The sequence below is a fragment of the Lygodium microphyllum genome, chromosome 4 (assembly GCF_053477565.2).
Source record: "Lygodium microphyllum isolate KBCC chromosome 4, Lygodium_microphyllum_v1.1.10, whole genome shotgun sequence".
Classification (NCBI taxonomy): domain Eukaryota; kingdom Viridiplantae; phylum Streptophyta; class Polypodiopsida; order Schizaeales; family Lygodiaceae; genus Lygodium; species Lygodium microphyllum.
The window spans coordinates 63,025,080-63,097,168 of NC_141138.1; the positions used below are offsets into that span (position 1 = coordinate 63,025,080).

General features: G+C 41.2%; 1 protein-coding gene and 1 long non-coding RNA gene across 3 annotated transcripts; one reads left to right on the forward strand and one right to left on the reverse strand.

Moving 5' to 3' along the window:
- The first annotated feature begins 20,034 nt into the window (after positions 1-20,034).
- Positions 20,035-31,303, forward strand: LOC148037099 (NAC domain-containing protein 105-like). Of its 2 annotated transcripts, XM_087676035.1 has the most exons (4): positions 20,035-20,406; positions 21,282-21,494; positions 28,172-28,449; positions 30,657-31,303. In XM_087676035.1, exons 2-4 carry the CDS (start codon positions 21,326-21,328, stop codon positions 31,299-31,301), a joined length of 1,092 nt encoding a protein of 363 aa, XP_087532161.1. In that variant the 5' UTR covers positions 20,035-20,406; positions 21,282-21,325; the 3' UTR covers positions 31,302-31,303. The 2 variants fall into 2 exon arrangements, with proteins under 2 accessions (XP_087532161.1, XP_087532162.1); XM_087676036.1 differs by lacking the exons at positions 20,035-20,406; positions 21,282-21,494 and adding an exon at positions 22,465-22,603.
- Positions 23,458-32,637, reverse strand: LOC148037100 (uncharacterized). The gene is made up of 3 exons (XR_015690576.1): positions 32,499-32,637; positions 32,293-32,411; positions 23,458-31,967 (listed from the first exon to the last, which is right to left on the reverse strand). It is a non-coding gene; the product is annotated as an uncharacterized LOC148037100 (long non-coding RNA).
- Between the last annotated feature and the right edge of the window lie 39,452 nt (positions 32,638-72,089).

A 72,089-nucleotide genomic window follows, 5' to 3' on the forward strand; every position in this document is an offset into this window, starting at 1 on the left:
GCCTCGAATAAGCATGTAATCCCTTTCATATGGTAATATGGTACAAAAAGCCATCCATGCCTCAAAAATTTTATCCCAAATCTTTTGGTGCCATTTAGGTTGCGATTCGTAGCCCTTGACTTTTCTTGGCTCTTCCATGACCTTATCCTCCTAGTATTTTGAAGGATCTCTTCTCCATAATGTGGAATTTTTAACCCTCTCGTCTAGCCACCACTTCCCTGGCCTCTTTGAGATCCTACTAAAACAAAAGCTTGTAGCCCAAGAAGACCATGTGCCATCCCTCTATTTTGATATCAATGTTGTAAGGATAGATAGTTGGGGAATGACCCGCCTAATGTTAAGGGCTACTTTCTTGCTAGCTTTTTGCATGAGCCTTTTAGAAGATATGAGTGACAATAGGTTCTCAAAGGGTAATCATCTTTTCCTCGCTACTAACCCTCTCAATATAAGAATTAACCAAAAGGGCTACATGCAAAGCCATGCATTCCTAAGCAAATCTCTTAGGCCCCTCGAAATGTAACTACTAAAGAGCATTAGTACGATGTCTAGGGTGCTCCCTCCCAATGTATCTCAAAGAACAAGAAAAAGAAAAGAGAAAAGAGAAAACAAAGAAAATACCCACAGGAAGCAAAAGAAAAGGGACAAGAAGCTTTCTCATGTAACATTAGAGTGTCGCAAATACTACACCTAGGGGTTCCCAAGTTAGGTACATCTAGTGGCCTCAGTCAGTGAATTCCATGCCTAAGCCCCTAGCTCTCCCTATCTCACCACTTCACACTTAAGGCTCATCAAGGGTAGGACACACTTAGGGAGTTTTCACTCGGTTATACCTATCTCCCTAAATCTCACCCATAGCTCCTCCCCTTGTACACAAACTGAGTCCTCAAGTGTGGGACAATACCACAAGCTTCCTTCAGGTTTGACCCAACTCTCAAATTCACTAGCATGGACACCCCATACTACATGATATGGTAGGTTTCCTTCGGCATTTGGATGACACGTTCACTCCATGTTCACACCACACTTACTAAAAGCTATGATGATTAGACCTAGATATCTTACAGTGCATTTAGCAATAGAGGTACACACGCTGCCTTGATCATGGGAAGAATCGTAATTTGTATTCATTAAGGCTCCCCATGCAACTAAGAAACTCATTGACGTTGAGATTTCCAGCAAACAAGCACGTAAGCAATGCTCATTACATCTTACGCCAAGGGGAATGGTCCTTGCCACCAACCAAGAAATTGCAAAGCTGAAACAGTTGGTTTCTATAACGACTCTTCTTTCTTGCGCCAATGGTATGCTCTCCTACTCCAATGGGAGCAAGAAGGATCCCAAATCATGACCAACGCTGAGCAAAGATGTGCAATCAAAACCTCGAAATATGACCCAAGTTATGTAGCCCCAACCTCCTATAGATACATACCACCATCCACAACTGAGCCCTCAAAGAGCACATCATGACTCACCTCTATTTAGATCGCATGTTGACGAAGGAGCTACACATTGCCAACTAAATGGACTCCAGTGATTTCCTCACAAATGTCCTCACTTACCTCACCCACGTAAGCATCTGACCTGTTGACATGGACCATTATGCTAAAATGGAGTAAAACACGAACTTCTACGCTTGGCTCATGTAAAGGTGAAGCATAATGAGCATGCATTGAATAGCCTCCACCCTTCAACCTAAAATCCTAGAAAGGATTCTCCTCATCTCTAAGGGGGGAATGTGTGTGAAGGGAGCTTCAAGCTCAACCCTCGAGACCTACGGACCGCTTATTGGTAAAGCGTTTCAAGCCGAGCGGCCATGGCTACCTCTCACATACCTGATGCGCCCTCCCTACCTATGGGGTGTAGTGAGCTTTCCTTGATGCTCGATCGAGTACCCTCATCTCCCATGCACACCAGTAGCTCCACGATCCTTGAGGCAAGCTCAAGAAACCTCAATTCCTCTCCAACAAGCTCCATCCTCCATAGTCGTGTGAGACAAGAGAAGAGTAGAGAAGAGAAGAAGATAAAGAGAGGAGATGGGGAGCTTCTTCTCCTCGATCCCTCACTCTCACACACTGACTCCCTCACACTCACTCACTCCCTCTCTCAAGCACAAGCAAAAAGGCAAGAAGAAGAGAAGAAGAAGAAGAAGCTTTTTGCCACACATAAGAATGAGCTTCTCATTCACTTTTCAACTTTATATACAAAACCCTAAATCCCTTTTGGGCAGCCATCCTCTTATTCCCTTTTTTACATGGCCGGTCATTGCCTAGGCTCTTTGTCCCATTGTTCTTCTATCTTCCTAGCTTCCTTCCTACCACCCAACCACCTTTACACATTGCATGGGTGAGAGCCCGACACTCTTAAAATAAATCATGGTGCACCTTGCGCTTTTTTACAAAAGTATAGACTCGTGCTTTTTCTCGTCCGCCTTTTTCCTTGATTTAGGCATTTTCTGCACTTCTTGTGTTTCCAGATTCTTCTTGCCATGCCTTCGTCTTCTATTTCACTTTTTCCTTGGCCTTGTCTTCTACTTTAGATTTTTCGGCTTTTCCACCATCTTGTTTGAGGATTAACATTACCCCCTGCCTAGATGAGTGCCAGTCCCATGGCACTCACCGTCATACGTAGCAGGCTTGGGCATGCACCAAAGATGTGGGTAGAAGGGACTACTATGGTGGACGTTGGAGAAGTTTTAGAGGTGGTGCGGATGAAGGTGGTTGGTCGCACTTTTTTGGTTGGCGTGGTTGGCGATAGGGGTGTTGAGGCTGGGGATAGGACTAGTTTTTGTTGGGAGTTGCATTCATGGGTTGGCATAGCTGTTGATGCTCGGGGGATGTTGGGGCAGGCGAGTATTCATTGGTGGGCTTGCAGGATAATAAAGGATACAAATTTAGAGTGGAGTGCTGATGAAGATCTGACGGTACTTCCATTAGAGTCGGCAATACCTGCAATTGAAGAGCTTTATATGTGGTCTCTCCTTGGGGTTAGTGCTAGTCTTCTTATTGTGCACAAGTGTAGTATTGATTAGTTTGGGAGACATGTCAAGCTCTCATCAAGCTAAGAGTATTGTCCTACAATTGAGGGCCCAAACTGTACATATATTGTGGTGGTGCAGATATTATGTGACTGCACATGCATACTTAGATATTACATAGTTAGGAGACTGCAGGTCTAGTATCTCGTAGTAACATGTGGAGGAAGCAAGGGTTTAGTGAGGTAAAAAAAGTTGTCAATGGAGAGGGGAAGTACACAGGAAGGTGCATGAGACATGAGTGGTGCCATGACAACACAATGTAGCATGGTTGAGCTCAGTGACACCTTACTTTTGATAGCGGGTAGCAACTTGTATTTCTTGACGATTACAGTGACTTTCCATGGCTGTTCATGCATTGCTTACCACGATCAATTGCAATGGTATTAAGGCGGAGTGCAAAAAGGAATTGTGGCGAGACTAGCTCCCTAGGTATGTCATGCCCTTGATGTGCCCTAAACAATTGTGGGGGGTGTGTAGAGAGCTGGGGGACTAGGGACGACAAAGTCAACTAACCAAGGTCACTGGGCGTACCTAATTTGAGGGCCCCTAGATATCATGCTATGATTGTGAGTGTTTTTTTCTTTTTAAAGAATAACATGAGTACAACCATTGCAATACTTTGAGGCTATCAGCCTTTCAATTAGATTGGAAAATATCGAGATTCAAAGGCCACAAAATTGGATATTACAGTGATGATTGTGTCCTAGCCTTGTTGCTAGAGGAACAGTTCTTGAGATGGAGAGAGACACTAGATATTTTGCAAAACCTCTTTGAAACGTGCAATGTTGGTACAATTGAGGTAACAGCTACCGTGAGTGCCAGGTGTAGAGTTTGACCCAAAAGGAGAGAGTGGCACCACTAATCATGCTTTGGGCCATGCAATATGGGCAATCAGCTAGGGTGATTTCACATTCGGCAATGTGGCTTCGTCGTGGCTCTTTGTGAGGTTAGTGGTCTTGCGGTGACTTGGGCATTGAATGCTTTCATCCAAGACATGCGTCATCCTGCATCCACTTGATACTTCGTGAGAGTATATGCAAGTCACATGTATTGATTATAATAAACAGATGCAACACAAAAAGATATTACTTTATCAAAATCCTATGGTGTTGACTCTGATGCATATCATTAGTGCTTGTTAAAGATGTGGCATGTATTAGTAGTAGGTAAGGGAGGATTGTACAGTTAGGGAGCCTGCCCCTTTAACCACTTAAGGACAAAAAGTTATGGTAAGATGGCCTTTGTTAAGCGGCATAGACAACATGGGGGCTATTCTATTTGTATGAGACGGGGTGAGTTCAGGTGGTCGGGCAACTGGGGCTGTGCCGGTGAGGGGCTTCCATCAGGCTGGGAGCCGGGAAGATGTCGGTCAGGACCCAAACTGTGTAGTCTCTGTCCGTAGATGTATTAAGAACGCTTTTAAACAATTCATCAAATTCCCGCTTGTCTCTAGCTACCTTCTCCTCTTTCGAGCACCTAGTTCCTGAGCATTTGGTGGGGGCCTGCACGGCCAGTATTGCTACATCTCGGGTGCTCCCTTGAGCCTTCGTCCTCTTTGCTTGGAGAGTTTTTGGCCTGTGTTCTGGGCAGTGTCTCCTAGGGCCTCTTCTCAGCACGTACCTCTTTAGAGTAGACACATAACGTTCTGGTGGAGACACTAGTGACTTACGCTTCCTCCAACGACGGCAGAGGGCTTCTTTGCAGGCTAGTTGCATTGCATGCTTCATGACAGCTACTGTGGAGAAATCTGCAAAATGTGAACCAAGGTTAGGCTTTGAGGTAGGATAGAATTATTTGCATGAAAGGGATTAAACAACAGATTATCAAGTGCTTATGAGGAGGATGGATGACGTGAGGCATGGAGCATTCGTTGTAGAGGGACGGCCCTGTGATGATATTTTTCTTGATTTGACTATGGAGCGTATTTACGAATCCATGTCACTTTATGAGGATGAAAACCAATTGTAGAACTCCGCAATGTGGCACACACATCTAGTACTCATGGTAGCTTACTCAATAACAATAGATATTTTGCAACATCAAGTAGCATGGTACCTTGTCCGAGCCTACTCACAACATGTAGCTCCTCCTCAGTGAAAACCTTATCAATTAGAGAGTTTTCTTGGCTAGTTTCGGTTGATTCCATACCCCAAATGGCAGTCAGCACTCGAAAGGAAATTGGTGCCACATAGGTTGGATCTCTTTGAGACCACCATTTGGCCAATCACTCCTCTAAGAAAGTCATAATCTAGGCTCCCAATTCGGCCATTGTAATGCGGTTTTCAAACCAATGCTTTTCAAATTGACTTTGATCCTGTGATTCTCGCTTTAATTGCTCTATATCTAAGAAATTTGGTTGGCAGAGCACATCATTGAATGTCACAGTTAAGCGTAGTTCATTGACTTTCTCATCCGAAATGAATTGCATGCATTTATGCAGGAGCTTGCCATAGTGCTTGTCAAGATGTTCTTGCTCTTCCCAGGATAAGGAAAATGGCAAGTGTTCTTCAAGCTACTCCCTAGGGAATGTGCCCATGTCTGCCAGGATGTAGACACGTGTGAAAACTTTGAGCCTAGCATCCAACTCAATTAAGCATTCTGCGATAGTTCTACATTCAATGAGGGCTTGCTTGGTTGCTATCTCATGCAAGGTTCTAGGAGTTTCCCTAGGCTTTAACATAGCTGGGGGCTCAGGCCTAGATGAGCAAGATTGGTCAACTCTAGGATTGCTTATGTCCTCGGGGTTTCCATGTTTCTCCTAGGGTTTGTTGTTATTGCATCATGGTTCTCCTTGGATGCAAATGGTATAGATTTGTCACCCTGTTGTGACAGTGTTGTTTCCACTCTTGATTGGTCAATGCAAGTTCTGTTGTCGATGGATTGAGTGTTGCAAGTTACCATTGATGGTAATGGTTGCTTTGATTTTTTAGAGCACACGAATGTGTCTAAGGTTTCACTGCTGTTACGAGAGATGGCAACGGGCTCATTGGTAGATGGACTTGACACTTTATTCCTCAGCTCATCAGTGTTCTTGGTATCAATCTTCTTGGTGTCTACAGCCACTAGCAACTGCCATTGTTTTCTCCTCTTTTTCTTGGGAAATTATGGTGCATCCTTTAAGGACTCAGGACCCTGAACCAGGTCAACATTTGATGTGATTGGTTGAGCCTCAACATTCTCTTTCTCTAGTGTGTTCTTATGGGGCATGGTAGCGGCCAGCTGAATAGCCTTGCTAGGTTGATTGGTCAGATGCACCCTCTCGTTGGCCTCCTCTTCGAGCAATCTCTCCTCCAGCCTAGGCTTCAGGTGCTTTGGCAGTGCCAAGGGTGTCAAAGATGTTGGTTCTGACACCTCTTTCATAGGTGAATAGCCAAGGACGCCCTCCACTAGAGGTGTCATCACGGCCAAAGACTGTCACTGTCGTGATTCCTAATAAAGTAGTAATGGCTAGTTCAGTGGAGTGGCTACTGTTAGTATATTGCGGTGTCAGGTCCTCAGGAAGATTGGAAGTGGTTATGTCTTTTGTTGCCCTTTGAGCATTCACTTGTGCAGATCGAGATCCAGTCACATTAGATTGCATAGTCATATCCTTGGGCCAAGAGCTACAGGTGGTGTCATGTCCCACCTCTTGGACATCTGAAAGCTTAGATGAAGATAGAGATTGGGACTGAGCGGTTGCACTTGATGACTGATATTGTGCTTCCTGTGTCTGTTTAGGGAAAGAGGGTATAGGAGAATTGGGACTCCTAAGTGGCTTTGACACTGGCTGGGAGATTTGCTCATGGCTATTAGATGATTCTACCATTTGCATTGTTGAGAATTTAGCCTTGCCATGAGCAATGTTGCGCCTATGATGCTTGTTATCCACTTGGGAAATCAAAGGCTTCTTGGGAACTAGTGGCTTTTGCATACCCTCAACGATTACATCTGATATCTGCTTGTCTAGCATGCTAGGCTGGGGATCTACCATTCGAACAGTCCCGCTTGGTTTCTTGATTTCGATCATCAGGGACTTGGTTGCTCCAATGTTTTTGACTGGAAACTTGGTTCTTCATTTAGATTTCCCCATGTGCTTCCCTACTTGTGATACGATCTGGCCCTCAGTTGATAGTGGTGGTTTAGCTGGGGGCTTTGGTACCCAAATCCATCGGTTACCTGCGTAATATCCTTGAGCACATAGCAACGCTTTGGATATCCATCACGGTATAGTGCGGGCTCTCCATCCATGCCTTTGTCTATAAGGCCAGGGCTTCTTTTGTGGTGTTATGTGATATTTATTAGTCCAAAGCCTATCCTTGGCATTGTCTCCTGACCCTCTTGTTTCAAGCATGGCCTCACTCACTGGTTCTCTTTGTTCAACATGTGCTTGTATCAACTCTTTCAACAAGTCCTTACTCTGATTACTAGGCTTGACTAGTATGTCAGAACATTCCTTGTCTTTCCCTCGAGGTTTAATGAGGTTACCCTTGCTAAAGGTTGCAATTATCCTCACACCCAGTAGCGTCAAGTGTATCCTCTGTGCTACATAATCAGCCTCACACTTCATCTCCCTTTTGAAGGGTCATCCTAGGAGGGTTTCCTTTCCACAGTTAGCACTGTTTGGAGGGACATGGAATAGGATAGGAAAGCTTTCAATTTCAATGGTTACAAGGATGTTGTATTTTCCTATAAGTGCTTGGGAGTGTCCCTCGTAAGGACTAAGAGTTGCATTAGTCGGTGTGAGCTCTGGTTGGCCTAGTAGGGTCCATGCTTCATAGGTCAAGATATTAAAATCAGCTCCTTCATCAATGAGAGCATCGACACAGTGCTCCCTTTTTGCAGTGAGTTTGACCCTAAGATAAGAAAGTGGTACTATGTCTTCATCTTTTGGGTCTTGGCTTGTAAATTCAAGCCTTCTGATACATGCCTTTGAGTCCCCAACTGCACAACTGGATGTTGATTCTCCATTGATTTCTTGGGTCGTCTGTGCAGTGTCGTCTGAGGTGCATCTATCAGTAAGAATTTCATGTTTAGTCATCCTAGCAATTGTAGCTTGATGTTGTTCCATTCCGCTTTGACTAGATGCAGTCCGGATGCAACACATACGTGTCTTTGTAGTGTGACCTTTTTGCCCTTGTTGGCTAGGTTGGCCCATTGAGGCTCTAGGTTCTCTGTTTGTCTTTGTTCAGGTATGGGATTTTAGTTGCTCCTTTGCAAGTGAGAATCCATGCTTGTGTAGTGCCATTACTTCACCAGGGTCTAATTTTGGAGGACATGTCTCACAGCGCGTGTTTCCTCTCCAACCTACTAGGGGGAGGTGTAGAGGGGGGAAAAGCCCCCTCTGCGGGGGGTCCGGGATCCTATTAATGGGGCTTTGTGGCACCCAGCTAAGTCTCACGGTCTACTCCTACTAGTGGGTTATTTGAATTATTATGATTCTATGTGAGTTCTTTGTTATTGAAAGAAGATGTCAGTTTTATTCACACTTGTACTTAGTGCTTTTCAGTGCACAGTGCCCAATCAGTCATTCTCCCTTTTAGTGCACTTTAAATTATGAAATCGACATGGGGTGCGAATGCAAAATAAACAATGTTGTTCTCGCTTTTCCCCCTTTTTTTTGTAGCCTAATATGGCTCTATGCGCATTTCCTGGCTCTTCTCTTGTGTTGTCTAGGGTCTGTGTTGCACACTCTACACTCCGCCAAGGCTGGATTGGAATTGGAGGGTCAGTTTCAGCTCTAAGCATCGTCTATTCTATGACCCGCTACTAGAGGTTGAATCTAAGCTGCCTAGGTGTGGCTTCTCCAATTTCTGGCTTTTGAGAGCCGGGTCAGGTACTCAGGGATGGTTGGGGACGTTTTCGGAGTGGCCTTGGCCTAAGGAGGCGGCTCACTTACCAGTTTAAAATGTTCTGCCTTGGATGCATTTTTAGGACCTTATTAGCAAGGTGCCTTTTGTGCATTGCAAAGTGACGAGCCTAGAACAGGTGATGCCTATCATTATAAGGTCAAAAATATTAAAGTGCACCTTTGATTAGGCATGGAAAGATTAATCGTATGTCGCATTTTTAGACAAATCTTCATTGGATGATTCATTTGGGAAGTCATTAACCCTATAGGAAATAGAAGAGCGCAGAAATGACTCTATGAATTTGCGTGTGGCATGTGATTGTAAATTGAAATAGGTTAACTCTAGTTTTTTTGGCATGAAGTTCACTACGTTGTAGTTAGGAAACGATTGCATGTTGCACATTCATCGTACGAAAAATTTCATTCATCAAGAGTTGTATTTAGAGAAAGGCTGCATGGTTCATTTAAGCATTAAATCTTAAAATCTGAGAAAAATAATTGTGAGCATGATCCTTGAATGTAAGACCTAGTAGGTTCAATGGAAGTTATGCCACAATTTAAAATGCATTTTGGTCTTAACAATAAAAGTTAGGGTTATTGTGAATCTAGTCGTACGTAGAAGCAATGAATCGCGTGCTTACGTGAATTGTGACATGTTGTAACTAGTTTTCTCCTTTAGATCAAGTTAACATCTCTAGGAATGGTTCGTCCTTGTCGCAAGACAAGTAGATCGAATTACCTAAATCACCTAACCCGCAAAGATTCGCATAGGATGGTTCAACCGATACGATAAATACCCCAAGTGCTAACTAGGGTTTAGCACGTTAAGGACTCGGCCTAGTTTCGCACTTGTTGCCAAGTCGAAACTCTCATACCCAAAGGTCCTGCCCACATTCATGGAATGTAGGGACAATTGGACGCACTTGTAAGAAAAGATCTAGGGTTTCTACCCTAAGGATCACTTGTTTAAATGATGAAACTTGGATTGAGTCAGAATCCCTAGGACGGCCTAGTGCAATTAGGAATGGGTTGGGTAAGATGACACCCTAAACCCTGTTCTTATCTAATCATAATTCCTTGACCAGAAAACACCGTTCAATGTGGGTGAAATGATCCTATGAAATAGATGTGACACTTGTGCAACAAGTTGCAACGTCGCATGGTCTTGTGGTTTGATCACAAGAGTGTTTCCATTCCTTGGAATGAGGTTGGCAGGTTCATGCGGAAGTTTAACTTGCAAGAGGATGAGTAGTCATCTTGGTATATCACCTTTCTTGGGAAAATTTGCCAAGTTGAGGGAAATTAGGTATTTGCTTGGAAGCAAAGGATCAATCAATAATTTGGAGCTACATGGTCGCCAAGATTTATTGCTAATAAAAACCTAAGGTATTGGTTAAGTTGGGTTAATAGCGTATGGCCCTAACCCAAGGACAAAGGGGAGAACAAAAAAAACCTTGGGGATCTTGCCAAGATGCAATTGATCCCGGATCGAATGCTGGGTGCATTCGGAGAGAAGGATTCACTCCTTAGCAGTTGGCCAAATAAACGACCACTGGAATTGATTGTGCTTGTAAAAAGTTTAGGAGCACTATTTGCATTGTTTGCTTAAGGAACTAAAGGATGGAAAGATATTTAATGCTTCAGGTTGAAGGCCTGAAGGGAGAGGCAGCTTCAGTTACCCTCAACTGTCTGCCAGACCCTAACCAAGGGGGTTGTTAGCCGCGGCAGGAACGTGCACCAAACCCGCCATGTGAGGTCTCTCCATTGAGTGCTACTTGGAGTAGGAGGATGCTTGGGTGCCAGGGGGCTCTAGCCGTAAATCCCTTACCTTTCGGGCCCTGCACAAGAGGCCAACATGACTCGGGATTGGATCTTGAGGCTCGCATACTAGTCTACGGGCGAAATCTTGGATTAGTAATCCCTGTGGATTACTGGATAGCCTTCGAGCAGATTATGGATAGCCTTCGGGCGGATTATGGATAAGCCTGCGGGCTGGACTTTATGGATGTATTCCAAAGATAAATAAGATAACCTATTGTAAAGGAACTTGTTTGACACTGCTTTTCTATGTCAAGTGCTAAGATTACGTAAAGGAACCAGTGTCTAACGACTAATTAAGGAAGCTACTTGATGCATGTCCAACTAAATGTGGTAGGTAATTAGACAACTAAAGCAACCTTGAGGAAAGTGTGGTGGATGTGGCCATGGGTCCGTCTTACAAATGGGTGGTCCCAGTTGGTCGGGAACTTTTCTCAATCAAAATGGACAGTAAAGGAGATCTTCTCAAATGAAATGAACAGCAAGGGCACTGACCTAGAGTTTAGGTTACTAGAATTCCGATTTATGTTGTTTTAGGGGAATGGAATGGGACTATGCCTTATGGTAGAGAGGTCGAGCCTTGCATCCCTCTCGTTTCCCATTCTCCTTGAACCAAGTGCAGCGTGAATCCGCTTCGTCCCTGGCATTTCTACGTAAAGTAGTTCGCTTGGGGTTCGATGCTAGTTGCCATTTAGGAAAATGACCATTAGAAAAAACCCTGATTCAGGTCGGTCCTAAGTGGGGACGGCCGAAATACTTCCGCTACGTGGCAGACGCGGAAAGTCCTAGATCGCAAACCTCATAACATTCCATGGAAGTGCCAGGCAGAGCTTTCTAGATTCTCTTTCTGATGGACTGCTAAGACATGTCCTGAAAGGGAACAGGTGGACACGTTACAACCATGTTGTCAAACTCACCATACCCAACATATGAAACATGTGATGTATACGGGGAATATGTGAAAAGTGTCTAAGAAATTTCTAAGGGATGGTTTACCCTTGCAAGTCGTATCGATACCTATGAGCACCACACTTTGAACATGTCTCCATAGTCCCATACTCTCCTCGAAACAATACCCAAACGTTGACATATGCATGGATATTGTTGTAGTCCATGCCAAGATTTCGTAAATATGTCGTGCATCATCAAGAGACTCAGGCATGGTATTTAAAGTGGTAATATATGAGACTTAGGAGTGCAAGCACTGTCTTCAAGAAAGATACTCGTCACGCATCATATAATGGTATGGATGCTTCCTCTCTTAGCAGATCAGATGTCTCGGTATCCATGGGCATCAATGCATAGATCATTGCCTCAATCTTAGGCTCCAAGATTGGAGGAACGTTTGAAAGGCTGCATGTCTCCTTTCGTATTGATGGTATAGACTAAGTCGTGCCTTCCAAGTGGTGGATTAGCTTGGGCACTCCATCCATTGCATGTCCACAAACTCTTCTAACTGGTCCCAATAGGTGCATTTCTCCTTGGGATGAGATGTCACCTCCCTGTATAAATTTTACAACCATGTCTAATGTTTTTGTATATGATATTCAATCAGTTTGCGAATGTAAGGCATGATTGATACATACTTTTCTTACCATTTGCTCAAAGTCTAAGATCACCTTGTCAATGATCTCTGATTCAAACTTGCCGAAGCATCTTACATGTTCTATAGACAAGCAATGCTTTCATCTGATTGCTAGCTTGCATTGAAAGCAAGAACACGGGACACGCTAATTAAGATACGCCTCGTGATCTTGAACATCATGACCATCATCGTTTTCCATTTTGTCTACATTATGACAAACAGTTGGTTTTTGTTCTTATTCTCTTTTTCTTTTTTAATTTGTTTGAGAATGGATTTCTTCTCTTGTAACTCAATAGAAACGTCTTGGTTTACAACACATAAAGAACTAGTTTAATATACATTATAAAGATTCCATATAAACCTTCTTACATTTCAACATAAATTTTTAGGAACTATTGAGCGTACACAAGTAGAAGGCAAAGAGTCATCTTTTATTTATGTTTTTCCAATAGCTAAGAGACATCACATCATGATAAGAATCCTATTATAAAGTTTTACCCATGGAAATGAGATACATTAATAGTATGGTTAAACATAGTTTCCTTCAAAATAAACATTAAACAACTTTTAGATTTTCCATCCACTATAGCTACTTAAGGTTGGTTCTAATATAGGGAAGATGATCAGCATTGATAAAGCAATACATGCCATTCTATATCCAACACCTTTCATAATGTAGAAAGATCATAAAGTCAATCTAAGGTGTGCACAAATTAATACATTTTCATCCAAATTCTAGAGAGTGCATAGCCTTGCAAATCTAAAGACTATAGTCATATCTAGGTGCTTGACTAGGTGAACCTAAATGGCTTCGTGAAGGAAGACGATAGAAACATCGGCGAAAGCATTGGCCATCCAGGTGGAGAATCCTTGGCCTCCAAAGCTAGAAATTCATAGTCGTCAAAGGCCTCCACCATTGGGTTTACTGATAGCTATCATCAGAGGAGAAGCCTTGGGGGAAGCACAAGATGATGAGGAAGTTGGTGAGACGCTAGGCAAGTCACCCCGGTGCCAAGAATAAGAGCACTCTAGTGAAAGAATGGTAAGTGACAAGGGAGGAGAGCAGCAAGCACCATCTAACAAGAAACTAGCCAAGACGTTGAAGAAAAGGACCCCACAAGAGAAAGCCAAGGAAGAGAGTAAGAAGAAAGAGAAAGCAGATCTGCTAAAAGCACAAAGTGATTCCAAGAGTGTCGAAAAAAGGAAAAAGAATAGGGAAAAGGAGGAGATAAAAAGAATAGAAGAGGAATCTAGGAAGGCTAAAGAGGAAAGGAGGAGGAGAATAGAGCAAGAGGCCAAGGAGCTAAGGAGAAATAAAGAAGAATACATAGCCCTTACCATCTGCCTCTCAGTGGAGTAGCCTTCAAGGGAAGAAGAGCTGGCAGCCATGAGCTCCCACGCAGAGAAATGCCTCGGCACAAGTTCCCAAGCACCCAAGAATATGCCACGCCGAGTGAGTGAGGGAAAAGGCAAGGGTTTAATTGACCCCATCCCACCTACCCTAGTACCCGCCAGCCCAATATCTGCACCCACGCAAGGCTCTTCTACCACGGTGGATACCAGCAATCTTGTGTCCTTGGCGCAGTTTTTGGTTAACAAAGAATTAGTTCAAGGTGAAAGTGGAGGAACCCCTCTAATTAGAGCAAAAAGATCGGCAACTATAGATGCGGAGTTCAGACACAAGACCCCAAAAGATCGAAAATAGAAGCATCTACGACCACTACCCCCACTACTCTACCATTTTCTACACCCTATGATGAATATGTTCAGGAGCTAGTGTCATAGCTAGAGAGGGCGAAAGAAGAAAGAAAATTGCAGTTAGAGCTGGAGGCCCAAAAAGAGGCCATGGCAGTCTTCCAACTAGAGAAAACACGCCAAGTGGCAAGCTTCTAGAAAGAAATAAGTGAGCTAAAAGTAGAACTCAAGGATAAAGAAAGAGAAGAGGATAAGTTGTGGAAGGGGCTTGAGGAATAACATCAAGAGATGATATACCTACAAAGGCAATACAAACTCCTCATAGTGCAAAATGAAGAACTAACAGGGCGAATGGATAGGACCCAACAAGCCATGGATCAAGTCGTAGCAATAGAAGCAGCAAAAGCCCTAGAAGGGGAGGAGCATAAAAAACAAAGGGATGAACTGATGGGTGGATTGATGATAGAAATGGAAGAGCAAGGTAGTTAGAAAGAGAGATTGAATACTTGAAGAAGGAAAAGGAGACAATAATTCGAAAGTGGAAAGCACAAGAACTGACCCTAGACGTAGTCCTAGCATGAAGACAAATGCAACAAAGGGCCAATGAATGGGTAACAAGGAGTGAAAATGAGTGAAAGGCCTAGCGAGCCACCTGGCCCTTGCAGAGGGAAATAGAGTGTTAGCAAAAAGTAGGCTAGAGGTCCCACATATCACTTTGGAAGCCCAATAACGTGCCTTTCTCAACACTCTCCTAGACACCACGCAATCTGAAGGGGAGCAGTCCATTGAGCCATTAAGGAAACAACTGAAAACTACTTGCAGGGCCCTGAGGCTAGGCTTGAACAACCAAGCATAGGCAGTAAGCACTAAGGAAGCAGGGCCACAAGAGCACAAGAGACAAGAAATGCAAAGGCCAACGGAAGAGGCATGACCAAGCTTGGAAAGGGAACATCAAGATTAGGAGCTAATCCCACAACCTCCTTCCCCACGACCGAAGGAGCAACCATAGATAGATGCCCCTAATTCCAGGAAGGTAGTGCTCAAAACCAGAGAAAGAAAATGCTCGATCTTGCTCGAAGAAGGCTAGATGCACAACCACCAATGATGCCAGCTATGCCCATTCCATCGAGATTATACTACTTCCCAGTAAACTATAATGTTGAACTCATATTTTGGGAGTAGAGGGAGAACAATCATGAGCCCTTCAACTTTTATTTCTGATTCGCCATCGCATTATGTAGGGTATTATCACTCAAGATAGTGGAAGAGGTGATCGAAGTTGGAAGGAGGCTGCGAGATAGGGTGACCTCTAAGAGAGAGGAAAATCCTACCCAATGGGGAACAGAGGCTCCAAAGAACTAGGAAAACAAAGTTCATGAAGTACCAAGGACAGTAAAGGGCTATGAATGCCAACCGAAGTGAAGGAGGCACATTTGGGAGGGTAATGCTGAAGCCTGGATGTCATTTTGCAATATCCTACCTTTTGAAACAAATAGCCTCACTTTCATGCCATATCCAAGAAAGGTAGGAATGGATTACGACCTTAACAACCACGACCAATATGACTTCCATAGAATATACAATGTCAATGCCACAAATCCTAAAGAAGCCCTCATCTTTACACTACAAGATCTACTTGACTCCATAACCCACTTCCTAAATGAATTCACTTCATGCCCAGACTCACAGCCTTCCTAACCACATGTAATTACCTTAGATTACTTAGAATACTATTAAAATAGGAGCCTACATCATATGAGTACCGCCTGCCACAACTCTTTTTTTATCCCAATGGCATAGATGGCTACGCGATGACTAGATTAATGATGCAAGCCACATTTCTCCCCTCTTTCTTCTTAGCCCTCTTGGAAGATATGAATGATAGCCACTTCACTCCCTGCAATCATCCATTTCTTTCCACCACTCCTCTCAGGGCACGAATGGACCTCAAAGGTTACATGCAAATTAGCTGGAGATTCCTTAACAAAACTCTTAAGCCCCCAACCTCTCCCTCTCCTATCTCTGATGATGAGGACTAGACCTTCATCTAATTATATATTTATGTATATCCACCAAAAAAAAGAGGAAAAGAAGAAAGAAGGAGAGACAAGAAAAGAAGAAAAAAGGCAAAGAAAAGAGAGAGAAACGAAAAGAGTAAGAGCTCACTCGAAAAAATCACATGGGAAATGCACCACATGCAAGTCACAATCACTACCCCTAGGGGTCCTCAAGTTAGGAACATCCGGTGGCTTTGGTCGGCCGTCTCCATCCCTAACCCTCGAGCCCATTCTGATTCCTCACATCACACTTAGGGCACATCAAGGGAAAGACATACCTAGGGAGGCCACCCTCGCCTATGGTTAGATATTTCTCCCTAAGCCACACTCACTGCACCACCCTTATACACAAATTGGGTCCTTAAGTATGGGACAACACCCAGGCTCAACCCAACTCTCCATTCCACTAGCACATGCACGAGGCACCACACGGAAAGATAAACACACCCCCAGGCAATGCACCTTCTTCTTTACAGGTAATTCCAAACAATGCAAGCCACCAACTTCGGAGGCCCCCTCATCATCAATGCATACGATTTCCTCTCAACTCACCGAATCTTCCTCAATTCAAACCCACAAGTGCCATGGGACTGGCACTCGTCTAGGAGGAGGGGCAATGTTACAAGACATGTCACGGACAAGAATCACATAGTCAAGAAAAAGCGGAAAAAGACCGAGGAAGTCCAAGTCAAAAAGTGAATGAAGAAGCTCATTCTGCCCAAGTAGGAAAAGTATAGGAGAAGGCAAGCTCAGAAAAAACATGTGAGACCACTGAATATTCTAGCAAGGTGCTCTCAAGGATAAGGGAAAGCATCGAAGATTGTAGCAAGGAGCTCTCAAGGATGAAAGAGAGCACCGAATATTCCAGCAAGGTGCTCAGAAAAAATGTGGGAAAGCACCGAATATTCTAGTAAGGCTCTCTCAAGGATGAGGGAGAACCTCAGAGGGCTCTCACAAGGAAAGTGTGAGGTGCAATGTAATTCATTTTATAAGAGTGAGAGACTCCCTCTTGTGCAAGTTGTAAGGTCTAAACAAACATGGGTGAAGGGATAAGGCAATTAGAAGGGAATGGAAAAACAGAACATTGGCAAGATGCCCGCTCATGTAAAAAAAGGGATGGGTGCCCAAGGAATTAGGGTTTTGTATATAAACTCAAAAAGTAAATGAAAAACTCATTCTTTGGTATGTGGCAAAAGTGATCTCTTCTTCTTCCCTTCTTCTCTCCTTCTTACTTGCTTGTGTGTGCTTGAGAGAGGGAGTGTGAGAGTGTGAGGAAGTGTGTAAGGGTGAGGGATCAAGGAGAAGAAGCTTTCCATAATCTTCTCTCTTCTTCTCTTCTCTTTTCTTCTCTTCTTTTGTCTCACACACTGTTATGGAGGATGGAGCTTGAAAGTGGAGGCTTGAGGTTGCTTGAGCTTGCATCTCGAATCATGGAGCTACCGGGTTGCTTGAGGGAGGAGACTACTCGTTTGGGCATCAAGGTAAGCTCACTACACCCCTGTAGAATCGAAGGCGCATTGGCTAAGTGAGAGATAGCCATTTGTGCTCACTTGAAATGCTTGAAGAAATAAGTGTTCCATGGGTCTTGTCGGTTAAGCATGAGCTCCTACTATATCTCTCTTCCAAGAAGTGACTTTTGTACATAGATTATGGAAGCTTTCTCAAGACAGATGCACGTGGCTAACATTGGCTTCATCTAGACAACTAGTAACAGAGGGTAATAGATATTGTTGGTATGATCAACTGAATATATGGATGAGCTAGCATGGTTTGTAGATTGATAGACTACCCCTCCCCCTCCCAATGACTATAGCTTGGATTTCCTTGCCCTACACTTGAACTCGGTCATTCAAAGTTGAGCCAAGCAGACATATTGAGACTAGAAATTGAAAGGACTTGGATTAAACCCTTTCTGAAAATGGCACATGGATGGCACACTACATGAGTCACTTTCTTCAGCTCTTTGAGGATGGGTTCATTGTCCAAGCTATATGGATACCTAGCTGCCACATGGGCTATGTATAACTATTGGGTAAATTTGTACATCAAGACATCATCTAAGGATTGATATATTAGGCAGATCAGATGGTATGAAGATAGAAGATTGCATATGTCAACTTTGTGAGAGAGAGCCAAAGATAGAGGTGCATTTTCCATCAGTGTACGATATACTACAACATTTAAGGTTGATACCACTATCTGTTCCAAGAGGGTTCAAACCCTATATGGCATGTGATGCAGTTTGAAAATCAAAGGTGTTTGGAATTCTTTCTCTTAGATCTTTAGAGACATAAAGTAGCTATTCTATGATATAGGAGCCCCCCACAACCAATTTCACCCAAATAGAGGGTTGTTACCAACTTTTTCATTACCACATAGTCCATCATTGCTGATAGATAGCTAACAGCAGGACACATTGTAAAGCACCTTCATCTTCGAGAGGTATGTCACTCGATAGAGTAGTGGCACTTAGTCAAGTGAGACACCCATGTCTGCCTAGGAGGAGACCCATACACCCTTATCACAAATAGATTAGAGCTATCATTGAGTGCCACAAGAGATCGATACCAAGGCATCTCAACCACTTCCACATAGAGCTACATCTCCACCTAAGAGAGATGCCCCATATGGCACTTGATCCCTTGAGTAGAGTAGTCCATAGAGTTGCCACATCACAATGGCAATAAGTTTTCCCATGACCATGCATGACATTTACCTTCCTTACTCCACCAAGCTTCATTAACTCTCTAGAAGGCATATGAATTTAGGACTTAAGAGGCATTCTCCATCTTTTCTTCACCGTCCCTCTTTCAAATCTCAAAACTTACACACTAGAACCACCTTAAAGGAGATGAGTTAGTTTGGTTGAATGAAGAAAGTCGTGATCGCATTGTTGCATTTCACCACACTTTAGGTCAACAATGGATTTTGGCTTTCATCAATGCACTTCCTTCATAAATACATTAGATTTGGAAGAACCTGTGTGTTATCTATTTCTCTCTCAAAGCGTAATAATATTGTGATCTTGATGAAAACACAATTTTCCAAGGAGAGCTAAGTTGCATGTGTGGCTACATTGGCCACAAGGAGTCAGCTTCATGCTAGATCATGCTCAAGTTTTAGCCAAGCTTTCTAAAAAATTGTAGAACAAGATGAAATACATTTGCAAAGGGACATGGTCGTAGTTATAATTCTTCGAGAACATGAATGAAAAGGTGATTCAAATTTTCTTAGTGTAATTTCTTCGGTTGAAATGGAAAAGATGGCAATTGTGAGATACATTGGCGTGAGATAGAGAGAGAGAGAGTGGTGGCATGATGTTGGTCGGCGAGTTTGCATGCCAATGCGGTCGTCAATCATCACCAAACCACTTACTTCATACGCGATATTGCGTCCTTTCTTCTCTTCGCTGCCTTCTTTTGTCTTCTTGTAGTTTTTTTGGCGGCGGGGCCGTCCCTTAAATCACTGATGAACCACCCCAAAGCCACGTGCAGGCAGCAAGCCACTCTTTCCTCCCCCCCTTTTTCTGACGTTTGTTTTTTTATTATTTTCCTTTCTAATATTTCCTTCAAGAAGAGAGCTGGCCAGACGTGCATGAGAAAGGTGGTAAAAGATATATTGTATGTAAACCAGAGCTGCTCATCAGAAGAGCTTCAGCAGCAGCCCCCACCTCCCACTATCGCCTACGGGAGTCATAGCTCTCATGATAGCTGGCGAGGCAGACAGACTCTCTCTCTCTCTCTCTCTCTCTCTCTCTCGATCTGTTGTTTTTTTCTGCTGCTCCTCCAGAACCGTCTGTACGCACAAAAGCTCGCCCGGCCTCTCTCATCGCATGTACTGCTTCGAAAGAGAATGATGGTCGATCATCACTAATACCAGTCCCTCCATGTACTGAGACTCACCGATCTACCCACCCGCAGTGTCCAGCCATCACCATGCAGCTGCCAGCTTAATCTCTCTCTCTCTCTCTCTCTCTCTCTCTCTCTCTCTCTCTCTCTCTCTCTCTCTCTCTCTCTCTCTCTCACATATTCATTCATCATATACTTTTACCAGCCGCCCCCCCCTTCCCGACCCCTCTTACATTCTCCCTCCTTACACTCTCTCTGTCACACCGCCCACCCCCGAGCTCTCACCCAACTACCGCTGCCATCTCCTGTGCCACTGCTAAAGCTCACTAAAGCCTAAGCATTTACCATACAGCTCCATATTTGTGATCCCATTATATATCTCCAGTTCCGTTGCTCTTACTCTGCTGTAGTTAGTCTCTCGACTTTTGTGTCTCCACATAACTCTTGTGGCACACTTTCATGCAGGAGATTTTTTCACCGATTGAACAGAGCCATCTTCAATCAGCGAGCTATACCGCCTGCAATTCCAATTCTATCAGACGGTAACTGCTTCTTCTCACGGATATATCTAGCAGCACCAATCATGTTATAGATCACAAGAACGGCTTTTAATGCAATTTTTGCGTGCTTCCAAAATCCCTGTTCATGATTAGAATGTTCTAAATAATTAATGCTGCGCCCTAAATGCATCCTGTAAACTATTCAAACTTGGTTGCGTCCATCCGTCTGGCATAATATAACGCAAAAGAAGATCTCTGATTCAATCATGATGAAATAAGATGCATTCAACCCAGAATTCACAAAACTAGCAGATCTGTAGTGGCTCTAACATAAAGCTTCGCAAAGACATGCTAAATGCCGCAAGCTTAATGTGGAGTAAATCGTGCTGTACCTTCTGTATTATGCTCAACCACAGGGGTATAGGAATTCACTTTTGTTCCGCATAAAATAAACTACATCAATTCAGTAATTGCTCGTATATTCACATCAGCATCATAGAACAACCTCAATAATCTCTATCACCAGAGCACTTGAACACTCGGCCGGTCCTCCTCCTTGGCAAGCTTCACCAAGGAGGCAAGTTGGTATCAAGGCTTGCCAGCTATACTGTCTGCACGTCATGGGAACACTGCCTACATAGCTCTTGCCTTGCTTCCTTGGCTAAAATTAGGACGGGAGGCCCCTCTCCCATCAGCTTTTAGTGCCAGGGGTTTGTGTGTGTGCGTCTGTAGCTAGCCTACTCATGTATAATAGTGATTAAAATCAAATCTGCACAACTCTGCACGTGCAGTAGTGGTTCGGAAAACTGATTGTCACATGGAAATGCTTACATGCACCTCTCAGGGGGGGCAGAGAGAGAGAGAGGGAGAGAGAGAGAGAGATGCCTCGTGAACATAACTAATTGGCTAAGTTGCAGGTACAGTGTAGGTCATATCATATAAGCTGTATGAGATCTATAAAATGTCTGTATCATTGAGCAGTCCCCAAGTGCCCCCAGGATTTAGATTTCACCCAACAGATGAGGAACTGGTTGACTATTATTTAAAGAATAAGTTGGACTCCACAACCACAGATCTTGAAGTTATACGTGAAATTGACCTTTACAAGATTGAGCCTTGGGAGCTTCAAGGTAAAACATTTGTATATGATGAAGTTTTGTACTATCTTTCCAGTGGTAATTTTGTTCTACACCTCCTTTCTTTTCAGTTTGAGTACTAGATTAACAATATAAACAAGTATGATTTAACTAAAAGATGCACTCAATTGTATTAATTTACAGCTATAGTCTTACACTGTAAACCTATTTCCTGTACTACTTGAAGTAAAATTATGATTCTGCCGCCAAATTTGTAGAGTATCTGTAGTCTGTATACAGCACATTGCTAAGGTCTCATCACATCCCAGGACATGCTCAAGCAAGCTCCTTGTTTACATCTGTGAATTGTGTAGAGCCCACTAATAAAACACTACAGAAAAACGCCAAAACACAGCCTATAAAAAAAGCCAGATAGTTGTATAATAGAAAGATAATTGCACAGAACAGCAACCATTAGCCTTGCAGTTCATGAGGTAGACTTGCCAAATCTAGAAGTATACTCACAAATACCAAAAAACTTGATGTAAGAGATGAAGGAAAACATCAATCATGTTTAAAGAGAGATAAACTTTATTGGTTTCTCAATGTTTGGAAATATCTAACGCTTAAGATAGTAAAATTGCTGGGCTAACATCAGAAGTCAATTATCACCTGTATATGTTAAAAAGACTTCGAAAAAGCATACCTCTGAAGCTGTTGAATGCACAGCTAGCTGATCTTTGGACTTAAAACTGAAAAATCAAGGTCTCTCATCATAGCTAAATCAATCAAAAAACAATTCAAATTGTTTAAGCCTGTCAAACTATCATGCAAGTGAACACATATGTACCCGTATGGACATGGACCCATCATGCCAATATCTACAAGTATTTCCTTCCTAAAGGAAACAGATTTTACAGTACGAGACCCCTAACAACTTGTGTATTGAGACAGAAAACTGAACCAAACTTATGGATACAAATGATTTTCATGGTTCAGGGTGGAGGTTCCTTGAACAACTGCACTGACAACACAGTGGAAGAAATGGACTGTCCTAGTTTAAGCAGTCTGTTGCGTGAGGAGCTTAAAACACATTGATAAGATTCCTGCGGTCATTCCACTGATTCAAAATCCAGAAAAGCATCCGTGGTCTCAAAGCTCGGGTAATTCATTATATGTATACCCTCTATATCACATGCATTCAAGGCCTATTTACAAATATTCTTATCTGTGAATTTTCCCTTAATAAAACATAACCCTTTTCTATTCAATCTGTAAGTAATCCCTTTATATAGGACCCTTCTGTATATAAAAATGGGTAAAAATGGTATCTTAAAATTCCCTAATGTTGAACCCACGTGATACATACATATATTTATGACTGGCCTCCCTGGGTCTCAAAGGAAAGTCCTTAATGCCAGTAAATCATACTGAGAACGAAGTTGTACTTCAGAAGGCGTTCCCTCGTCCAACTATATGAGGTGTGCTGGGTAGCTTGAGTTGTGCCATTCAGATAAGATTCCCCTAAGGCTTAGCTCAATGTTCCATGAAATAGAGAGTTCCCAGTGAGCAGCTTTGCAACACAGATCTCTAACTAGTGTAGAGCAAATACTAATGGAAGTGGACTATTATGCGAGATATTTGTAAACCATACAATATTTCTGTAACCAACTACCTCTTCAGATTTGTCATGCTTCAATGATTACAGTTGTCTGCAACTTGAAGTGGCTTTAGACATCCCAGATGGTCATTATGCAATACAGTCCCACATATTATGCAATTGACAGAGCTCCAGACTGTTCATTGATGTGAACAATATCTTTTATGAATGACACCTTTGGCATCAGGGACTACCTTTAAATCATATCTTTGAATCCACTGCCCAGTCAAACTTGCCTAATTATTCTAAAGCAGGATTCCGTTCATACAATTTTTAGCTGAGAAATTAACAAAATTTATGAAACTTCCCAACTAAGTTTTAAACTATTTTGGTTTGGATGACTTTATCTTAAACATGTGAATTTGAAAATTTTTATTAGTCACACGGGTAAAACATTTACATGTCCAAAAAAGGAAGGTCCACTTCTTACAAAGAGGATATAGAAACCATTGAGAGTACATAGTTTCCTTGAATAAATTGGAGCCAATCTTGTAGCAGCTGCTCTTTCTCTGAAGGCTTCTCAGACACATTTGAATATCCTGCATAATTGCATTGTAGCAGTTAGACAAAATTCCTCAAGCTCCTTTGATTCACCCGGCCATTGCAGCATTTCTAGAGGCCCATTCACCTTTATGACCACCACTCTTATGATGTTCCGAATCTTCTTTGCCTCCTTGTTCATTCTGCCTTTGACACCTAATAGAGTGACAGATTATGAAAATCTTCTCTATCCATGGCCTTGATTATCCTATCCAAAGTGATCTAGGTCTAATCTCTGGCACATCCAGAATAGGTGTATAAAGTCCTCTTCATTAGACTGACAAAAGGAGCAAGGAGCTAGTTCCATAAACTTCGACAACCTTTGGTTGGCAACTTCTCAGTCAAGATCCTCTATAGCAGAACGTTCAATCTAGGTGAGGAAGTCCATTTCCAGACCCTCTGGAACCTTTCTGCCCAGGAGTGGAAAGATGCATACAGAAGGGTCTCCTTCCAGTTGTCTGGAAAGAGGCATACAGAAGGGTTTCCTTCCACTTGCATAATCGACCTGGATTCTGCTCCAATAAGTCCTTTCTCTTCTTAGATTTGGAAAGCACACTGTCTTTGCATGTCATCCATTCCTTGCAAGGCGTTAACTCCCTGCATGCATGAGAGGTGGGCCACTGAGCCTATCCATTGCTAGTCCCAACCACCTTTCTTCCTGCTGATTGAGGCCAAACTGATCTTGGAGCACTCTATACTGCTTAAATTTGAGAGTTCCGGGTTCCCAGATGTTCCACTATCTTTATCCCCTTCCTACTAGGTTGCCTGGAGAAGCCTGGGTTGAGAGTGAGCAGCAGACCTCCGTCCTTCAAGCCAGTCATACTGGTCCAGATTGACTGGAGCAGGGAGGAGTCTCTCGTACTACTACATAAGTCCTTCCAGCTCAGATCAGAGGTGATAACGTGCCACACATTTAGAAATGTTTGTGCCAAGGAAGAAGCCTTGATGGTAACCTTCACAGCACCAAAAATCCTGTCAGCCCAACTCAGATAGTCAAATCCTGCTGCTAACACCTTGACGAGGCCATCCACAAGTGCATAACGATTGCCGACATGGCTGTTGACCATCAAGATTCCTAATCCAGTAGATACGGCAAGCCTTTGAGCCTTGCTGTTTCAGGCCTCCAGACTGAGTCCCCCATCTTTCGTTTCAGAGGTCACCTGATCCCATGATATGGCCACCCTTGCCTCCCTATAGCTCCAAACAAAGCGTCTTAAACACTTCTCTAGCAAACCCCAGCATGCCTTGGAGAAAGGGAAAATGGAAGCCATATAAACAGTGAATGAAGACAGGATATACTGCATAATCATGAGTCTGCCTGTCAATGCTGCACCTACTCTAGCCCACTTAGTCATGAATTCATTCTAAGCCATGAAACCAATAGAATCTGTCCTTCATGGTGATAACTACCCCACCCCAAGTGGGCAGCCTAGATATTGGGAGGTTGTGCTTCGGCATTGCAAAAAGAAAACACAATGCTAGCCATTCAAAAGAATTTGGTCTCCCCATCGGTGGCTGCACTACTTATGAATCTTGTGTGTATACTGTGCATTCAATGGGTATTCTGAAAACCCTTCCACCAACACATTGTTGTGAATGCTAGCCCTTCAAAAGAATTTGGTCTCCCCATCCGTGGCTACACTACTTAGGAATCTTGTGTATACTGTGCATTCAATGGGTATTCTGAAAACCCTTCCACCACCATATTGTTGTGAATAAAATAACCCCTTTTCCTACAGAGACCAATGTGTTTTTTCCATCATTTTGATCAGAAAAACCTTTATTGTTGATTTATTCATGTTAGCATATCTAGAATTGTTAGATTTAAAAACCCCACTTGTTGAACCCGCACAGTATATTATCATGATTATAAATTGTAACCCCAAAGTTCTTTCTTTTGGTCCTAGAAAAAGCCCTCCTGTTGGCGTATTCATGTTAGTCTATCCAGAATTGTTACATTAAAAAACCCACTTCTTGAACTCCCATGGTATATAAACACGATGATCCAAAATCACTTACAGCTTGCCTGCTTTCAGTAAATCCACCTACCACCATCACCCTCCAGTTGCAACCTGCATGCTCCCTATTTCTCTTTCTTCCACAATAGTTCCTTCTATTTTATGTGTGTTTCCTTCCTCTCCCTTTGTCTCTCACCTCTTTAACTTCTTCAATTCTTGCACTTATTCATCTTCTTTCCTCATCACTTGTTTTCCCTATGTTGCCTCTACTTTGTACCTTTCTTCTACAAATTGGACAGTAGAAACCAGAGTGCACACACATGTGCACTTGCATGAATGGTACGCATGCACACACACTATGTATGTCTCTATAAAACAAGGACAAAAAACCTTGAAACTTGAAAATGTGACTAGACTCGTCTCTCATGCCAAATACTATTGCACAATGAAAATTCCTCGCTCCCACAAAGCAGTAGCAATCTAGCATTTCTAAGTGCAGTATCAAAATGACTACAGACTTCAGGAGCTAAGATGCATCCATCCTTTTCAATCCAATGCCTAATTACAGTAACATAATATGCTATGCACAAAAGTGTCCTGAAGGTCAATGGGCTAGTGCTTCACTCAGCATTTACTCTCATTGTTTGTAGAATGATTTGCTAAGTGACGTCTTGACCTCACCGAGTCTTACTATGTCTTTGAGCTTCTGACCCTCATGAAAGGGAGATTATATGTAAGAAACACCTCAGAGAATCTGTAGAATAAGAGATAAGCCTCCTCAAAAAAAAAAAGGTTAGATTATCAAGTCAATTCAGTGCAATGTGAGCTGTTAATTGTGCGGCATTCTACTACCATTTTACATGCAACTTCTGTTCATGTCTTTTAAAGGGGAAATCTACCATGCCACTTTCCATACTTCTGGCATTAAAGTGACCAAATGCCAGTTGGTTTGTTAGCCCAGTCTATCCTCTTTGATGTTGGACTGATTGCCTTTGATTGTATATGTTTCTGAGGGTGCGCATGCTACACGTTTGTGACCATGCATTGCATGCTTCACTTTTAAGTCTAAGACAGTGCTGAAAACACTAGACGAATAACATGAAAGTTTGTTGCATTCATGGGTTTATGGTATTGATAGTGACTGGTCATGCGTGTTCCAACAAGGGTTCATCCTATGATCAACAGATGAAATGGGAAAACAATATCGGTTCAACCTATGATAGAAAATGTTGCAAAGCTAGCTGGGGTTAATGTCATTCCAGCATTCAAAGCTTCTTCATCTGCTGAATTACTGAACCATAATTTCACACAAGAAACAAGTGCCTTCTTCACAGTACTCAACTGACTGGATTCTTTAAAAAGGTTTTTGGAATACACAGTGCACCTTGGTCCAAATGTAAGCATGAGCATGTAACATGTATCATGCATATATTGCTCTCTAGGAACTCTTTCAAGAGGACCTGAACTTGCATGTGGACCAATGGATCATGCAACTTTGGTGACCAGTCTTGAATAAATTAAGGTCATTGTGGTGTGTTGTTTCCTAAAGTTCAACTGGACCCAGGCTGCAGTGGTGCCAGACAAACAAAAATGTCTCATTCACTGGCCCACTGTAGTCTCCTACTAGTGCATTTACTTTTACTCTGAATCTGCAGCCCATGGATGGGCAAGGTTCGATTCTCAGCTCATAGTTGCCCCTATTTCATGCATTTGTGTTTGCATCAATCCATATAATGCACTGTCCCCATAAAAGTTTGACCCTATCTTGAGAAGCTCAAAGTGAGAAACCATTTCAAGAAGCCTATTTTAGCAGATCTAGTCTTGTGATTATTGAAAGAGAATTTCCTCATGGAAATGTGCTCATGTCAAATTATGGTTTTCCCTGCGTCCAAAAAATAACTCACATTAGGGATGATATGTGCTCTTACTTATGTTTAAATCTTTGTACGGCTTTACCCCCCAAAGAGAAGCTAGCTCATGTAGCTCATGACATGACATCTAACCTAAAAGCTGACAGGCAAGAGAGCTCCTCAACATTGTGAATTTGGTGGTACAGCTTTTACCTTACTCAACTTTGCTTTTATGTGAACTGTTCATTCCTATTCATAACAACCTTCATAATGGAGCACAATAACATTGAATAACGTATATCTTGGCTGAGTCCAGATTCCATGATATGAGACCTTGTAAAACTAAACCTGATAAAGCTTTTAACCCCACCTCCAAATCAGTCATGTCAGTTTCATGATAGATCTTGTACTAGAAACTGAGAGACAATCTCTCTCTCTCTCTCTCTCTCTCTCTCTCTCTCTCTCTCTCTCTCTCTCTCTCTCTCTCTCTCTCTCTCTCTCTCTCTCTCTCTCTCTCTCTCTCTCTCTCACATATTGCAAGAGCCAAGATATCGATTGCTGCGAGTCATATTCTGCAATTCACACTACATATCGCATTTCTCTATATTCTCCATCGTGATATCCATTCTCTGTGCGCGCGCGTGTGTGTGTGTGCGTTCGCGTGCACCCGTGTGTGCTACATATTTTCTTAATAAACTCACATTTACTTCATTTTATGTACAGATATGTGTAGAATTGGATCTGCAGAACAAAATGAGTGGTACTTCTTCAGCCACAAAGACAAAAAGTACCCAACAGGAACACGCACAAACAGAGCAACAGCAGCCGGTTTTTGGAAAGCCACAGGAAGAGATAAAGCCATTTATGCAAAAATGAAGCTGATTGGAATGAGAAAGACACTGGTCTACTATAAAGGAAGGGCTCCTAATGGCCAAAAAAGTGACTGGATTATGCACGAGTATCGACTGGAGAGTTATGAGAATGGATGTATTCAAACTCGTGTAAGTTTTTTTGTTTTGAAGCCTTTCCTGTTCTTTGAGAAGTCAATGTATAGCATGCATTTATCAAATAAGTTTGGACTTATAAATTCATGTGCAAAGGGTAGAATTAATTTGACACCCATACAGTATGAAATGCCTCAAAATTCGCAAGAACTAGCATGGCCCATTTACCAAGAACTTTCATGTCAAGAGAATTGTTTCTGCTAACAAGTAGACAGTTGAGGGGTGCCTCAAACAAGCCAGAGACATGGAACATCTTGCACATTCTTTTCTAACCCTGAAGATTAATGCCATTCAAATTTTCTTCCAAGACTTTCTCAGCCACTGAATCAGATGGAGGGCGATATCCAATTATAAGCATACGTAACATCACATATTGTAACCTCCTGTTACTGAAACAGTCTGCCGGTTTACAATATGTCAAAGTTATACTTCTTCCCAAATGTCAAATTTACATTTCCACCTGAGGTCAGATTTCCTTCATACATGTACATTTTGTAGAGATAAGTACTTGTGTTCCTAATAATCTATCTAAGACTGCTCCAGTCTGAGAGAGGAAAAACTGTTCTCATCAGGCATCTTCCTTTCAACAGAGATTAAATTGAAGAATCCTTACCATCCTCTGCAAAAGGGGCCCCTACAGTAGCTAATTCTAATTAAAGCTGGTATAACTCAATTACAGGTATCCTCCAAGGATGAATTTCCTAGGTTTGAAAACGTTTAAGCAAGTCCTTCTGAAAGCCTCAAAAAATGCTCTTCTACGTCAGGCATACACACAAGAGAGTGTAGGATTCTGGTACTGTCTCGGCACACACTTAACATAGAAAACCATAAATATGAGAGTAATGCACTAAGCTCCAAAATGCTTTGAGAAAACTCATTGACACATGGTTATATTTAACTTACTGCAGTTGGTTAAACAACAATACACTAGGTTTCACAAGATCTTCAGGAATCAGTAGTTAATATACATTTGAGAGAAGATAAACACTAGAAAATAGAAATGAGATATAAACATTCTCTTAAGAACACTAGAAAATAGAAACAGGATATAAACATTAGAAAAAAGACATTGAAAGGTCAACAATCCATCAATAGACCTATACTCTGAAGCAAAGGGGGTGATAACACTAGAAAGAAGAACGTAAGCAATAAACTGTCAGTAGACAAGGTCAAAAAACATTGAGAGATACATTAGTTCATGTATGACCAGCTGCCGGATAGTTCACTGTGCGACTACATGTTTTATGGCATTGAGGTTGCTGTTACTGAGTAGGATCTATGAACTCATTAGGCAAAATTTGGACTCAAAAAAGGGCTCTTTAAGGAGTTCGACTCCATCTCTCTCCTCAAACATGGGGGCACAGTGGAATTTTTTCAACCTCGCTCAAAACTTGTCAGACCTTAAGTAGGTAGAATGTACTCTTCAACCTCACTTATCAATAGCATGTTTTGAAACACATGTACTCTTCAAGCTCTTCCACTGATCTATGACATGCCATAAGATTCTTCATATTTCAAAAGATTTTGGATCTTCTGAGATATTTCATGGAAAGAGCTTGAAGAGGACATTCTAACTGTCAAAGGTCCGACAAGTTTTGAGTGAGTTTCAAAAAATTTCACCCTGCCCCCATGCTTGGGGGAGAGAGAGGGAATCAGACTCCTTAAAGAGCCCATTTTTGAGTCCAAATTTTTCCTAATGTAAAGTTGGAAAGCATCCACATTGTCAAGTATCATAAGATCTCCTCATTAACCTTGGACAAATTGGAAAAAGTGGACTGTGTGCTACTAATTAATAGAAAAAAAATGCAGCTTGTTATAATATTATTACAAAAGGAGCATGCATTTGAGGGGACAAAGCATGGGACAACAAGAAAAGAACTGTGACATTATCTTGTGTGGGGACAAAGACTTAATCAAGCAGTGTACAGAAACAGAAGGGAGGGAATAGGGAAAACCTAGATTGAGCATAAATAGAAAGCAAAATGTGAAGGGAAAATCGAGTATATAATTTGGGAACCAGGTAAAGTGTGACCATTGAGCAACCAAATGGACCAATTCTTTTTCCATTTAACCAGTTTGATCTTTGAATTTTAAACTTATTTAGAACTTTAAAAGTTGACGGTCACATTGAACCTTGAACACAGTCGTACAATATGTAAGCAAAAAATTAGCTTTTTAATCAACATGTTTCATGTGTATCACAGGAAGAAGGATGGGTTGTTTGCCGTGTGTTCCGTAAGCGATGCCTTAACACAAGTAAAGAAAGTGACCAATACTCCAATGAACACAGCCTTGAATATCAGATGCCAGAATTTGAGTCCTCAATTGGAGGTTATAGGGACCTGGCATATCTGCATCCTCCTTTTTGTAAGCAAGAGATTGAGTTTGAGAACTATCCTCCATATCACCCTTACAGACAACTACCCCAACTTTTGGAAAGTTCCAGAATGATCACTCCCCTTCCATCTACAGACTTACTTGATTTTGTCCTTGATACCATTAATAGGCCTAAGATTCACAGGCCTTGCTGTGGTAACATGCTCAACCAGATCAATATGCCAAATTCAGGAACAAGCATCTCTAAAAGTGATCAAAATGTTACAGATTGGAGGGTTTTTGATAAACTAGTTGCATCTCAATTGAGCCAGGATGAGACTGCATTCAAGGGTTCTGGACCTTCACCGACTGAGATTGATCCAACCAATCCATTGGTTGGCATTAAGATGCTTCTTGCTTGTGATAACAATCAGCACAACACACAGAGTGGTGGTACAGAAAATGATGTTGACCTTTGGAGCTTTGCCCAAAGGGGAATGTATAACTCCAGCAGGAGTTCTGATGTGGATTAAAACCAAGCAAGGCATAGTTTCAAGAAGTATAATAGTTGAGCAGTAAACAGTAATGCATTTAATAATACAACACTTACTTGGCTGTGAGCAATCATTTAATGATAAGAAATCCTTGGTCATTATATTAAGTGCAATGTGTTTTAATAGCTTGTTTGCCTCAACAAGCGGTGATTATCTTGAAAAGAAACATTCATTGTTCTGCTGTTTCAGACTCAATACCTTAGCTGTTTCAGACTCAATACCCTAGCTGTTTGAATCAGACAAGCTTACAAAATCATGCCTCACATGAGAATTATGTCAAAAAGATCTAGAAGTACTGATTCAGGTCCAGGAGAGCCCAAAACCTCTTCCTTCTGTGTACTGGATGGAGCCAAGCTAGAGACATTGAAGTATCAATCTAATCACCTAATGTTTCTGCATTTGTTTAGGGACAGGCACTTTGACATTATGGACAAGCAAGAGAAGCAACTCTTCATCAAGAACAATTATTTTGAAATCAATGAAACCACTACGCTTCAAAGTTAAAAGAAATTACAGGTTAAAACCAATTTTCATTGGTCCATTGTATACATTTGCAAGATTTTTGTCAGAACTGCCTCACCAAGTTGTCAGAGAGAAGTCAAGGTCCAATGCAAGTGTCTTCCTCTCCCCATCAGAGCCATCTCCCTGCAACAGTGTCTGACAACTGCACTAAATCACATCACAGAGATTTAACTAAGTGGAAACCAAGACTTGGTCAAATGCTCAGCTACTGAAATCATATCTCAGGGATTAAGCAGAGACCAAGAATTGGCCAAATGCATAACCATGTGCCACTGCTGAATGTTTTTCACATGCACATAGGCCAAGCGTGCCACGTATATTCGCTATGCACCTACAGAGCTCACATTATGATATCAATTCCTAGTATTTAGTAACAAAGGAGGCTGGCACAGCTACTACAAAATTCACATACAAATGAGAAAGCTTTCTGGTTTAAAGAAAGAGTTACCCGAGCTACAATGTTCACATCGCAAATCGAATCCCAGCAACTGCAGGAGAGCTACTCAGAGGGATGTTTAATGTTAAGGTTCACATGATTGCAGTGTGATATGGATGCTTTTGAGTAATCTGGCACAATCGGTTACTGTAGTTTTTGCACATGATTCTGAAAGAAAGAGAAAGAGAGAGCAGTGACGAAAAGAGAAAACCGAGAACCTGCCATGGTTGTTGGGTTGGGGGGCAGCAGCTCGGCCTGCATGCGCTGCAGCTGCTGGTCGTGCGTGCTGGGCTTCAATCAACGAGATATCCTTTTGGTCGATAGAATTAACGTGTATCTCATCGAATCTGCAGAAAGAAAGTTGGGCGGTGCCAAAAGGGCTGCCCTTTTGTCGTGTCATTTGGGCACATCGATTGTCAATCTGTCGAGCACCTCACAATAAGCTTTTGAGATTTTCCCGCGTGGTAAGAGAAGTTTTTTTGACTCTCTTTTCCCTTGTTTTTCCCTTGTTGTGTTGAGCATCTTCAGCTTCAGCCGAGGAGGCACCGCACACCTAGCAACCGCACCTAGCCAGGTATGTGTTGCCTCCCGAGCCTAAAGTTCATGATATTGTCATAATTCACAAGGTGGGAATTATAGTGGCAATTTGCCCAAACTTTCTTGTGCCGGCTAAAGGCATGGATGAATAAACTATAGAGTTTTGATCCATTGCACCACCAAACAATCTGTCTTAGATAGGGGCCAATATGAATTTGCGAGGGGCCACCCATAGACTTTCTCGACCTTTTACAGCGAGCAATGCAAAATCATCTCATGTGGCAAGTTGACCATAGACTTTCAAAGTCACTCCCTCCAACAACCGCTTGATGGACGTGTACCAATCACCTCACTCATCCAGCGGGGATTCACCATCCTAAACATCAAAAGAAGATCAATGTAGACTACACATCAACTTCTGCTTTGGAGCGATTGATGGTCTAGGTGAAGTTTAGGTAGAAAGGTACTATCACACATTCCCTCTTGACCAAACTTTCAAAGTAAAAAGTGGCCATATTTTTAGTAACTAAGGAGGCAAAACAACATCTCACACCATATTCACTTTACTTGCAAGATTCCCACAAAGTCTAATGTAAGCCAAGCATGGCGCCAAATGAAGTTTGTGTGGCACCTCTAATGACTTTAGCCTTCCTACTGCCTAAAGTTGTCTTATTTAGCCTGACACTTAGGATAGGTGTGTGTCCAGAAACTATTGGGGACTATGAGCATTAATAATCATGTCCAATAAGATCACAACCAAGGTGTCGATTGTACTTCATTTTGGTCCAGTAAAGATTAATGAAACCTATAAGATATTAACTACAATCTACTCATTTCCTTATGGTTATGCCTCATATTAGCACCCAAAATTTTCCATGCATAAAGGTCTTTGACTTTATCTTGCAATTTGACCACTATTAGGTCCATGAACTTTTTATGGAGCTTCTCCTTCTATCACAATGGGGATTCTAAGCAATGACCATATGCATTCCATGCACCACATTGTCTACTCTTAGGAATCACAAAATACAATACAGCCACACATATTTTGTTCTTAATGCTTGTTACTTTAGGAAGTGATGAACTTCCCAAAATGCAAAACAGTTTCCTTTGACAAGGTCTACTCTCAATGAATAAGAATACTCATCACTATAAGTATTTTTCGTCATAAGTATTTGTAAAGCATGTTAACTTTGGAAAGTAGGCACAATCATAGCTTTCATGGGAAATTTCATGAATCATGCTTAAAAGGTCATGGCACAATGAAAAGTGGATTCCCTCGAAAACATCATGTTTCAATGTTCTAACAATGTAATGGGTGGTTCTAGAGATAAGAGGGAGTGATGTTGACATGCAGTGCACTCTTTCTTATCTCCTAGGGGCATGCAATCATACTAAAAAAAATCGTAATCTATTTAACAATATGACAAGTAATTTCACAAAGCAGTAGATGCTTTACATATAACAACTAATCATCCCCCCCAAAGCCTTGTTGTGATAAAGATTTCACAACATGAATAGCGGAGACATAAGGTCCACATGACCCTTGTATGAACACCATTAGTACCATGTTCCCAACTCATTCCTATGTTTGAAAGAAATTTAGCTTTCAACAATGTAGCTTTATTCTTTGCTTCAATAGGATACTCAATTATTTTCTTCAAGAAATACATTAATGTGAGGTTATCTTTGATTGATATTTCTACGTCAATTAGATTTTGGAAAGCTTATTGTGTTCTTCAATATGGGATATCTTAGTGGTTAATACTAACTTATGAGTAGTTGCTTGTCTATAAACATAGTAACTACATCTCCTTACTCAAACTAGAATCTGTTGATTGGAATATACTTGAAAAGTTATCAAACTTGACCTTCTAAAGGTCTTTGGTAATCTCTCCAATCTCTTTTAAAGTAGTAAACTTCAGTTTCTCATGTATTATGTTGAGTCTCACTAAGCTTCTTTTCAAAGGGATTGTAATTGGCCTTTTGGTTATTTTGATAAGTCTTTTCAAGTCTCTTTTCAAGCATTCAAACTTTTCCTTTTCAATTGTTGTTCTAAGTATCTAGATGCCTCTTTATCGATTCCTCCAACCTTTGCAACAACTTTGATGATTGTTGAACAACCATAATGTGATCCTCAAGTCTCTCTTTAAAGTACTCCATTTTTTCCCTTTCAAATGATTTAGTAAGGATTCAAAAACCCATAATGCATTCATTCTTTCACACACCCCACTATCTTCACTACTCCTTTGCACAACATTCTAAAAACCTACCATTTTGTATACTTGAGCAAAAAGTTAATCACAAAACATGGTATATTAAGTACATGAAGCAAGACACTAATTGAAATGTATCAAAAGATCAATAGGGATCAATAGGATAGAAATAAACAAGAGACAAACTTTATCTTCTTTCTTGCTTTGTTTTCTTACGATTAAGGTTAGTTTAAGTTTGGGCATATATCACATACAATGTTGGCTTAATTTAAATTGGTTGCATGCTATTAGGTGAATATAGAAATTTGCTAAGTTTGAATGCCTTTTGTCTGTAAAAGAAGTTTTATCCTTATCATTTCCAACCATTGGATAGGGTGCAATAATTTCTCTTTTCATTAACTTCCTCGCCTCTTGTTGGATTAGTGTAGAGGCGCTCAACGGCCAAGACCCACGGACCGCTTATTGTTCAAGTATTTCAAGTGAACACCTATGGCTATCTCTCACCTAGCCAATGCACCTTCAATCCTACCAGGGTGTAATGAGCTTACCTTGATGCCCAAACGAGTAGAGTCCTCCCTCAAGCACACCGATAGCTCCACGATTCTTGATGCGAGCTCGAGCAACCTCAAACCTCCACCTTCAATCTCCATCCTCCATAGCCACACACAAGAGAAGAGAAGAGAAGAGAAGAGAAGAGAAGAGAAGAGAAGAAGAGAGGAGATAATGGAGAGCTTCTTCTCCTTGATCCCTCACACTCACTCCCTCACACGCTCACACTCCCTCTCTCAAGCACACATAAGCAAGAAGGAGAGATGAGTCCACTTTGCCACATACCAAAGAATGAGCTCCTCATTCACTTTTTAACTTTATATACAAAACCCTAAATCCCTTTTGGGCGGTCATCCCTTTATCCCCTTTTTTACATGGCCAGCCGCAAGCCATGGCCCTTTTTTCCAGTGTCCTCCTATCTTCCTAGATTTTTGGGTAGTCATCCCCTTTTTTACATGGCTGGCTGTAGCCTAGGCCCTTTTTCCCATTGTCCTCCTATCTTCCTAGCTTTCTTCCTACTACCCATCTACCTTTACAATTTGCACAGGAGAGAGCCTAGCGCTCTTTTACAAAAAATTGTAGGGGCACCTCACATTTAAAATTGCACTTTTGCCTTTTCCTTAGCTTTTGAGACCGCCCTTGCGCTTTCGGCCATTTCCCCTCTCCTACTTCTTCCAGTGTGTCTGATTTCCTTCTGGGCCACCTCTTTTAGGTCCCGACTTGCGCTTTTTCACTTTTTTCACTTTTTCATGTGTTGTGGTTAACATTACTCCCCTCCTAGCCTAGTGCTAGTCCCATGGCACTAACGGGTTTTAATTGGAAGGTGGGATGGGTATAGCCAGATGGGTTTTTTGAGTTTGTATACAAGCCCTTGTGGGGGATGGTATTGGGTGGATCAACCCTTAAAATTGAAGATGGTGTTGGGCATGGTCCTTCGGTGACGCTGACGGTAGGGGGATCTGTCCTTTGAAATTGAAGATAAAGTTGGGGCGGAGCCCTCCCTGATGCTAACCTTGAGTGGATCTGTCCCTTGAAATTGAAGATCGTGTTGGGTGGATAGTTCTTGGAGAATGGCGGATGGACGGCTCCAAATTCTAAATTGACAATGATGTTAGACAAATGCCTCCTCGCACCTTCCGAGGGTGCTATGACTTGAGCTTATCATGGCTTCTCCTTATTACCTTCAAGTTGCCTTACCCCTTCACCTATGCCTATGTAGACTTTCCTACTTGCACAGGAGGAAACCTGGCATTTCTCATAAAATGAATTACATTGAACCTCGCACTTTCCTTGCGAGAGCCTTTGGAGGTTCTCCCTTATCCTTCAGAGAGCCTTGCTAGAATATTCGGTGCTTTCTTTCATCCTCGAGAGAGCATCCTTCATCCTTGACAGGACCTCCCAAAGTAGTCGAAGCTCCCCCACATTGTTTCTAAGGGTGCCATCTTCTGCACTATTCCTAATGCTTCTTCATTCACTTTTTGACTAGGGCTTCCTTGGTCTTCCTCTGCTTTGTTTCGGCTGCATGGTGACATGTGCAACAGCAGTAATGTAAGTTGATGACGATGTGGTTGCGTGGGAATTGGTCTTTGGAAGAAACCAATCAACCAGTTGAAGTGGTGGGGACCGAGAGTGTATTGCATGGATGATGGGGCCTCTAAAGTTGGTGGGTTGCAGCATTGGTTTTTACTTGAAAAGAAAAAATGTGCATTACCTGGAGGTTTGTTTTCCTTACCATGTGGTGCATAGTGCTCGTGGGAGTGTAACTAGAAGTTGGGTCGAAGCATGCATGTTGTCACACACTTAAGGACCCTAAGTCCTACCCTTGAGGTGCTTGGCTTAGGGACACATGCTTAGAAGTTTTGCCCTTGAGGTGCCCTAAGTGTGAAGTGGGGCATCAAAATGGGCTACGGGGTGGATACGGAGCTAGTCGGCCGAAGCCACCGAACGCATCTAACTTGAGAACCCCTAGGTGTGGTGATTGTGACATGTGGAACTAACTTTTTTTCCCCCACATATTGATCTACTCATTGCATAGATATATTTGCCAATGTTTGAGGTCAAAAAGAGAGGTGAGGGGTGGCATCTTGGTTGTAAAACCTCCCATTAAGGAGCCACAGCTTACTACCCCCTTTCAAAACTTGGCCATGCATCTTGAGTCACCCTTCGCCTCTCTTCTCCCCTGCTCTCTGGTGGCTCTGCTTCTGTGGGCCTAGCAATTTGCATTTGGATGTGTAGCCCATGTTGTAGGGCCTTGCAGGTGATCGCCAACTTTTTTCTTAAGGACTCAAAGGTCTCCTCTTTCTTAGATTGTGTGGTGTCCAAGAGAGTGCAAAGGAAGGCACATTATTGGGCTTGCAAGGTCACCTATGCGGCCTCTGCCCTACTCTCTACTAGCACCTTGTCACCTTCTACAAGGGCTAGTCAATGCACTAAGGCTCTCACTTTTTCTTCGCTCTTGTTCACCCAGTCATTTCTTTCAGGCTTTTGTTGTGCCTGTAGGCTAATGCCCTTAGCCTCTTCTCCTATTCTTCAATTTCTCTTTCCAAGCACTGTTGTTCTTCAAGCTCCAAGACTAGCCTTTGTTCTAGATTTTCTCTTTGATTTTGGCGTCGTTGGCTTCTCTCTTCTTCTATTACTCCTAGTTGCTCTATGACACCTCGAATTTTTTCATTTTCTTTTTGGTGATCCTTGTACAGCGCCACCAACTCATCAAAATTGTATTGTAGGATCATGAGACTGTGTGTTTCCACTGCAAGTTTTGCTTGCCATATCTTGTCTTCCCCTCCTTTGGCCTTGAGCTTTGCTTTTATCTCGTTGATCTCTCTTTGATAGATGGATTTTGATAGATGGTCGCTTGATGGGTTCTCTCTAACTGAGATTCTGCCCATCGTCTCCCTTTTGGCCTCAAGCTTAGCTATGGCTATCTTCTTATCTTCCTTTGCTCGTTCCAACTGTGACAGGAGTTCTTGCACATAGGCATCATAGGTTGTGAACAATGGCAATGTATAGGAACCAGTGGTTGCAGATGCCTCTAACTTCGGTCATTTGAGATCCCGTCTCGATTTCATGTCTACAGCTGCCTATCTTCTTGCACTTGTCACAGGGGTTGCTACACTCATGCCTTGAGTTGCCTCTTTGTTGACTAGGAACTGCACCCAAGCCACAAGATTGCTAGCATTTACCATGGTGGAGGAGTCTTGGGTAGGTATAGCGACTGGGGTAGCAGGTAGTAGGAGGGGTGGGATAGGGTGGATCAAACCCTTGCCCTTTCCCTCAATCACTAGGGGCAGCAAGCTTTTGGGTGTCTTGGAGCTGGTGCTTGGACCTTTTTGTCATTAGGGTCGGCTCATGGGCGCCAACTCTTCTTGTCTTGAAGGTTGCTACACTGAGAGGTAGATAGTGAGAGCTATGTCATCTTCCTCCTTCTTCTTGAGCTCTGCCTCTTCCTCCTTAGCTCTTCTCTTTTTCTCTTCCTCAACTCTTCTAGATTCCTCATTTATTCTCTTTGCCTCATCCCTTTCTTCTTTCCTTTGTCGTTCTTTCCTATTTTTGAACTCACTTTTTGCTACATGTAGGTCTGTCTTCTCCTTCTTTCCCCTCTCTCCTTGGGCCTTCTTCTCTAGAGTCTCTTTCTTTGACTTCTTGGCCCCTCCTTGGCCAGATTGTGCTTCTTGCTCTCCTTTGTCCTCACTCATGGTCCTTTCACTAGACTACTCCTCTCCTTGGTGTGGAGGGGGACATGTCTTGCATTCCACCGACTGCCTCATTGTCTTGTGCTTTCCCTAGTGCCTCCCTTATGATGGCCATCAAGATTCCTTCGAAGCCAATGGTGGAGGCCTTTGAGGATGACAATTTCTTGGATTTGGAGGCCAGGGACTCTCCCCCCGTAGGTCTTCCGCCGGTGGCTAATGCTTTTTCTGAAATCTCTATCATCTTCCTCATGAAGCCATTAAGGTTTACCTCATTGAAGGACCCAGTAGTAATGCTTTCGAGCATTGGTACGTTGATTCTGTTCATTAAAGCATTATATCATTGACTGGGGACAGTAGGATGCACCATTTTGGCCTGGATTTGAACCTTCGGATAGGGGATGTTAGCTAAGCTGATGTCGTCTTTGGTGTCGACTATCACTTTGTCTATCCCGAGCATGTCATACACATCTCGTTTTGGTCGTTTTTCCACTTTGTTTGGTAGGCCTAGTGCTTTCTATACCAGCTCAGGGCTCAGCTCAATTTCTACTTGGTTTCTACTTGGTGGGCTTCCTTTTCTAGATGCACCGTGACAATGCCCTAGTTTCTATTGAAGGTCCAAAAGAACTTGGCGCACTTCTCATTATCGATGGCTTAGCCCACCTTCTCCACGTACTTTTGCAGCTTGGAATGCTTTACCAATTGTGCAATGGTGGCCTCCTCCATGACTAGGTCTTCTAAATTTAGGATATGCCAGAATCTGAATTGATTATAAGCCCTTGTTTCCAACGAGAGACCATACTTTGTCGGCTTCTCCTCTGAGAATGGAAGTTTGTTGCTTTTCTCTTGACCTACCATTGGGTACATGTTATGATACCATAGTTCACCATTAGTATCCTTAAGGTAACTTCTTATTGGAAATGAAGAAAGAATTGATTATGCTTTCTTAGGAAGAATAACATGTTAAAATTCAAAAAGAGCATTTTTCCCTTAAAGCAATCGATTCATTCCAAAACTTTATAAATTTTTCCTGTCATGAGTTGATGTTTATTCTCTCTGTTCCGCTCCTAGACATTGATGGATGGTTTATCTCTACATTTCATTCACCTTACCTATTTACATGCTTGATTTCACCTTGCCCTATAATTCTTTCTAACATTAAGGGTTTGTTAGAATATCAAGCTCCCGCTACTCTTCAGTCAATCTATCTTTATGTGTGTGACCGGCATTAGTTGGATACTGATGTACACGTGTGTGACATTCAATAAGTCGGTGTAATCAGTGACTTAACCATAGTTAGTCTTGGTTAGTCATACCTATGTGTGTAAGTCTTTTTCAATGAGTATGATGGAAGATAATGGAAGAAGAAGAACAATGAGCTGAGGTTCATCTTCTGCTCCACTCTGTCTCTCTCCCTTCTTCCAACATGGTATCAGAGCTTGAACGCCTAAAGCTTGAAGGCTTGGCAATGGCCATTTGACATCAAGACATCAAATTTGAAGAAAATGTCATCAAAGGAGACTGTGCCTACACCTCGTTTTTTTGCAGAAGCTATATCTTGCTAAAAAAATGGTTTTTGGAGAAACAACCCATTATTCCTAACCGTTTCATGTGGTCTACAACTTTGTAGAAGAAACTTTTTTCAAATTCCTCACAGATTTAGAGATATTCAACACAGACCTATGCAGAATGGTTGTTTACTGCAATAAACAATAGGTGATAGCATCATTGCTTGACTAAGAGCTCATCTAGGAGCTTGAAGAAATTATTATAGATCTAAAATAATAGTGGTCTGTTGTATATAGACAACCTACAACATGTATGCACCTCTAACATAAGCTTGGAGCTCTCAAACTTGTTCAAGAGTACCATTGAAGCATAGGTATATGCTGGGAAATCATATGGACTTAATGTCATGCATTGGAGCTAGGATTTTATGTTGAAAATATTCAGATCTATAATTTTTTAATGGTTGGAAAGTGTCATTGAATGTAGGCAATAAGCATTGTCTCTTACTGAAGCATTACATGTCATTTGTATGACGTGACATATGTATGTTGAATGCTTGGAAGACTACAAAGAGCATTGGATGCAACTGAGGATTGAAATCTAGAGATGAAACAAATGCCTTGGCATCTACTTAGCTAGTCATTTATAGTAAATGTAGTGTATGACATTGCCTCTCTATACTCTTGAAGAAAATAGCATCATTTATCACTCAAGATCTCAAAGGAGTTGATTTCCTGAATGTCAAGAAGGTATCTAAATGTTAGATTGCAGTTTTTGGACTGCATATCCTCTTCACTGCACTAAGAATACATGAGACAGAGATACAATACTTGCAGAGTCTCTGTATTGACTAAAACACCTACGAGTTATCCCACATGCTTGTGGATATTTCTGAGGTTGTAAAGAGTTGAAATACTATGTTTCTTTAGTGTAGAAAAATTGCAGAAAACCATTCTTGAACTGTAGGAAAACTGTTCCTGAACTCTACAGGAAAACTGCTCCTGAATTGCAAAAAATTGTCCTAAATTTTAGGAAACTGGTCAAACTCTCCTAAATTGCAGGAAACTGTCCTGAATTGTAGGAAACTATCCTAAATTGCAAGAAATTACCCTAAATAGTAGGAAATTGGTCCTAAACTGTAGGAAGAGTCAGATACTTATAGGTTGTATACATCACATAATACCTAAGTTGCAACTATGGCAATTGCTCAAGGCACTAACAATATTACTCAAATTGTGGGAGAAAAGTTGGACAATAAAATTTTTGCTCTATGGAAGTTCCGTATGAAGAATTTTTTGGTTGGCAGAGGTTATTGGAACTTATGTATTTGTGATGAGACTGAACCTGAAATGCATAAAAGGAATCCGACAAATGATCAAAAAAGGGCTCATAAGCTATGGACTAAGAGAGCATGCAAGTTGTTACATTGGTTTCCCTTATGTATATCAGATACTATGGTTATACAGATTACTGGATGCAGCTCCCCAAAGGATACATGGGACATACTCATGAAGATTTATGGAAATGTAACACATGCAAAAAAGATTCAGCTGAAGCAACAATTCAATAACATGTCTAAGAATGGCAGAAGCATTCAGGCCTACACTACAAAGATCAAGAACATAGCGAATCAGCTTGCCACCATTGGATCTTCAGTGTTGTCTGAGGATGATATGATTGCAATGACATTGGATGGACTTGGCAAAGAGTATAAAGCATTTGATACGTCTGTTTCTGTGAGAGTTGAATCCCCTGATTGGGATGAGCTGATTGCTTTGCTGCTGCATGAGGAAGTTAAGCTTAGGCTAAATATAGGTTCTAGTATGTCTCAAAGTAGAGACATTGTTTTTTACTCTAGCCAGCATGGCAAAGGTGGTAGAGGCCATGGCTCTTTTCGAGGTCGAGGAGACACTCGAAACACTTATGGACAATAGTAGCAAAATGCCTAGCATGGCACGAATACACAAGGCCACTGTGGATCTGGCAAGTTTCGAGGCAAGGGGAGATTCCCTAGAGGCAGAGAAGGATCCTGGCAGTCAAATGATCAGTCCAACAAGGACAAGGACCATCATTATTCCGGTAGATATGGGCACATAGCCAAAGATTGTCATAAGAAGCAAGCTGACATGAAAGTCAAGGGTAGACAACATGGAAATTATGCTTCATCTAGCAAAGTTCTTGATGATTAGGGTGACAGGTTGTTTGCCATGCAGAATGTGTCTAAGAATGCATCTAGGCAGAATAGAGATGGGAGATGGTACATTGATTTAGGGGCTTTAAATGATATGACACCCCAGGGAGAATGGTTTGATGAGATGGTTGCAAGTTCGCACATGTTTGTACTGGGGATGACACCCAATATACTTTTCAACATAAAGGATTTGTACCTTTGTTGATACCTAATGGCAAGAAAAAGAGCTTGCATGATGTACTACATGTATCTACAATAACCAAGAATCTTTTGTCAATTGGACAGATGGCAGAATAGAATCTATATGTGAGATTTAATAGAGATGGATGCTTTGTTGAATAATATGGTAATGGTTGCAAATTGATTGCTAGAGGCCGAAGAGATGGCTGAATGTTTACTCTTGATGCATCAATTCCAAAATTGAAAGCAACCATGTTTGCACATGATGGTGGTGCTATACGAGATGTTGAGATATGGCATAAGTGGATTGGACATGTGAATGTACAAAAGCTAAAATCTATGCAGCAGAAGGAGATTGTGCTTGGACTACCTAAGTTCAAGTATCATGACTTTGGACATGTATGTGATGCATGTCAGTTTGGAAAGTAGACATGGTTTCCATTTATGAGATGTACAGAATAGCTCACGACCCTTACAGTTGGTACATTCAGATGTATGGGGCCCATCTCATAATGCTTCGTTTGGTGGTGCTCATTACTATGTATCCTTCATTGATGATTTCAAGAGGTACACTTGGCTTTACATACTGAAACATAAGGATGATGTGTTTGATGTATTCAAGGATTTCAAGAAGCATGCTGAAAATGAGTTGAGCTATAAAATTTCATGTCTTAGATCAGATGGAGGTGGAGAATATGTCTCAAATGGTAGGTACCTTGCGAAATATGGGATCAGAAGACAGTTAACTTGTAGCTATACACTGTAGCATTAAAATGGTGTAGCTGAAATGAAAAATAGGGTACTGATGGAATCAACAAGAGTTATGCTGAATGAGAAGAGTTTTCCAAATGGTTATTGAACTGAAGCAGTAGTGACTGCTATCTATGTGCTGAATAGAACCCCTATAGCAGGGATTCATGATGTAACTCCATATGAGAGGTTGTAGGGCCATAAGCCTGATATTTCACACTTGAAGGTATTTGGCAGCATTGCATATGTGCATGTTACTTATGAAAAGAGGAAGAAATTAGATCCTAAATCTATCAAGAGTGTGTTCATTGGTTATGCACAATACCGAAAAGCTTACAAGTATTATGTATCGTCTACACATGAGACATTGATTAGTAGAGATGTTGTTTTTTATGAGCTAACATCGTGGTATGGTAATCCTATTGTAGGGGCTACTAATGGATTAGCCACCACTAGTAATGCTGAAAATACGCCTACAATGAGTACATCTATGAGTGGTCCTATAGGTGATGAGTCACCTACAATAAGTCCTTGGTCAATATGCTTGCGGATTCGTACTCCTATGTCCACTGAAACAGATATGTTAGTGAGGGGGAGATTGAATAAGGGAAAAGAAAATATGCTTGAGGATGTGACAGGTCCACTTACGCCAAGTTATGAGTCATCTAACAACGATAGTTTGGATAGTGAGTTGAGCATTCCATCTATTATGACACCTGGAGCAAGGCAGAGTCGTTATGTACCACCTCATGAGAGGCAAGCTCAAAGTGAGCCATAGTTATGGAGATCTAAGAGAGTCAGAAAACCTGTTGACAAGTTTACATAAACTTGTTATTCATCCCGCCATTATGTATATATGGATAGTGTGATAGGTTATAAAGAACCTACAAAGTTTGATGATGCAGTTACAAATGATAACTGGTGTGCTACCATGGATGAGGAGTATGCAGCCCTTGCTAAAAATAAGACATGGGAATTGGTTGAGTTTCCTGAAGACAAAGTCCCCATTGGCTACAAATGGGTGTAAAAGGTTAAGTGCAAGTTAGATGGTTCATTACAACGCTATAAGACCAGGTTGATTGCAAAAGGGTATGCGCAGCAGTATGGCCTTGAGACTTTTAGTCTAATGGCTAAAATGGAAACAATTAGAACTATCATTACTTTGGCACCATGCAAAGGCTTGAAATTATGGCAAACGGATGTCATGAATGCTTTCTTGAACGGTGATTTGATTGAGGAAGTATATATGGAGCAGCCTGAAGGCTATGTTCACACGGACTTTCCTACACATGTCATTAGGAAAAAAATGAATTCACAAATGGGCCTTTTAGGCCCCCCCTCTCTCCTTCTTAAAATAAGGAAAAGATGAGAGAAGAATAGTAAAATAATCCTTCTCTCTCTCCACTTTTGCAATCTCGTTTTGCCTTTTTTATATTATCTACAAAGATGTACTCAGATTCCTTCTCTCTCATCATTCAAGAAGTATTTTTCAACCAAATTTTATATTAAAAAAGGAGTTAGTTATGAGAGTGTGGTGCTTCATTTTCAATGCAAAATGATAAGTAGATACGAGGTAATTGATTTTTTAATCGAGAACAAGGAAAATGAAATTTCGGAAGTTCCTTTTAAGATATTTTGGGGATTTTTTATATCCTAGCTTTTGGTCAAAAAACAAACCAATTGGTCAAATTTCGTGTTTTTTGGAAATGTTTTTGGAGGCAAAATAGAAATATCTAGAATATGAAAAGTCTTGGACATCCCTACCCTCTGAGCTATTTCCCCCCATATCTATACTCTCTCATGGCTCTATTGTGACCTTTTCTCTGTGTTTATGCAACCTTCATTAATAGAGTGAATTACTTACACCCTCCTTTCCCTTGGTACCTTTGTGTGCCTCTGTGTGCATCTCCACTCTACCTCTTGTGACAACCAAGTAGGCTCCCCGTTTCTATTAATAGTAAAATGAATACAAGAAAGAAGGAGCTGCATATTGAGGTAGAGATTGAATATGCCCCATTATTCAAAAGAACCCAGCATATCAGTGTCAACCCTCAGGTTTTGCAGAGTTACAAGAAAATGAGATTGAAACACATGGATTTGTGGGTTGATGGGGGAATCTACCCAATTGACCCCTTAAATAATAGACCTCCAACTTTCTCAGGAATCACAAATTTATTGAAGTATGTGTGCGAGGGTGAAAATGGGTTACTTGGCTATCTTAGGTGGCTCAATGATTAGGCATTCAAAGTATTTACAACTTGCCAAGCAATCATAAAAAATTGCCATGATGTGATCGCTGCACATTAACTTTATATACAATAGCTCATAGGACAAGTGGTACAATTGAATGACACTGTAATTCAACAAAACAATCAAATTATTTCAATGCAGGACACTATCCATGACATTGGTATCTCATATGAGGAGGTAAAGGCACGATTGGACGACTTGAGAAAGATCAACAGCAAGCTAACACAGGAGTGCAAACGAAAGAAGAAGCCAATCAATGAGTTAATTGTGAATAGTAGCCAGTGGAAGCGACATGTCAAAGCATGTTAGGTAGCTCAAAAAGAGAACCTAGGTGAGGGTGAGGTTGGATCGTGTATTAGTAGATTGCTGAAGGCAAGTACATTGGAAAATGCTTTGAGCAATCGTAAGTTTAAGGCTGTGAAGGAAAAGGTGATTGAGTGCACATTAAAAGATGTGTCAAATGAGTTCTCAGCTATGGATGCACAATCTATTTGTGACAGGGCCGGCATTAGCACAACGACTTACTCAAAGATATTCAAAGGTGTGAAGGCTGGATTTGGTCGTGTGCTAAAGAGAAATAGAATCATGCCTCTTCCTCAACCTTCAAAATTAATAGAGGCCCGATGGCAACTTAATACAAAGGTTTTGGAGTTGATAGGAGATCCCATGCATGTTCAATGTGTGGAAACACTAAAGGTTGGGACCAAAAATGCATATGAGGTAAAGTTCACCAAACTCAACAATTACTATTTAGATTTGAACAAGGTGCAGTCGGCAATGGTAATGTACTACAATATGTCTGTTGAGAAATGTAATTGTAAATTGCAGTTTGTTATAAAATTAGATGAAAGTGAGGTCGTCAAAGGAGTAAAGCTTGAAAGAGTTAGTGTAACTCTGATGAATAGAGCTTTACAATTTGACAAGAATAACCCAGGGAACTTTAGTGTTCAATCTGAGCGCCATGTGTGGTGGCTCGCTGCATTTGAAGTTCCTAAGGAAACATTTGAGGTGTTGCAGCTATTCTTTATGCACATAAGCATTCCAAGCATCATCGATCGTCATGAACATGGTGAGATGCTCTCAGTTGAAGGGTATGGTCAATATTTGGTTGAATGGCACCTTGCAGGAAACTTGAAAACTTTAAAATGCATGTATGGAATCTCCAATGGTGCAAATACAAAGAATCCATGCCTATATTGCTTGACAGAGAGGGTGGAAGGAAAGGATAGAAAGAAGAACTGGTGAAAGGTTACAAGTGCTGCACCAACGCACAATAGAGAAGATCCCACTTGGAAGCCCGTCTTCAACATTCCCTTGGATCGTATTCACATTTGTTCATTGCATGCTTTTGTCAGAATCATGGAGAAACTTGTATTCGAATACATTTGCTTTGCTTATAGGATGCAACCAGAAAAAAAAGCCATTGCAACGTGTAGGAATGTGGAGCGAGAGCTATCAGAAATTGGGCTACACAAGCATCAAGTGACAATTAAAAAAGATGAGAAGAGATCAGGAAAATCTGGTAACTTTCCAAAAAAGCCTTTGCTTTGGATGAGCAAAGGCTAGGAAGTTTCTCTCAGTACCCATCAATGAGGAAGGAAATGTCATGGTTCATAGGCCACGGGACTACGATGGGTGGAAAAAGTTACATTTTGCAGTTCTTGATCAAAGTAATGGAGGAAAAACAAGATTGACCAAAGCTAAGGTTTGGATAAGTCTTAAAAAATTGGCTCCCTTACTTCGCAAGATGGTGTTTAACAATGAAGATAAGCAAGAATTTATCAATGTTGTGCATAACTTCTACGAAAACATGGTGGAAGCATGGGCCAAAAGCTTTATCACACATTACATGGTGTGTACTAAGTTAATATTTTAAATAGTTTTACTCATGTGTGATATGTGTCTTTGTAGCATATCCTTGAGGCACATGGGCCATACTTAACAGAAAAGGAAAGCATCAGAATTTGGTCCACACAAGGGATGGAAAATTCACATTGGATAGCATGTGGTACATACCAAAGAAAAACTGATCATGGTGGAGGGGTGAATGGTAGCAATCCAATGATCCAATTGCTATCTTGGTGGTATAGGATTATAGTAGCGGATGAAGCTAAACTCTCGCAAAAGAGAGCAAATGAAAGTGCTGATGAATCGGCTGCAGACATGATGGAATCACGTCGTGTCACTAAAAGAGCGCATTTTGAAGCCTCAAGTGCCAAAGAAAACCATGCCAAGTAGCTAGAAACAAGGCTTCGATAAGGTAGCAAATGGATTTGAAAAGAGCTAAGATAGTAAGATGAACAATGTGAGTCAGTGTGAATGCAATTCATAGTTTAAGAGAGAAAGAGAGAGTGTGCATCTATGTGAATGAGTCTCACAGTTTAGGGTTATATAAAAGAGGGTTTCACTTTCTATCTTATTCATTGAGTTCTCACATCTCTTGTGCAAGAAAGATGGCTAGCTGATCTAAGATAGTTGCAAATAAGCTTCCGCGCAGAGCCCCATATCGTGTTCAGCCCCTTGGAGCATCTACTAGCTCAGATCCACCCCCTTCTCAACCTAATTCACCTTCCTCAAGTCGCCCTCACAAGGGTCCTCCTTAGCATCCCAACAAGAAATGCAAGTGGAAGCCAGGTACAGTAGCCTTGAGAGAAATTAGAAGGTATCAACGCTCTTTTGATCTCATCATTCCGAAGGCAAGCTTCTCGAGACTTATTCGCGAGATTATGCAAGACCTCTACCACACAGAAAGCATGAGGTGGTTTTTGGCACAAGGTCAGGATAGACCGAATCCCTTCACAAAAGAATGTCTTCATGCTCTACAATGTGCTGCAAAGGCCTTTTTAGTTGACTTGATGAGACTGATGCTCAACGTTGTGCAATACATGCGAAGCGCATCACTGTAACTCCCAAGGACTTCCAACTTGTAAGAAATCTTCAAGCAGTGAAGGATGCATTCGTTCCAATGGAATAAACACAGTTTGCAATGTTATCTTTTTTGGCATAGTGTTATCCTCGTACATTGGACATATGACTATGTCCCAATGCAAAACTATTGTATGCGCCCTTAAAATATGAATTAAAATTTTACACTTGTCCTTCGCTCTCAACTTTGACTGTGCATCTTTGCTATATTTTCAATTCTTACTTAGTTTTTGTTAGCACTGTCAATTTCAATAGGAATAACATACAAAAATTTGTCATTTCTTGTTGTAGACTTTATTCCTAATGCCTCTGTATAATCTATGTGGTGCGAAGTTTCTAAGGGCCAATAGTCGCGATGTTGATTTCTCAATTGTCAATCCATCCATAATTTTGGTATGGGATAATTTTTAGAATACTAAACTGTATCGGAATGCGATGAAACTTCACACGCGCACTCGTTAGGTAGCCAAGAGCCCTTTTTTTTTTGAAAAAAAGTGCCTGCAGACCCCTGGTCCGAAGTTTGGCGTCTGGAGCCACTTTCCTGGCACCAAACGCCAGACTTCGGACCAGGGGTCTGCAGCACTTTTTGTTTTTTAATAATTTGGGCTCTTGGCCACCTAACGAGTTCGCGTGTGAAGTTTCGTCGCATTCTGATAAAAAGTTATGGATTTACGATCACACGATGGATAGTGCATATGAAGCTGCATTTACCTGGTTTTGGGGTTTAAATGGGTTAAAAGTTCATTCTTCTTCTCATTTTCACATCTTGATTTCTTTGCTTCCTCCATTTTCACATCCCCAACATCTGTCTCTTCTCTGTCTTGCCCTCCTTGAGCTTGCATGGCATGCACCAAGCAAGTATGTCGCCGTTTTGTTCCCGGGAAGACATCACGCCAAGGCCCACCACCTAGAGCACAAGGTGGAGCCTCCTCTAATGCAATAATAGGTGCTTCCCGTAGAGCACAAGGACCACCATAGAAGAAGAGGAGATGGAAATGGGACATTGTCGCCCTTCGAGAGATAAGGAGAATCCAACATGGATAGGAGCTTCTCTTCTCATCCCGAAAATTTCTTTTCATAAATTAGTTCAAGAAGTCATGCAAGACTTGGAGCTGAAAGGGATGGGAAGATTTTGGGCACGAGTGCGGGATGCCCACCAGTGGAAGGTGGATTGCTACAGCCATGGAGGCCCTACAAACAACTGCAAAGGGGTTTCTCATCAACTTGTTTGATGATACACAGCTTGCGGCCATCCATGCAAAGCATGTCACAATCACAGATAAAGACATAAACTTTATCATTCGACGACTCCGCCATAGTTTACTAGATTAATGATGCAAGGTTTGTAATGAGTGTTACAGCGCCATAACATCTTGGAAGCCCAAAAAATTTTGTATACTCTATCACATTGAAATATTTATTTATATATACATAATATCTCATGCGATGTGTACTGAATTCAAATAATTGAGCAAAGCTGTTTTGTTTTATTTCTTGAAACGCATGACTCTTAATTTTTGTTTAACGTACAAACACATCAAAAGTAGTAATACGTATGGATACGAGTTACGTTATTGCTTATGCACAATCGCAAGTGCAGTACTACGCGTTGAATTATGTTAATATATACGGATGCGTCATTCAAGTACCACACATTATCATCACACTTACACAATCACAAGTGCAGTACTACGCATTGAATTATGTTAACGTATGCAAATGTGTCATTCACGTACCACACATTATCGTCACACTTATACGAAGCACACATTTATTTTATAAATATTTATTTGTAGGTACAATTGTTCCTTGGCTTTTTCATCGGTGGAGAGGAGGGGCCAGCTTCCGATGAAAATATAAGTTCCTTCTTTGCTTCAAAAATGATGCACTCCCCCTTCAGCTCTTTCCAAGAGAAGCGGATCGGACACTTTAGCGAGGTCACCTAATGTCACAAGCACACACATTGCTCCACCACACATTTGATCAAACAAGTAAAGAAGCTTTGACTGCTTGATTAGCACCACCTTCTCCAAGCTAGATGTCATAAGTATCACTCGAAAAGGTCCAAACTTGGTCAAAGCTCAAATTTTCATGATTATTTCTTGCCCTCCTATGACCACTTCTTATGGAAGACCACCAAATCTACAACAAGGTTACCGATATACTCATTCAAAGCCGAATCCTTGCGTCGATCTGCATGTCGAGCTCCTCCTTGCCTTGATGCAATCTCATCTATATACAGTATGTCCTGAATGACAAAGTCAAATCAAACAATATATTTAGCAACTAACCTAGAGTTATCAAAAAGTGATAAAACTTGATGGTAGGGTGCATCGGGTCCCCCAGAGTCCAGTAGTGAATCTTAGCCGAAAATAATACTTGCAACTGCCCTGTCCAAAGTCTGGTGTCTGGGGCCACTTTCTAGCCCAAAAAGTGGCCCCAAGCCAGAAAGTGGCCCTAGACGCCAAACTTCCGACAGGGCAACTGCAGGTATCATTTTTTGCCAAGATTTCACTAATGGACTCTGGGGGACCCGGCGCACCCTAACATCAAGTTTCATTGCATAAAAATATATGGTAGTTATAAATCTCACCTTCTCCAGATCATCTTGTATCTTCATTTCCTCATGTGTCAGGGAGGCGCCTTTTTGAGTAGAGGGATCTACAAACTCCTTGGTAGGAAGCTAGGGCCTTGGTCCGAACAAATCATGCTGTAGTGCTTCAAATTCAGCATCTAGCACAAGGTAATCTTCTTCAACTGAGGTAATATGCTCCTGTGCTGCTATGATCTCACTCACAGTATCTAAGCTTGTGCCATCATATCTTCCAATCTCTACCATTGTTGGATGCACATCCATGTAATCATAATCGATCATGTCTTCCATTGAATCCCTGACTAGGATAGAAAACAACTCTTCTTCCTTTATTTCCAAGTATTGTAGTACATCTGATAGAAGCAAGTATTGTACACCATCTACTTCAATGGGTGTCAAGGAGGCAAGGTTGGGTTTGTCGACTTGTGGCTGTTCTAAAGAAGATGACACCATGACAACCAACCCTTGCTCTACCACCACTCGATGTTCCTCTTCAACATTTATGAGCTCTTCAATCGGTTCTTCTCTTGTGTATGTGATAGAAACAACGTGCGGAGTTGTATCTTCATCGCTCTCCTCCTCTAGGGGTGTATCCAATGCAAGGAGGTAAATTGCCAATGTGCAATCACACTCCACGAGATCCAAAGGTGATGTACCCGGTGCACTTACCATGGGAATAGTGCATACTCTATGCGAAGGATCCACATGGGCCAGACACCTATTCACCACTTTTTGGTGATTCTTCCCTGCCTAAAATACCATGAGCTATTCCAGAGGCACCTAAGTCATGTCAGATCCCTGGATAGAGTATGTGCATGTAGCAATGGTGCTCAAAAATTCTTCCAAAATCTGAAGGGGGGGATCCAATGATGAGAGCACGCTTTCAAGGTTGAAGTTCTTAGAGAAAACCTGGAATATCTCGTCACCCTAGTTGGCAAAGATAATCTCGTGGATCAACTCATCAAAGTGTGCGCGAGCATCCATCGTAGCAGGTAGGAGGGATGTGGTGGATATAAAGAGATGAAGAGAGAAAGTGTGAAATGAAACAATGAAACAAGAACTAAACTAGTTCCACCTTAAAAACCTTAAGTTTTAAACCATTAAGGGTTGTTTGCATATAATATTTAGTTATGGCTTTATTTACATCTTTGTAAAGTTTACATACATATGTAAATGTGTTGATGTGGAAAGTGTATAACAAGTGTATGATTTTGCATAAATACCATAATTTTTAAGTATTGCAAGTTTGTAAGCTACAATATTCTATTGGCCAAAAAAATCCAAAAATTTATAGGTGTTGGATATTACAACTTGTGGTGTTGGGATTTTTAGGGAGACTCTACAATTTCTAAAATATGTGGAGCCACACACTTTCCGCTGGTAACAGTATCCTCAACTTGGCTTCGAATTTTCCTACCATCTAGTTTAAAATAGAAGCTAATAGGTGGATTCTGCATTAACATTGTAATTTACTGGTGCATTATACTCAAGGGCCAATCATCCTCCATTTGCAACACTTGGGACTTGTGGCCCTAACAAATAACAGTAACATCCACAGCTGCACTTTCACGCATGTCTTGATCAAGGCACAACCATTTACCCTTGAGCATCCTCCATCTACGATACTTGAACACTAGGCATAAAGTTTGTCATGCGACAAAGTACCTGTAATTGGAAAGGAAAGTTAGCCGATTCATCCCAAAGTAAGATAATAGTCAACTAAGAGAGAAAATTTTTACGTGAAAGCCATGTCCCTTGTTGTGACTCGACACTCCACTATGTCAGGACTGTGAGTTGTTTTTTATGTCCAAGTTTTGCCTAGAATCCTTGTTACATAATCCTCTGATGTATTTTTTATGATGTACGTGCTTTTGGTACGTCTCAAACCCTTACATTCCTTGAACATGTGTGCAAAAATTGCAATCAGTATGAACCAACTTAGATTTACATTCTTTGAGCCAGAGCTTGGCTTCATAGGATTCAATATGTCTGCTGAAATTTTTGTGCTACACATGTGCAAAATGTCACTACTACACAATGGCCATTCTATGCTATTGAGATTCGATATGTGCATAGACTCAAGGGTTCCATATTCTCGACTCCCCTTGGATAATATGTACTTGGAGTCATAGAAAAAAAAAGGTCCTCTGCAAGTTTCTTATCTGTACGCCCCTCAAAGAGCAATCTACCAATTTCGAGGTGGTAACACTTAAAAGAACCAATGAAACTCTCAACATTTTGCCACTCACAGCAATCTGAAGGGTATACTTCTATAAATACGAGACAAGTTGTTACATAGGTATCATGAAATTTCTCATTCTCAATGAGTTGCAAATATTCATTGTTTGCAATGTTTCGTTGAAAGGGCACAGTGGGCGCAATATGTATTTGTTTTTTCATGAATACATGTTGTACAAACGCCTCTGTTACAAGGTGAGAATCAACATTCCTTTGTCTGAGAGCTAAAATTTTACCCTTTTAGTGCTTTGATACATCTGCAATTGCAAATGCTTTCACCCTGAAAGCTCCCTTCATACTTGGACGCATATGTATCCAAGACGAGCAATGATACGTATCAATGATCCAATTCCCTTCTTCATCTTTTCTGTTATGTACTTCTATCAAGAAAATGTGTGTTCTTCTCTAGGCATTATAATCTACGCATTAGATGTAAAGAAGTATGTATTAACCCTTGAATAATAAGCATTTTAAGTCTGTCCAGTAATCACCAATATGCCATACAAATCAACATGACATTAAGAGATGTTTAAACTTTTGTAAACAGACATAAACATCAATATCAAAACGCATGTGGATATATACATCAACACAAAGTATAGATTTAATTTTAAGAAATCACTTTAATCATACCATTTACATGAAATATAATGAAAAGAATAGCATAAGAATACTCAGAGAATTTCACCAAAATAAATTTTATTATAATGAAGAGGAGTTTGATTTGACTCAATACATTGTATGAAATGTGGGTATTATAGAGTATTTGTTACAAGGATGGCAGCCACATGGCATGAAAATCTTAATAGGCACATTGGATTGACACTTGAGATATTCTAAGACTCAACACATTGTGTGTTATATGGATGATATGATACAAGAGTTTCATGGATCATTGCCAATTGGCATGGAGATCCAAATGGACACATAGGACGAATAAAGTAGAGGATTTTTTAACCATCGACTTCCAGCAAATCCATATCATCCAACACAAAGGAATCACTCACCACATCAAAATAGTTGATCGAGAATTATACGCTTCACCTAAACCTTGTACAATACCTGCATGTACAAAAAAACACCTGCATGAATCTCTTTTAACAAAAATACTTGCATGAATCCCTTTTAGCAAAAAATATCTAGATAACTGCATGAATAGAAGTAATACAAAACATGGCCAATTTACCTATAAGATGATCTGCTGAAGATAAGATTGAATCATTGCTAATCAAAACCCATTGCAAATGATTGTCAAGAATCGCGTGGTGGAGGGGGTTGCTCAAGATGCTGCGCCGAACACACACAGAATGCACAAGGAGAAGCTCACTCAAGAGACAAGAAGAGAGATGGAGGCCAAAACGTTTTCTTGCTGATTTTTTCTTCTTCTTCCACACACTTTACAATGTACACAAAGTATAGATAAGATACAACATAAAAGGAAAGTGACCTACTAAGTCAAACAATGCATAACCGACCACACTAGTCGACTAGTGCTATAACTATGCCAGCTGTAAATAGGTGTAACGACCTGAATATAATAAGTAATGAGTCAGTGGCCATGTGAGATGCATAATGACCACCGACGTGCTAAGTGTAGACGTGTGGACCCATCTAACCAGGCGGTCCATCATCCATGTTCACATGTGTTGAGCTTGCCATCTCAACACTCCCCCTCAAGCTCAACTGCATCTCTGCAACTCCAAGTAAGCTTCGAAACTTTTGAAGCTTCTCTGTACCCAATGCCTTCGTGAAGATGTCAGCTATCTGATCCTGTGTGCTGACATACACCAAGTCAATCTCACCTGCTAGTACCTTCTCTCTCACAAAGTGGTAGTGTACCTCAATATGTTTTGTCGTGGCATGGAACACAGGGTTCCTAGCCAACTGTGTGCTGACATACACCAAGTCAATCTCACCTGCTAGTACCTTCTCTCTCACAAAGTGGTAGTGTACCTCAATATGTTTTGTCCTGGCATGGAACACAGGGTTCCTAGCCAACTGTATACTGCTCATGTTGTCACAATAAATGACAACTGGACCTTCCACCTGCACATCCAAATCAGCCAATAGCTTTTGCAGCCATACTACCTCACATGTTGCAACAGCAGCACCTCTATACTCAGCCTCTGTACTCAACAAAGCAACTGTAGATTGCTTTTTACTGCTCCATGCAACTGCTGCACTACCAAGAGAGAACATGTATCCGCTGGTAGATCTTCTATCAGACATACTACCAGCCCAATCTGCATCTGTGTATCCAAATACCTGTACATCTGTACCTGCCTCATAGAAAAGTCCATAATGTAATGTGGACTTCACATATCTCAATATGCGTCTGACTACATCCAAATGTGGCTTTCTAGGTACTTGCATAAACTGACTCACAAGACCAACAGCGTAGCTCAAGTCTGGCCTTGTAATGGTCATGTAGATCAAACTCCCCACTATCCTCCTGAACATAGTAGGGTCTTCTATCTCATCCCCAACATCAGCACTCAGCTTTACATTCTGCTCCAACGGGACTGAAAGTGGTTTGCATGCAGTCATACCATACTTGGACAACATATCCAAGCCATACTATCTTTGGGACAGCCATATACCATCATCACATCTGATCACCTCAATGCCAAGGAAGTACCTTAGCTCACCTAAATCCTTCATCTCAAACTTCATCTTCAAACAGCCCTTGACTTCAGCAATTCCACTATCACTATCACCTGTAATAATCAAGTCATCCACATAGATGACTATGATGACCAAACCTGCATCTCCCTTTCTCACATAAAGTGAGTGATCAGCATCAGAAACATAAAAACCAATATTGACAAGATACTCTCTAATCTTGTCAGACCATGCTCTAGGTGCTTGCTTGAGCCCATAGAGTGCCTTCTTCAACTTGCACACATACGTGGAATGCTCTAAATCTTCATAACCTGCTGGCTGATCCATATACACTTCTTCCTACAAATCACCATACAAGAAGGCATTCTTCACATCCATTTGCTGCAACCTCCAACCTTTGGCTGTTGCCAAAGCAATCACACATCTGACAGTTGTCATCCTAGCAACTGGACTAAAGGTTTCATCATAATCTATGCCATACGTCTGGGCATAGCCTTTTGCAACCAGCCTAGCTTTGTACCTGCTAATAGAACCATCTGCATTGTGCTTAATCTTATAAACCCACTTACATCCAATAGCTTTCTTTCCCTTCGGCAATGATACTAGATCCCAAGTCTTATTGGCCTCTAATGCAGCCATCTCCTCATCCATTGTTGCATCCCAATGAGCATGACAAACAGCCTCCTCAAAACATGTGGGCTCAACATCCTCAACTAGTTTCACCATATAAGCATAATGGTGAGCTGCATAACCTTCAAAACCAAATCTTTTAACAGGGTATCTCACCCTGCTAGACCTGCGTACCACTGGATCACTCAATGGAGTCTTTGCATTAACGCGTGCTCTCTGCACACCTGGAGTCCTCACTGAAGGAATGCCAAGCTCATCATCCAAGCTCTCTGAGCCACTGGAGTCTCCATCAAGAACTACATCAATGCCTTCTGACACTTTATTCTTTCCTTTGTCTTTACCTGTAGTGCTACTAGATGCACCCGAAGATGTAGAGGTACTCCTTAGTCTCCCAAACCAAGGACTACCAGATGATGTCTCTGGTCCACTAAGAGTCCGTGATTCTTGCTTTTCAGCCTGCACATGAGTGTCATGATCATCATCATCATCCAATGCATCACCACTAGATGCATACCAACTGCTCATTTCATCAAAGATGACATCCCTGCTCACTCTGAACTTACATGTGACAGGGTTGTAACAGCGATACCCTTTCTGCTCTAAAGAGTATCCAATAAAGACACACTTTTCAGCCTTTGGATCCAATTTCTTCCGCAACTCATCTGGCACATGAACATACGCAATGCAGCCAAATACTTTCAAGTGTGAAACATCAGGCTTCTTACCTGTAAAACATTCTTCGGGGGTCATACCATGAACTGCAGCTGTGGGAGTTCTGTTCATAATATAAACAGCAGTATGAACAGCCTCAGACCAAAAATGCTTAGGCATATTCTTTTCAACCATCAAGGCACGTGCAACTTCTGCAATATGCCTGTTTTTCCTTTCTGCAACCCCATTTTGGTGTGGGGTATACCTGCATGTGAACTGTCTCTTTATCCCATGAGACCTCAGAAAATCACTGAACTCATTTGAGAGGTACTCTCCCCCTCCATCTGACCTCAGGCACTTTACTTTCAAGCCTGTTTCTCTTTCAACTGCAGCCTTGAAAGTTCTAAAGTGCTCAAAAGCTTCACTCTTTTCCTTCATAAAATATACCCACAGCTTCCTAGAACAATCATCAATGAATGTGACAAAGTATGAACTACCTCCAAGAGATACATTTTGTGTAGGCCCCCAAATGTCTGTATGCACAACATCAAGGATATTTCTGCTTACATCTCTATCATGTGAAAAGGGTTGTCTTGCCTGCTTACCAAACTGACATGCTTCACATACCTTCTGAAATTCTGCAACTTTAAATGTAGGAAAACCTGTAACCAACCCTTTGGACTGCATTAATTTCAGCCTTTGTACATTTGCATGTCCAATGCGTTTGTGCCAAATTTCAATGTCTGCAACAACACCTTTTCCTTTGGCATACATAGCAGCATTCATAGTAGGAATTCCAGCATCTAGAGTGAACATACGTCCAACTCTACTTCCCTTTGCTACCAACCTGCACTTGTCATTGAAGTCTTCTACAAAGCAGCCCTTTGCATTAAATCTGACCTGCAACCCTTGCTCTACCATTTGACCGACTGACACCAAGTTCTTTGTAATAGATGGCACATGTAATACATCTGAAAGACTCTTTGTCTTACCATCATGCAAGGACAAGGGAACTTTTCCAATATATGAAATTGGGTGGCATGAGTCATCACCTGTCTGCACATAATCTGCATTCTGCAAATCCTGCATCTCTCCAAACCATTCTGCATGGCTAGTCATATGATTGGATGCACCTGAATCAACATACCAAACATCTTCATGTGTTCCCTTTCCTGTAACAGCATTCAGCATATGCTGCATAACGAACAAACGTTCATTTTTGTCTTCATTCTGTCGTGAAGACGATGCATAGTTTCCTTGCTGCAACTTACCACTACGGATATCATCTTTCTTAGCATAACATTGGGCTGCAATATGACCTGTTTTGCCACAGTAGTGGCACACAATACCAGAGTTGTTAGAACCTCTGTTCTGCCATCCACCTCTTCCTCTAAAGCTCCCCCTGCCTCTAAAGTTACCACGACCTCCTGAAACCTGCATATCGCCAAATTGCTGATTCAATCTGTTTTGCTGGTTGTCACTACCACGTCCTGTACCACGGCCTCTTGAAGAGAACCTGCCACGTCCCCTTCCTGAACTGGAGTAGAAAGCCTGGATCTGTTCACCACTTCTTTCAGATGTCTCACTCTGCATGTTGATTTCTTCAGTGATCATTAGAGAGACCAACTCATCGAAATCTGGAAATGGCTTTCTGACATATACGGAAGTTACAAAAGACTTCCAAGCCTTTTCATTGTTAAGTCCACCCAAGGTAGACGACACCAAATCATCATCATCGGGCATTGCATCAATCGCTGCCAATGCATCTGCAATGCTCCTTACCTTCAATGCATACTCATTGATAGACATCTTCCCTTTCTTCAATGTATTCAACTCTTGCTTGAGTTGAATCTTTCGTGCCTTTGTATTTATAGAAAACATACTTTCAAGTATGGTCCAAGCTGCATATGCATTCTCTGCATTTCTAATGTGTCCCAGCATATTATTGTCAATTACTGCAGACAACCAATACATGACCTTCTTGTCTTTTGCATTCCATTCCTTTCGTACCTTTGTCTCTTCTGCAGTTGGAGGATCACTCACCTCCGGCTCCTTTTCTTCACCTGAAACGAACTCGTAGAGGCCTTTTCCAATAAGGAAGTTCGTGACACGAAACTTCCATGATGGGTAGTTGTTCTTGTCGAGCTTTTCAATGATGGGGCTTCCACTGTTCTCTGCCATTATCACAAAACTAATACCAAACAGCAAGCAAATCTTCTGCAACCCTTGACCTGTAGTGCACAGCAATACACCAGACAGTCTTTTTCACTGTCTACTCAACAATACATGCAATCTGCAACCAGTTTGCAGATAAATCTTGTGTTTACTCACTGGTAAACACCTTTGAACTTACATATCTGAAATCTGTAACCTGCGCACCCACGTTCGGTCGATACAGTCGAAGTCACAGTGTACCCTGAAACTATTGTCCGCAACCTTGCGGCTCTAAAACGGGCCCTGAAATGGCCTCAAATGCCCAAAGTAACTGCAGGGAAACCCTAAAGGGCTTATCTGCAAAATATACAGTGCTCTTCGCACACACCAAATCTCACTGCAATCTGAGATTTTTGCTCTGCCTTGCTTCCAGTGCCTCCACAGGCACTATCGAAGAGAAAGAGTTGAAGGATGGGAGAGCTTCTTACCCGTGGCTTGCTTGCTCGAACCTTGCTTCTTCTCCTTTGCTTCAACCTTCGAAATCAGCCTCTCTCAGTGGCGCGGCTCTGATACCATGTCAAGAATCGCGTGGTGGAGGGGGTTGCTCAAGATGCTGCGCCGAACACACACAGAATGCACAAGGAGAAGCTCACTCAAGAGACAAGAAGAGAGATGGAGGCCAAAACGTTTTCTTGCTGATTTTTTCTTCTTCTTCCACACACTTTACAATGTACACAAAGTATAGATAAGATACAACATAAAAGGAAAGTGACCTACTAAGTCAAACAATGCATAACCGACCACACTAGTCGACTGGCGCTATAACTATGCCAGCTGTAAATAGGTGTAACGACCTGAATATAATAAGTAATGAGTCAGTGGCCATGTGAGATGCATAATGACCACCGACGTGCTAAGTGTAGACGTGTGGACCCATCTAACCAGGCGGTCCATCATCCATGTTCACATGTGTTGAGCTTGCCATCTCAACAATGATGGACATAAGAAAACATCAATCCCATCAAACATAAAAGTCACTAATTAAATGAATAAATTTTGGCTCCACAAAATACAGCAGATTTACCTGTAAATTGAGCTACAGAATCTTTGCTCTACCTTGTGTTAAGTGCTGCAACAACAATTGATCCTTAAGTTAGAACTAGTATCAAACCCTATTGTAAAGATAGTAGAAAATGGATAATACAGAGAGGAAGAAAGAGAGAGTGTGTGAGTACGCGGGAGAGAGAAATAAATGAGCATCTATCCAATCTTGCCCAAATTGATCTCTGCAAAAGACAATTTTGCAAAAGTTAGTATTTACTTGAAGGTATACTGAAAAATAGTAGAAAAGAGGAAACATAGAGAGAGAAAGAGAGAGGGAGAGAGAGATAAGCACTTATGCAATGTCACCCAAAATTATCTCTATAATAAAACAACAAGGGTTAGAACTAGCATTGTATTGTATTGAAAAGATATCAGCAAAAAAAAAAAAACAGAGAGAGAGATTAACACCTTTGCCTCTTGCTCCAAATAAACTCTACAAGAAAACAACAATAAGAACCAACATCAAATTCTATTGAAAGCACAACATAAAAGAGAAACAACACATAGAGAGAGGGGGGAAAGAAAGGAGAGAGAGATTAGCACCTCTGTCTCCTTCCCCAAACAACCTCTGCAATAGAACAACAACAAAAATAAGGAACAACATCACACCCTATTGAAAAAATAGCAAATAAGAGAAAATGCAAAGAGAGATGGGCACTTGTGTTTTGCCCAAAATCTGGAGCTGCATGGAGAAGAAAATGCAAAGGTAAGCAGAACGCTCAAAATCCTAATTACTCTCAGCAGGGAGCTTCAATGGAGATAAAAATTCACGAGTATAGAGAAGAGAGTGAAATTGGTATGTTGCTCAACTTTTGGGTCAAACTGATTTCGTGAGAGGAAAAAAAACCAAAATTAAAAATTCTCTAAAAAATGGAAAAAATACGAGGTGAGAGAAACGCAAATTTTGTGTACTATTCATTCTCCCTTTTTTTAATCCCCCACTATCCCTTTTTTTAATAGAAAACCCAAGATTTGGAGAGAGAAGATTCACCCTCCATGGATATCAACATCTAGCCTTCCTATTGGACAATCCGAAAGGCCCACATCTTAAACTATATTATTTTTAAGGGCCCATTTGTGAGTTTATTTTTTTCCTAATGATCTAAGCTGAAAAAGGCCTTATATGGACTAAAACAGACACCTACAGCATGGAATGCTCAGATCAGCAGTTATTTACAGCAACATGGATGTAGATTAGGTGATGCAGATCACAGTCTATTCACGAAGAAGACAGATCATGGATACGTATTTCTAGTGGTTTATGTAGCCACTGATAAGCGTAGGTAGGTAGGTGCCACCACTTCCTTATCTTCATCTTCAATTTCTGTCATGGTGGCCACTCATATCTTGATAGGTTTGGGTTGTCTATGTGAGCTTTTGGCCATCATGCAGACTGGCACTAAGGGTACATCTCTAGGCTTATCAACTATCTTAGCAACTTGCTCGTACTCCTCACTGTCTGAGAATGGTAAATCTATCATGCAAGCACGTGCATTCAATCTGTCTCATCCTCGGGACAGGAGATATAGTTGGTCAATGGCCCATAAGATTTCCTAATCTACGCATCAGCCTTCAGCATGGTGGATAGATATGGCATCTAGGTCGACTGATGTAGTCTTCCATGTATCCATCTCTACTTTTACTGCCTCTATTCAATTGCCTAATAAGAACGTACCGTCACCCCAGTCTTCTATGACTCATGCATTGCATATCCAAGGCTGGCCTAACAGGATATCATAGTCCACTCTCTTCACGACTATAAAGTCAACAAAGAATTGGATCCCTACGATCTTCAATGGCCAGTTCTTTAATACTCCAAATGGCTGCTTTTTCATTCCATTGGCTAGGGTGACATTAAACCTAGCATTCTCAACACGCGGGTTACCCCAGTCCTAGAGTACTACATGGCTCAGCATACTAACTCCTAATCCCATATCCACAATTCCCTTTCTTGTGGTGTCCTCTAGAGCTAGGACCAATAAGACTGCATATATTTTGGTACATTCCCAAAAATCATTAACATGTAAGGACTTTGGCACTGAGTCCAGTGTCAAGCTGGGTATCTGAATTACCATGTCATGATTGTGTAGATCAGCTGCCCCTTGCTCCATTGGTCCTTCAACCCACTGCTTCAATTCTTGACATAGCATCGAATATTGCCTAAGCAGATCTTCTAGGCTTAGAGTCACTAGGGTGGTCATAAGCGTGGTGAGGAGGTTGTTAGTTGCTTGCATCTCTCTTAACATTAGAAAAAAAATGAACTCACAAGTGGGCCCTTAAAAATAATATAGCTTAAGATGTGGGCATTTTGGATTGTCCAATAGGAAGGCTAGATGTTGATATCCATGGAGAGTGAATCTTGTCTCTCCAAATTTGGGTTTTTTATTAGAAAAAGGGGTAGTGGGGGATTTAAAAAAAGGGAGAATGAATAGTACACAAAATTTGAGTTTCTCTCACCTTGTATTTTTTCCCCCTTTTTTGGAGAATTTTTAATTTTGGTTTTTTTCCCTCTCACGAAATTAGTTTGACCCAAAAGTTGAGCAGCATAACACTTTTCCTCTCTTCTCTATACTGGTGAATTTTCGTCTCCATTGAAGCTCCCTTATGAGAGTAATTAGGGTTTTGAGCATTTTGTTTACCTCTACACTTTCTTCTCCATGACGCTCCAAATTTTGGGCAAAACATAGATGCCCATCTCTCTTTGCATTTTCTCTTGTTTGCTATTTTTTCATTAGCATTTGATGTCATTTCTTACTATTATTATTGTTTTATTGCAGAGGTTATTTTGGGTAGGAGACACATGTGCTCTACATCTCTCTCTCTCTCCTTTTTCCCCCTCTCTCTATGTGTTGTTTCTCTTTTATGTTGTGTTTTCAATAGAATTTGATGTTAGTTCTAATTGTTGTTTTCTTGCATAGTTTATTTGGAGCAAGAGGTAAAGGTGTTAATCTCTCTCTCTCTTTGTTTGGTTTTTTTTGTTGCTATCTTTTCAATACAACATGATGTTAGTTCTAACCCTTGTTATTGTTTTATTGTAGGAATTGTTTTGGGTGACATTGCATAAGTACTCATCTCTCTCTCCCTCTCTCTATGTCTCCTCTTTTCTATTGTTTTTTTAGTATACCTTCATGTAAATACTAGCTCTTGCTATTGTCTTTTGCAGAGATCAATTTGGGCAAGATTGGATAGGTGCTCATTTCTTTCTCTCTCCCATGTACTCACATACTCTCTCTTTCTTCCTCTCTGCATTTTCCCTTTTCTACTATCTCTACAATAGGGTTTGATGCTAGTTCTAACTTAAGGATCAATTGTTTTTGCAACACTTAACACAAGGTAGAGCAAAGATTTTGTAGCTCGATTTACGGGTAAATCTGCCATATTTTGTGGTGTAAAAATTTATTCATTTGATTGGTGACTTTTATGTTTGATGGGATTGATGTTTTCTTTTGTCCATCATTTGCAATGGGTTTTGATCAGCACAACAATTCAATCTTATCTTTAGCAAATCAACTCATAAGTAAATTGGCCCTATTTTGTGTTGCTTCTATTCATGCAGTTGTCTAGATATTTTTGGTTAAAAGAGACTCATGCATGTATTTTTCTATACATGTAAGTATTCTACAAGGTTTAGGAGAAGCACATAATTCTTGATCTACTATTTTGCTGTGGTGAGTAATTCCTTTGTGCTGGATGATATGGATCTACTAGAAGTGGATGGTTTAAAAATCCTCTACTTTATTAGTCCTATGTGTCCATTCAGATCTCCATGCCAATTGGCAATGATCCATTAGACTCTTATATCATATCATCCATATAACGCACAATGTGTTGAGTCATAGAATATCTCAGGTAGCACAAAAATTTCAGTAGACATATTGAACTCTATGAAGCCAAGCACTAGCTCAAAGAGTGTACATCTAAGATGGCTCATACCAATTGTAATTTTTGCACATATGTTCAAGGAATGTAAGGGTTTGAGACGTACCAAAATCACGTACTTCATAAAAAGTGCATCGGAGGGTTACGTAACAAGGATTCTATGCAAAACTTGAACATCAAAAATGACTCACAGTCTTGACATAGTGGAGTGTCGAGTCACAACAAGGGACATGGCTTTCAAGTAAAAAATTTCTCTCTTAGTTGAGTATTATCTTACTTTGGGATGGATCAACCAACTTTCCTTTCCTGTGCATTGATCAAGACATGCGTGAAAGTGCAGCTGTGGATGTTACTATCATTTGTGAGGGCCATGAGCTCCAATTGTTGCAAATGGAGGATAATTGGCCCTTGAGTATAATGGGCTAGAAAATTACAATGTTAATGTAAAATCCACTTGCTAGCTTCTATTTTAAACTAGATGGTAGGAAAATTCAAAGTCGAGCTGAGGATAGAGTTACCAATGGAAAGTGTATGACTCCTTATATTTTAGAAATTGTAGAGTCTCCCTAAAAATCCCAACACCACAAGTTGTAATATCCAACACTTGTAAATTTTTGGATTTTTTTTGCCAATAGGATATTGTAGCTTGCAAACTTGCAATATTTAAAAATTATGATATTTATGCAAAATCATACACTTGTTATACACTTTCCACATCAACACATTTACATATGTATGTAAACTTTACAAAGATGTAAATAAAGCCATAACTAAATATTGTATACAAACAACCCTTAATGGTTTAAAACTTAAGGTTTTTAAGGTGGAACTAGTTTAGTTCTTGTTTCATTGTTTCATTTCAACACTTTCTCTCTTCATCTCTTTACATCCACCACATCTCTCCTACCTGCTACAATGGATCCTCACATACACTTTAACGAGTGGATCCACGAGACTATCTTTGGTAGCTAGGGTGATGAGATATTTCAAGTTTTCTCTAAGAACTTCAACCTTGAAAGTGTGCTCTCATTGCTAGATCCCCCCCTTCAGGTTTTGGAAAAAATTGTGAGCACCATTGCTACATGCACATACTCCATCGAGGGATCTGACGACATGATGTGGGTGCCTCTGAATAGCTCATGGTATTTCAAGGAGGGTAGAATCACCAAAAAGTGGTGGATAGGTGTCTGGCCCACATGGATCCTTCGCACAAATTATGCACTATTTCCATGGGTAATACACTAGGTACATCACCTTCTTTGGATCTCGTGGAGTGTGATTGCGTATTGGAAATTCACCTCCTTGCATTGGATACATCCATAGAGGAGAGCGATGAAGATACAACTCCACAAGTTGTTCTTATCACATACACGAGAGAAGAACCGATTGAAGAGCCCATAAATGTTGAAGAGGAACATCGGGTGGTGGCAGAGCAAGGGTTGGCTCTCATGGTGCCATCTTCTTCAGAACAACACAAGTCAACCGACCCAACCTTGCCTCCTTGACGCCCATTGAAATAGATGGGTACTGTACTTGCTTCTATTAGATGTGCTGCAATACTTGGAAGGAAGAAGAGTTGTTTTCCATCCTAGTCAGGGATTCGATGGAAGACCTAATTAATTATGATTTCATAGATGTGCATCCGACGATGGTAGAGATGGAAAGATATGATGGTAAAAGCTTAGATATAGTGACTACCATCATAACAGTACATGAGCAGATTATCTCGGTTGTGCCAAATGCTAAATTTGAAGCACTAGAGAATGTTCTATTCTGACAGACTAAGGCCCCAACTTCCTACCAAGGAGTTTGTAGATCCCTCTGCCCAAAAAGGTGTCTCGCTAATACACAAGGAAATGATGATACAAGATGATGTGGAGAAGGTGAGATTTTTAACTACTATATATTTTTATGCAATAAAACTTGACGGTAGGGTGCATCATGTCCCCTAGAGTCCATCGGTGACATCTTGGCCAAAAATGATGCCTGCAGCTACCCTGTTTGAAGTCTAGGCATTTGGGGCCACTTTCTTGGCAAGAAAGTGGCCCTAGATGCCAAGTTTCAGAGAGAGCAGTTGCACACAAGAAAGTTGCCCTAGATGCCAAGCAGCTGTAGGCAATAAAGTGGCCTTAGACGCCAGCAAACTTTGGATAGGGCAACTATAGGCATCATTTTTTACCAAGATTTCACTAGTGGACTCCAGGGGACCCGATGCACCCTACTGTCAAGTTTTGTTACTTTTTGATAACTCTAGGTTAGTTGATATTATTGTTTGATTTGACTTTGTCATTCACGACATATTGTATATAGATGAGTTTGCATCAAGGCAAAGAGGATCTCAATATGCAAATCGATGGAAGGATTCAGCTCTAAAGGAGTACATTGTCAACCTTGTTGTAGACTTGGTCATCTTTCATAAGAAGTGCTTACCACAGGGGCAGGAAACAATCATGAAAATTTGAGCTTTGACCAAGTTTGGTGAACCTTTTCGAGCGATACCTGTGACATCTAGCTTGGAGAAGATGGTGCTAGTCAAGTGGTCAAAGCTTCTTTACTTGTTTGGCCAAACGCATGGTGGAGCAATGTGTGTTCTTGCTACATTACGTTACCTTGCTAAAGTATTAGATCCGCTTTTCCCCTAGAGAAAGAGCTAAAGGGGGAGCGTGTCACTGTTGAAGCAAAGAAGGAACTTCTATTTTCATCGGAAGTTGGCCCCTCCTCTCCACCAATGAAAAAGCCAAGAAACGAATGAGAGTTCTTATTGGCTATCAGCTTTTTGTATCTGCCATCATCAGCCACACACGTATTTTTATTGATGAATATAAGATATTTTTCTTTGTTCTTATAAATAAATATTTATTGAATAAATGTGTGGTTTGTATAAGTGTGACGATAATGTGTGGTATGTGAATGACGCATTTGCATACCTTAACATAATCCAATTTAATTATGTCAACGCATGTACTGCACTTGCGATTATGAATAGGCAATGATGTAACTCGTATCCATATGTATTACTACTTTCGATGTGTGCGTACGTTAAACAAAATTTAAGAGTCATGCATTTCAAGAAACAAAACAAAATAACTTTACTCAATTATTTGAATTCAGTACACATCGCATGATATATATATATATATATATATCTATTCCAATGTGGCAGAGTATACAAAATGTTTTGGCCTTCCAAGATACTATGGTGCTATAACACTCATTACAAAACCTTGCATCATTAATCTCATAGCTTATAGAGGAGTCCCCTTCTCATGTCAAAGCCGAACGATAAAGTTCATATCTTTATCTGTGATTGTGGCGTGCTTTGCAAGGATGGCCACTAGCTATGTATCATCGAGCAAATTGATGAGAAACCACTCTGCACAACTGTTTGCAAGGCCTCCATAGCTATAGCAGTCCACTTTCCTGATGGTGGGCCATTGCGCACTCGCGCCCAAAATCTTCCCATCCCTTTTAGCTATAAGTCTTACATAACTTCCCAAACAACCTTATGAAAAGATCTTTTTGGGATGAGAAGCTCATATTTGTGCAGGATTCTCCTTATTTCCCGAAGGGCGATAGTGCCTAGTTTTCATCTCCTCTTCTTATGTGGTGGTCGTTGTGCTCTATGGGGAGCAGCTATTGTTGCTGCACTAGAGGAGGCTCCACCTTGTGCTCCAGGTGGCGGGCCTTGGCATGAGACCTTTCGCTAGCCAAAACGGTAACATGCTTGCTTGGTGCGTGCCATGCAAGCCCGAGGAGGACAAGATGGAGAAGAGACAAAGGTTGGGGGTGTGAGAATGGAGGAAGCAAAGAAAGCAAGATGTGAAAATGAGAAGAAGAATGAACTTTTAACCCATTTAAACCCCAAAACTAGGTTAATGCAGCTTCATATGCACTATCCATCATGTGATCATAAATCCATAACCTTTTATCAGAATGCAACGAAACTTCACATGCACACTCATTAGGTGGCCAAGAGCCCAAATTATTTTTTTAGGGAAAAAAAATACTTGCACACCCCTAATCCAAAGTTTGGAGTCTGGAGTGGCTCTTGGATAACACATGTGAAGTTTCATTGGATTCCAATACAGTTTAGTATAGGGGGACTATAGGTCATACATGTGTGTTGGTTTGTTCCTCTCCATTTACTACTTGAACTTTCACAAGGTGTTGTAATTCCATAGGGGTGCATTTCAACTAGTCAATGGTTGTTTTATTGACAAAACTATGAGTACTACCACTATACACAGGATAAAAACATGCTTCCTGTGAATATTGCCTTGAATACGTAGGGTGCTAGAGCTTCAAGAACCCATCCAAGCATCCAAGGAGATGGAGAAAAGGGAGGTGGTAGTTAGGTGGGATGTCAATTCAAGTGCCTGGGATATGGACAACGACCTGGGTCAAAGGAAAACCCATCCTCTAAGTCATAGAACTGCTCGTGATCCACATCCTCAACATGCTCATCAATGTCAACAGGTAAATCATCCTTATCATTATGCCAATCTTCCATTATATACATGCTATGAACCTTGATCTTGATTGTCATGTAAGGGCACTTGGAGGCATGCATGGAAGTGTACTTATCCCCACATTTAAAACATAGGAAATTTTCCTTCTGTTCCTTCACAGCATCCAATGAAATGAATCATTGGCCACTGGAGCCATTAGAGGGCAATGCAATGGAGTGTCTATTTTCAGCATACTTATTCTCAATATTAGAGCCAAATGTTAGACTTTTTATTCAAACCAAAGGGAACACATTCCTCTTTGAGAGGAGGTATAGGCTTCACTCTCATGTGTAATACAAAATTTTCTATAATTGAATATTTATGACTATCTTGATTGACTATGACTAAAAACACTCTCTATCCCTTGATGCAAATACATTGTATGAATGGCTCATAGATTGAGGCACCTAAGCAACATCACAAATAGCATCCTGAGCACATTGATCACAACCCCAAGCACATTTACATTTCCATCTAGTCTGTTATCATTGCATAAGTGGAGCTTAATGCCATACATCACTTCTTGACTGCATACACCTCAAGTGTCACACATGGGTACCATAAGCACTAAAAGGGTATCCAAAGGGGGTTATTTCATCAGGAGGAGTGGTAGTGACCATATGAGAGTACCTACATTTTCATATCTGGATCATCGGGAGGTGTGCAAAGTTCCCTTCGAGTTGGGTTGTGCATCCCTTCAAGGTCTTAAGTGGTAAGGGAGGGTCACCTCTCTTTTGGCTTAGCACCTCGCTTGGCATCAACTTTTTTCCTTAGCTGGAGTATACATGGCAAACATTTTTATTAAGCAATTAGCATGAGATGCATTGGAAAGGAAACATTGGGTCGTTTCATGAGATGCAAGGATGAACAAGAGCTTGGATAGGGATTACAGGGATTACCTTGGCAGTCCAGTGACTCACTAGTTGCTACTTACATGTTTACAGTTACAGCTTATTACTCACTTGGGATTAATCCAAAGCACACAAGATCAAGAAGGAGTTAATGTCAACAAATGAAATTGATTTAGGATTATTCATGATGCATTAGGAAGAAAATAGTGTATTAATTTCAGTGGCACATGTATACAGTAATGGATTGAACTAGTGAAGCCTATGCAACCTTAATCTCTCCAACAAAAGAAATTAAGCTCAACAAATGGATTAAGATGAGAGATTTAGATCAGATTGACATACCTTTCCAATGTTTGGGGAAGATAGTTGAAGCATGATCCACCATGATGCCAATTTCTCCATCAAGCAAGCCCGATTGGTTGGAGCACTCCAATGGGTGAAGCCTTCAAGCATTCAAATGCTTCCATTGATGGTAGGGGCTCCTAAGTTTGTACCAAGCTTAACCTTCAATGGAAAGCTTGAAAGAGAGCTTTCATGGCTACCCACAAGAATTTCTTGCATGTTGAGCTCCATGTCTTCAATTTAGGTAAAAGGGGGCAAAAGGGGCTAAAGGATCTAGTGAGGGTTGAGCTACCAAAGGTTGTGGCCTAAATTCAAAGCTTGGGCTAAGCTTTAATGGTTGTCTCCAAGCAGTGTACAATAGAGTGCTTCAACAAGAAGAAGCCAATAAGAGGGAGCAGAAGGAGGTCAAGTTTTCCAAGGGGGAGTACCGCATGCCCCAAGGATTCCTTGCACCAGGACCAATAGGGAAAGAGAAGCGACAGGAGGAGACAATATCAAGTAGCTCAATGCAAAATGCACTGCATTTTGTGGGCTACTACCTACTGCTATCCATGTGGCTTGGAAACTAGGCACAAGGATGCTTGGTAGGTGGAGAATCACTCCAAGAAGCTTGTGGAGCAACTGAAAGTTGGGGCTAAAGGTTGGTTGCAGCAAGAGAGGAAGAAATTTGGGGGCATTCCACCATGGGAGCTTGAGGAAAAAGCTTGTTGGGGAAGAGAGAGAAGTCTAGAGCAAAAGCCTAACTGTGATTTTACCCTCCTTTAAACTCTTGAATCTCCAACTTGCTCTGGAACCCCTAAAATTTTCTTGAAAAGAAGTGACGACCTATTAAGTTAGCCATTTTACCTCCATATATGTATGAGTCTCCAGCTGTAGCTCCTGCTTGCTCCAAAAAGCTAAGGCTAACTATGGTCCTTTATGTTGTACCTATACCTATAATCTGAGTAACTAGGGTTTGAGATTTGAAAAAGGAGAAAGATAAAAGAAGAAAAGGACCAAATCATGATGCTATAATACCACTTGTAATGAATGAAGCTAAGAGGAGAGAGGAGAATGAGTTGAAGAGAGAGAAAGAGAGAAAGACAAAAAGGAGAAGAGAAAGGAGGAGGAAGCCATGGAAGCTGGGGATGAAGGTGAAGAGTATGTTCTTAATAATTATTGGTTTCCCTAAACTAGGACTCTTACACCTTATATACCCTGGTCAATGTGATTGGGTGTATAACCCCTAGTTCCTATATATCCCGCTCGTTATTACAATTACTTATGCTAAAGGCACATTATACCATTCTCTCAACTTGAAAACCTAACAAATTTGTATAAGTCACTTTCAAACAAAAGAAAAAGTACCAACAAAACTTGAGAATGCATCTAAGATTGAAAGTGCATACAAACATACTAAGAGGCATTCTTATGCAAATTACCCTTCCTAAAATATCTAACA

What these genes read in the sequence shown, in the direction of transcription:
- LOC148037099 (XM_087676035.1), top strand. Translation starts at nt 21,326, where the DNA reads ATGTCTGTATCATTGAGCAGTCCCCAAGTGCCCCCAGGATTTAGATTT. An exon ending in TGAGCCTTGGGAGCTTCAAG is followed by an intron (nt 21,495 to 28,171) that starts GTAAAACATTTG and finishes TTTTATGTACAG; the next exon opens with ATATGTGTAGAATTGGATCT. An exon ending in ATGGATGTATTCAAACTCGT is followed by an intron (nt 28,450 to 30,656) that starts GTAAGTTTTTTT and finishes TGTGTATCACAG; the next exon opens with GAAGAAGGATGGGTTGTTTG.